This window comes from Apteryx mantelli, chromosome 1 (assembly GCF_036417845.1).
Source record: "Apteryx mantelli isolate bAptMan1 chromosome 1, bAptMan1.hap1, whole genome shotgun sequence".
Lineage (NCBI taxonomy): Eukaryota > Metazoa > Chordata > Aves > Apterygiformes > Apterygidae > Apteryx > Apteryx mantelli.
Window position 1 is genome coordinate 119,245,391 of NC_089978.1, and position 69,354 is coordinate 119,314,744.

At 45.8% G+C, this 69,354-nt stretch overlaps 2 protein-coding genes across 6 annotated transcripts; one reads left to right on the top strand and one right to left on the bottom strand.

The window, feature by feature from the left end:
* Positions 1-3,350: 3,350 nt before the first annotated feature.
* On the top strand, positions 3,351-9,321 carry LOC106490738 (zinc finger protein 3-like). The gene is made up of 4 exons (XM_067289799.1): positions 3,351-3,414; positions 4,305-4,518; positions 6,926-7,012; positions 7,472-9,321. Exons 3-4 carry the CDS (start codon positions 6,961-6,963, stop codon positions 8,389-8,391), a joined length of 972 nt encoding a protein of 323 aa, XP_067145900.1. The 5' UTR covers positions 3,351-3,414; positions 4,305-4,518; positions 6,926-6,960; the 3' UTR covers positions 8,392-9,321.
* Positions 9,322-21,198: 11,877 nt separating this feature from the next.
* On the bottom strand, positions 21,199-58,057 carry ILDR2 (immunoglobulin like domain containing receptor 2). 5 transcript variants are annotated; one of them, XM_067300109.1, is made up of 10 exons: positions 58,006-58,057; positions 48,880-49,212; positions 47,682-47,801; positions 38,135-38,191; positions 33,398-33,544; positions 32,474-32,650; positions 27,061-27,174; positions 25,039-25,249; positions 23,450-24,131; positions 21,199-22,548 (listed from the first exon to the last, which is right to left on the bottom strand). In XM_067300109.1, the coding sequence occupies exons 1-10, from the start codon at positions 58,049-58,051 to the stop codon at positions 22,513-22,515; spliced, it is 1,923 nt and encodes a 640-aa protein (XP_067156210.1). In that variant the 5' UTR covers positions 58,052-58,057; the 3' UTR covers positions 21,199-22,512. The 5 variants fall into 5 exon arrangements, with proteins under 5 accessions (XP_067156210.1, XP_067156201.1, XP_067156222.1 ...); XM_067300100.1 differs by having other exon boundaries at positions 27,061-27,177; XM_067300121.1 differs by lacking the exon at positions 38,135-38,191.
* Positions 58,058-69,354: the final 11,297 nt, after the last annotated feature.

Here is a 69,354-nt window from a genome sequence, read left to right on the forward strand (position 1 = left end):
GCGTATTGGCTTGTATTCTGCTCAGTGTGCAACTCCATCTCAGCAGGGCTGCTGCTCAGCCAGTCAGTTCCCGGTCTGTACTGGTGCACAGGATTATTCTGGCACAGGTGAGGAACTTTGCCGTTCTCTTTAAACTATGCTAAGTCTCTGTTGGCATGAGCCTCGAGTTTCTCAGGCTCCCTTGGAACTGAAGTTCTACTGTTTGAAAACGTCAAACGTCCCACCTCAATTTGGTATCACCTACAAATTTGCCAAGGATGCGTTCCATCTCATCATCCAAGTTGCTGACGAAGATACTGATCAGTATTGGCCTCAGTATCAACCCCTGGCTGATTCCACTTGTTACTGGTCATGAGCTAGTGATTATGCCCTTTGAGCCTGGAGGACCACTCGGTTTTCAGCCTATCCAACAGGCTGTTTGTCCAGCCTATACTTTCTCAGCTTCCAAATGAGAATGCTGTGGGAGACAGTAGGTCATCATAAGCCTTTCTAAAGGTGTATTACATCCTCTGCTCTCCCTACACCCATCTAGCCAGTCATTTCTGGATATAAGGCAACCAGGGTGGTTAAATAGGATTTGTACGTGGTAAATCCATACTGAGGGTTTCCGATTACCCTTTTCTCCTTCATATGTTTGGAAATGGATTCATCGGTTTTCCTATCTTCACTGATGCTGTACAGCAGGTTGATGTCTGTTAGCCTTTATGAGCCACAAGTCAGAATCTGTACATGGCAAAACCTTGTAATGCTCTCTTGTTCAGCATTTAAGCCATGAAAGGTACTTTAGTTTCAAGTACAAGATTACTTCCTCTTTCATTCTTTTCTATACACATGTACTTTGATTATGTACGCTCCACATTGCTGCACCCTTGTCATGTTGTAGCATAGCACATTTGCTTAGAAATGTGCCTGACTTTCAGAATAATAGTCATACTGTTTTAGAAATTGATGGGGCTACGTTTTCCTTTTCATTCTGTTTCGGTATTTTCAGCTTATTTTGATGATGACCATTTCTCCATCTGTCCACAGTGAAATTAAAAACTGTCAGTCTAAAGAACCATATCAGACAGTCGTCACTTCTCTAACAGGAAAAGTTTTCAATGCAAATTTATGCTTCAGACTCAACAAACAAAGCATGACAAAACTGAACCCTGTTCATTTCTTTTATTGTAACACTGCACAATTTAGGGCAGACAGTCACCAAGGTTTCTGACTAATTCAAATCACTTTTGTGCCTTGGTACCAATAGCCTTAAGTGCAAAGGTAATGTGGGGCGGTGAGGGAGTGGTTGGTATTTTTTCACTTTGTTAGTGGGAAAGATTTCCAGATTACCTGAAAGCTACCTCTTTCTGCACCTGGCCAGTCCTAATCTCCTTGCCAGCCTGTTTTGTGTACCACTACTAAGCACATACTGTGTATGTGGGTGTTTTAGCTCTTAAAAGGGCTGGGCAATTTTCTATAGCATCATAGCGAATGGTCACTTTGAGGGAAAAAAAAGGGGGGGGGCAGCGTATTTATCGTTGAGGATACAGGAGCCAAAGTGAAAAGCAGATTGTTTTTTTACAACCTTTCCGACTGCAGCGTGCAGCTATCTCTGGACAGGTACCTGCTGCCTCTTAGCCTGTGGCCACAGGGTGGCTCTTTCTGCATTCCAGCCCGCTCCCCATTCCATGGTAAACACATAGGGAAACCCAGATGTCACTCCCCAGAGGACGTGGGAGCTACAATGCCAGGCCTTGGCTGGCATCTGCAGCTGAGGCTCCTGGGCCTGGTGGACTCTTTCCTTCAGGGTGGATGCCTAGAGCTGGATGCTCAGCAGCCCCAGGCCAGGGCTGTGCACCCTCACAGCTTGACCAGCACTGTCCCAAAGATCCAGAGCAACTCAGCCTAGTGTGCAGGCACATGCCAACCGCACTGAAAGGCAACTGGCATGGCCCTCAGGGACACCATCTTACATTTTTTTAGCTCATAGCTGGGTCAGTGGTATGAAAGGACCCTATAAGTGGGCCGGAACATACTTCACCTCATTTCTGACGTATCCATGTCACAATGGCAAGAAAAGCTATGGTCTCATTGTAGCCCCCAGATGGCCAGTCCCTGTCAAATTTGAGGTAGAGCCCCCAGGAATCTGACTTCCTACAGCATGAGGCCGAGGGACTGAATGCCCCCATGCTGTGCTGGAAAGTGGCCTGCTGGCGTAGCTCTGGAAGATTGCGCCACAGTGAGCATGTCAAAATGGCACTGCTTCATTTACACCAGTAAGTAGAAATGTTCCTGGGACTGCTCTGAGTGCTGAGTCTTGCCTGGAATTCCCTGGGGAGAGGACTTGTTGATGCAGCCCAAATGTACACTGCTGAGACCTAAGTTAATCCTTTCCTATGTCACCTAAAGTATATGAAACACTTCTGTAACATAAATGAGGGAAGAACTCATTTGTTCACCTGAGCTCTCAGATTTCCTGCCGTGTGTTTCACGCAAACATAACGTAGCATAGTCTTCTACCTTTTTTCCTCCAGGTATGAGTTGTATGCAGAAACTAAGAAGAGCAAGTACCCAGTCATAAAAACAGCTGCAGGCATTCTCTTCCCTGGGGAAACCTTCCAAATGAAGTAACAGATCCAGAATAAAGTGACTTCCTTTCTCCTCCCCACCCTCACATGGCATAGTGTCTTCACAAAGAGCTGCTGTGAAATGACTCGTGTCTAGTTTCCTACTACAGACAGTACCATGTGCACTGCCTTCAGCTGCTTCAGTTCTGTCCTAAAGTTAAGTTTCCCAGTTTGATGTCAAAGTATCTGATTGACCTAAGGAAAAGCATTTCTGGAAATTGCTCCTCACTACCTCTGCCTATGGGCCATAAAACACCACTGCTGTTTCAAAATTCGGGGGAATGTGAAGGCTTCTCTCTGGCCTCTTGCCACCAGTTTGCCCAGCGTGACCCCAGAGGTGCCTTTTTAACTTTTGCTCCATTTGCCCTGCTATAACGTCAGGATAATACACAACAGGATTATTACAGGGCTTTGCAAAAATACATATTCACAGGCACTGTCACCTGCAGCTTTTCCCTGCAACAGCGCTGCGGTAGGTACCCAATTTAAGACTTCAGAGCAACCACAAACGAGAACAAGCCATCCCTCCTGCCCTGAAACCTTGTCGAAGAGCCCCTCTGCGGCGCGCTTCCCGGTACAGAGGGTCACCTGGGCATTACAGCGAGGGGCCCGAAGCTGTGCAGGTGTCTTCCTGCTGTGCGCCCGCGAGGGCGGCGGGGCCCGGGGGGCAGCGGGGCCCGCCCCGCCCCGCCCCGCCCCGCCCAGCCCAGGAAGCGCCCTTTGCCCGCGGAGCAGGAAGCTGCCGCCGATGCCGCGCAGCGGGGCGGGGCGGGGCAGGCGCCGGGCGGGAGCGGGCGCCCTGCAGGTAGGCGCGGCGCGGCGCGGCGGGGACGGGACGGGACGGGACGGGACTCCCGCAGGCTGTCGGCCGGGCGGAGGGCGGCGGCGAGGGCCGAGCCGGGGGCTGCGCCGGCGGCTGCGCCGGCTCTCGGGGGTGGCCAGCTCGCGGCGGAGCTTTTGTCTGTCGGCACCGCGAAGGGAGGACCCACCCGGAGAAGAAATATAAAGGCAGCTCGGAGACGGGGAGGGCTAACTTTCACCTTCACAGATCAGACTCCCCTTTAGTTCCCATCCGCGTCTGCTTGCATCCCTTCCCCGTAGCGCCCTTCTTCCCTGTTTATCCCTTTTCACCTACCACCTGCCAAAAGCACAGCTTTCCCCAGTGTCCGGTCAGTGCCTTTAATCTCTGCTGCAGGCAGGCAGCTTTGCGCCCCTGACCCCGCTCGCAGCAGCTCCGCGGCGGCTGCTCCTCCTGCGCAGCTGCACCCTCCCCTCCCCGCTCCCAGCGCCTCTGGCTGCGCCGGCTCTTGCGCGGGGGCTGCTCGCCCCTCGGTGAGGGCAGCAGCAGCGGGGCAACGAGGTGCGGCGTGCACATTGCAGCCTCACGGAGCTCGGGGGGCTTCCCTCAGTAGGCAGGGAGCAGAAATGGGGGTATTGATGTGTATCTGCCCACCCTTTAATAAAGGAGTCACTGCATTATAGTTCATGAACAGATCTGATGGTACAGAGAGGTGGGCTGCCATCACACCCAAGACAAGTCTAATACTGCTGGGAATGTCTGTCCAGCTGCATAATTAACTTTATTTTCTGTGGTAAAATTGTATTAAGTTTTTGCTCTTACTATAAGCATTATCTATCCCAGGGAATAGTTTGGGACGAAGCTTTGAACATCTGTGGCCTTCTTTTGAATCACAGGTTTGTGCTGTAGTGCCCAGGGTGACGATGCAGAGAGTGCTTTGCCACTCACTGCCCTTCAGGAGCAGATTGGAGGATCCCGAGGAGCATGAAAATCTGAAAATATGGAGCTCTACACTAGACTAATTTGCATAACCTCTGCACCTTGGTACAAGAGGAATACAGAACTGAGTGGTCCGAAGAGAAAATAAGTAGTTGATTGTAAACAGCCAAGGTAAAGAAAATAAACTGTAGGACCCAGCTACAAAATATGTATATGCTATTACAATACTAAAATCAAGGCCCCAGGAATAGTATGGTGTGTTTGCTGGAGGTCCAAATTAGATGCCCTTCATACCTTGCTTTAATAAAGCTGTGGATGTTGCATATAGTATCCTGCTCACCCACACACACTCGCACACATTCTCCCTCTCTCCTTGGTTTCCACATTCAAGAAGAACCCAATACACTCAAGGATGTGCTTCTACTGGTAACAGACATAATCCCTACAGGAACATCCCCTCTATTGATGAGGTTTGTTCTCTCTTTTTCTCAGTGACATTACTGTGATCATGGGGAAGAAACTCTTTCCTTAATCCAGACTAGACTGTTAGTAATACAAATGCTGCCTGCTTTATGCTGGGCTGCCATAGCATATCTGCCATAGCAGCAGTGTGTCAGTGGTAAACAAACCAGAAATTTTTGCAGGCTGAGGAAGAAACTCTTCCTTCTACTGTGTCTGCTTGCTTAGATGTTTGCCCTGGTGGTTGTTACTGGACATTTAGTTAGATGCCAATATCGGGTAGTACCGCTTCTGAATACAAGCACATGTTGAGGGATTTGTTTCTCCTAAGTTCCTGTTTGCTGACAGCTTTCACAGAGAAACCCTGCTGCTGGTGGTTAGCTGCCTCGGTGAAGGGTCCATGTGTGCACAGGGTTCTGATTCTTCCTGCTTTAAAGCAGAGGTGGGCCATGCTGGTACCTAATGCAGCATGGAAATAGCTTGGCTGGCTTGTACTATTGAACTGTTGAGCGGATACCAGTAGCAAAATATCTCAGTAGTGGCAAAATCCTTAGAGCTGTAGGGCTGCAGAAAGCAATCTCCCTTTGCATATCAGTCTGGAACAGCCTGAAATGATGCATCTGCAGGGGTGGTGCACTTCAGCATTCAAAAATATTTAGAGTAGGCACTCAGGTCATAAATTTTTAAGACTTCTTGCTTTTCCAATATTTTTTTTCTTCACGGTTCTGTAGTTCAAGTTTCCAGCCTCCCTCACTCTCTCTCTCCACCAACACCTTTGCCACCTAGGATTAAAGACTCCAAGACTGGTGGCTTTTTAACCACTAGCATCTGAGGTGCAAAACTGTTCTGTTCATCTGAGTGCCTCCTTGATTCTGGCACTGTTAGGTAATGCCTTATTACCCACTGCCTCTTGTTAAATAGCCGTTGATGATGGATGAAGTGGTCCAGGACCAGGTACCCATCAGTTTACAGTGTTCGTGTTCATCAGGGCCCATCTGTCCAGTTACTTGATTGCAACTGGAGCTGAAGTAGCTGTCCAAAGTATAATTTTCCCTTGGCTCAGCCATAAATAAACAAATATTGGTAGCTTGAAGCAGAGGTCACAGAGTATGTTTTTGAAGTGATGCTAACTGGCATTTAGGTAACTAAAGATAAAAGCAAAAAAAAAAAATCCACAGTGCAATTTTTTTAAGCAATATGCTTTAAAAATACTCCCCTATGTGGTCTCAGCTGTAGCTGTGATTCACTTCAGACTCCAGCCCTAGATTCATCCACTTGGTTTCCTTTCCCTGCCCTCTTTAATTCTTCCTTTAAAAAAGTGTGATTTTTTTTTCTTATCATATTTTCTCTGTTCTGCATTTTCTCTGCAGCAACTGCCATTGCTTACCTTCCTCATGCTACCTACTAGTGCTTGCTGTTTGGCTGTTTTGGGTCTTAAAATAAGAAATACTGAAGGGAAAAATCCTCGTCTTTGGTGCTGATAGAATTGTTAAGATCCCTCTGCCCAACAATTGCATTTGTGGTAGTTGTTGGAACTCAGCAGGGATGCCAAGCAGAGACTTGGTATAGTTCTATCTGAGTAGAAAATACTTCATATTGCCTATTTTATAGGCTTTTGCTGGTATTTGCCTCAGCCTGAGAGGGAAAGAGGAAAGAAGAGATGAGGTAGTAACAAAGAAAATCAGGTTCTGGAGATTAAAGAGTCATTTTCCAATTAAAATAATTTTAGGAGACTAATTAGCCTTGTGGCTGCCATATTACAGAAGTGTCTCCAATTCACCTGTACACGCAGATATCGTTGATTTTTGATGTTTGCATAACGGTATATCTATGATTCCTGTCAACCAGTGCTGAGTCCCACACATCTGGTATATGTCCTAATATATATCATTTATCTGAAGAGAGGCAACCTAGACTTCTCCTTTAAGAAAACAAAAAAATATCTGATGTCAGATACCTCGTTAGTCCATGGGATGTCCATGAATGTTTTGTCACTAGTTAATTCTGCTCTTTTATGCAACTACTCTGCTTGTTCCCCATATTCAGCAGGGGCAGTAGATTTTAAGACATTCTATATGACAAGCTCTTGCTGAATGTTTTTGTTTGGTTTTGTGAGAAGGGTTCCTGATTGCTTAACCTGGCATAACTGTCCAGATGGACCAAGGAGAAGAACAAGATCAAGAGGCCTTGGAGGAGATGCACACAGGTGAGGAGTAAGTTAGATAAGTTTATAAACATGAAGCAAGCAAAATGCTATTTGAGATGTCCCAGTGTTATTTTTTCCATCAGCCTTATGTTGTGACCTGCTCTTTGCTCTTCAGGGCAAGCAGGCAGCCTGTCTTTGTCAGTCCACTGTTAATATTCTGTCTTCTCACATATACTGTAAAGAAGACAAAATGCAAAGATTTCCTGGGGGCAAGGAAATGCCTGTAGCCTTGTCCTCAGCACTGCTAATTGTGGCACATCTGCTCATGTTTGCATGGTTAGGCTGCGCTCTCATAGCCATACAGCCTCTCCTGCAGCTGAATTTCTGTCTGCCACCAGCCTTCACTTTACTTTTTCTCATACACAGTGTAGACCAGGCTTCCTGAGAGAGCAGCTTGCCCGTTCTCTGCCATGCCATTTCCCTGCAATAATCACAATTAGACTTCTACATTTTTTCCAGGTGGCGAGGCAGGTCCCCTTCCAGGAGATCATGCAAGTGCAGATCAGCAGGACTTGCTGGCAGTGGGGTCCAGAGGAGAAGAGGGCTCAGGGAATAGCCATGAAAGTCAGCACAGTTCCTCAGAGGCACAGATTGGTGGCTGTGAGAAGGAGGAAGAGGTGGCTAAGCCACCTTGCTCTAATGGCAGCCTGGTGAAAAGACAGGAGAAAGGGCAAGCAGCAGCCACACGGCGAGCCCCTCGCACAGAGCAGCCCACCATCTGCTCCGAGTGTGGCAAGGGCTTCAGTCGGAGCATCCACCTCATCCAGCACCAGCGCATGCACACTGGGGAGCGCCCATTCCTGTGCGGGGAGTGTGGCAAGGGCTTCAGCCAGAGCTCCCACCTCATCCAGCACCGGCGGGTCCACACGGGCCAAAAACCCTACACCTGTGCCGAGTGTGGAAAGAGCTTCAGCCAGAGCTCCAACCTCCTCAAGCACCAGCGCATCCACACCGGGCTCAAACCTTATGTGTGCAGCGAGTGTGGGAAAATCTTCAGTGACAGTTCCACCTGCATCAAACACCAACGCATGCACACAGGTGAGCGGCCCTACAAGTGTCCAGCCTGTGGGAAAAGCTTCAGCCAACGCTCCCACCTCCTCCAGCACCAGCGAGCACACGAGGGGGTTCGGCCCTATGCTTGTGGGCAGTGTGGCAAGCGTTTTGGGCAGAGCTCTGACCTCATCAACCATGCTCGCACCCACACTGGTGAGAAGCCTTACAAATGCAGTCAGTGCGGCCGAGGCTTCAGCGGCAACTCCAACCTCATCAAGCACACTCGCATCCACACAGGTGAGCAGCCGTACCGCTGCAGCCAGTGTGGGGAAAGCTTTCGTTTCCAGCCCCAGCTGGTGCGCCACCAGAAGCACCATACAGAGTAGTTGGGGGAGAGGATAAAGGCTGTGTGGACCCTAGGCAGATACCTGGTGCTGGAAAGGCACACAGGTGCTCCCTGGGGCATGAACACCATATGGGGCATGAACGTTGAGGGTGGGAGTCCTCAGAGCCTTTCCCTCCAGTTAAATCTGCTTGTGAGCAGTGCCCAGACACTCAAGCAGGGAGGGAGGCTGCTGCAGAAGGAACTAGTGCATGTTCACTGCTGTGTGGTGGTAGTTCTGAGCTTCTCTTTTGGGGATGGAGACAAGAAAGGTGCTTATGGTATGTTCAAGTCCAGAAGGGAGAACACAGAAATGTTCCAAGGATCAGTGCCTTTTTCTGTTTTTTTTATTGGGGAGTGATTTTTATCCCTGTAAAAAAACATAGCTAAAATCTATAACTGTGTCCTGTACAAGCTGCCTTGGTTTTGCCATTGTGATAAGGCCACAGCTTGGGATGATGGCTCCCACTTAGAATCTACATCTCCCACTTGCCGGTATTGGTTTTAGGTGGTGTTAGCATCTATTTATTTTAAAACCCTACAACAATATGTTGGTGTCTCTACATACCTATTGTAGACCTACCTGACTCTCTGTTGAGGCCATGTCTATGGAACTGTATTTTGCTGGGTTATGTGTTAGTTAAATTAACAGTTCCACAAATCCTGCTGCTGTTTGACAACTTAGTCCTCAGCAGCAATTATGACGATTAACATCCTGATAGATATTTCTCTCAAATTCTTGTTAAGGTGCTTTTGTGCGTGGCACTTTATGAATGTTTTTATAAGGCTTTTAAAAGTATTTAGGAGGACTTTAACTGTGATCTTCTAATTGTCAGTTGATGAACAGAAAGAGGATGTTTGAAAAATAAGCTATGTCAAACTTTGATTTTATATTAAATGTTAAACATTTTTTTCTTGCATAAAACTTTTTAACTCAGACATTATGATTTTGAGTTGTTAATGATTACAGAGAGGTGATTATGACATTGATTTCTGGATTTTCTGTGACTTTTTGTGAGTGGTTTTGAAGTCTTGTTTAATAATGACTTTCTAAGAAATATGGGGGAGTCAGAATTATGAGAAAATAGAAGGAACTGACCTCTGAAGAGATCTTCCTTTCTTTGAAGAGGAGAATACTACTACTACAGGGAGTCTGTCCTTAAAAGGAATTCTAGCTCAGACAATCACTTGGTACGGGGGAGGAAAGAATTGGCAGTAATAATGAAAATTTTAATATCTCTAGTGCAGAAGAACTCCCTGTAATAAATGCAGTAGTGTATGCTGAAATGCCTGTTCCACCCACAAAGCCAAACAGGGGAAGTAATCACACTGTGCTTTAGGCAAGAAAATGAAGTGATCAAATCTATTGTGCTGTAGAATTTTTATTTTCATAATCACATACAGGCCTAATGCTAACAATGAGCTTTCACACAGAGATGAGCTCCCCAGTGGGGGATATGACTAGGGGGAAAGAGAAGGCCCAGCTTGAAGGGCACAGGGTCCTGAGGGAACAAACAAGCTGTGAACAGAAGCAATGTGAATGAAAGTGTTGGCTGAGTAATCCAGATATATCTATGCCTCCTTTAACCACCCACTGCTAACACGGAGGGCACGGCTTCATACTCTGCTGGCAGTAGATCCAGTTTAAGTCATTTGGTTTCACTCTACTCGCATCTTCTCCCCCAGAGCCTGAATCAATATAACTGTGCTGATTAATTGTTCACATGGTTGTGCCCTAAATCAGATCCATAAAATGATCTGCATTTTTTAAATGACAGATTTTGGAGGGTTCAGCTTAAACAGCATTAATCCAGTCTAGACCACAGCCTCACAAGCAGTAGCATACATATGGCTGAGAGGCTTGGTAAACTTTTAACAGGGAAGAATAAACAGTGAAGGATAGACAGGCTAACAAGGAAATAAATAATATGGCCAAGTATTGCTGTTAGTTCCCCCAAAAGATGTTGTTTAAAATGTTTGTTACCATTTTTTAAGGCATTCTTAATTATATCTGAGCAGAATGCTGGGTTTTACTCTTTTTACCGGTGAGCAAACATCCCCTTTTCCATGACAAAAGTTGTTCCTCTTTCTCTTTTGAAGAAGCTTGGTCTGCATGAGGTTCCTAAGGAGGACTAGATCTTGAAAAGCCTGACACATTGCCTTTATCATTTCTGCAACTCCCTCCTCACCTCCCACCCCCATCAGAAAGATACATACCCCCATTGCCACAGTACAGTGGAAAATATAGTGCATTTCTATAGTGCCCTCACCACAGAGTTACCAAAAATGTACTGATTCTGAAAGGTAGTCACCCTTCTCCTCTATCAGCTAACTGCCTGAAAATGTCTCCTGCCTCTCAGTTGAAGCATCAGCCTATCATACGTTCAAGGAAGGAGCAAAGCATTGCAATGGACAGCATGGTTACATGTATACAATAAATTGAAGGTACCAGTTGCTATCTCGTTGCAGAGAAGCCAAGTGGCAGCAGCCCAGGTGAACTCCCCAGCATTCTCTTGCTCCAGTCCTGTTTCTGTTTTTTTCTCACACCATGCACACAGACAGCCTATTGATTGGCATTACCTGAACCCAGTATATCTTCATAGAGATGCGCTGCTTGTAAGCAGCCCCCCACACACACATACCCCTGTCTCAACACTCTGCTCACACAGCTCTTGCTGCATCATACCTGGACACTTCACACTCTCTGGTGGATATTTTTTGGCTCTGTGTGTCTGCACTGCACATGGGCAGCCTGCAACTGCTGAATCAGATCTTGCTAATCTAACCTTTTGTCCTCGCTTCTCAGGGCCCTCTGTGCTGTTTTTCTCTGGTGTTTATGCATGTGACACAAGCAACATTTGCAAAAAAAAAGTTTTTTTTTTTTTTTTGTCATGCCACAGTTGCACAAGAACTTTGGACACCCTCCAAGACACCACCTTGACCTCTGGCTCATGTTGTTTCTTACCAAATTCCTCATAATTAGTGGGGATGAGTCCACTGGAAAGTAACATCACAAACTCTCTATTTCTAAGCCCACAGCATACAATTCACCTTAACATACAGTTCCTTTACCTTTGAAAGGGGGTGGGGAGGGTAAAGAGCAACAACTGAGGACATATTCTGTCCTACATCTTCCATACTCTCTCCTAATCATGCATAGAGGGACAGCAGGAAGGATGGGCAATGGGCCATTTTGGGACTAGCATTTTCTCCAGAAAGGCAACCAAGGATGCCAGGAGGACTTGCCTGTATCTCTGCTGCTTGATCTCTTGGAGATCTGGCTTTCATGTTCCAAAAATGCTAGACAGGCCATCTAGCTCAACTTGGCCCAGACCATGTGTTCTTTTGGTGGGCCCGTGCCCATGTCTCCTAGACAAGTAGCTCCTGCGGGACACCCGACACCCTAGTGGGCAGCATTGTTCAATTAGTGGTCCTCCCGGAGCAATTAGAGTTACTACATGTGGACTGTTGCAAACAGTTTTACTCCAGAATACAGCAGAGCAGATGATCAGGAACTGAGCACCCAGGTTCACTCTCTGGGGCTATTTTATACACTGGTGTAGGCATTTGCCTGTGTTGCCACTCAATGTGCTCAAACACACTAGGACACTTGCCTTCATTTTGCTCGTGTGGTTGAATTTTGTACTTACCCAAAAGCAGCTGTTTTCTTTTAATTCTCCTCCAGGCTCTCATTACCAGCTGCTTCACAAGCACCAAGTGTCCTCACTCGTTAGCTTAAACAGTTTGTCCAATATTTTGATCATGGTTTCTTTCTGTTTTTCCCATTAATTGGAACAAGGTTAATCATGAAATCAGTGTAACTGAGATGTTCAAACGGGTACTCAGTTAAGCTCAGCTGCAAGGGCTTAATTGGTTTGCCTGCAAGTAATGTTGAGCTTCTCACAGAAATGCATGGATATCAGGCCTCCCCAGCAATGCTTGGGGTGCTACCTGTGCTTTTCCTTTCACAGTACAAAACTGTGTTAAGGCTCTTCAAACATTTTTTGAAATGTGTTTTCTGCAGGCTTCACATGACAGAGTGTTGAAACTTTTAGACTTCCGGTTCAATTGAACTCCTTTAAAACTTTTTGTTGTTGGGAGCTCAGTACAACTCCAGACTCCTTGATGTGATGAGGGAAGTAAGGACACTTAAAAATTGTTTCAGCTTTGAAAAGGCATCTTTGCTTAATTATGAAGTGTCTCTCATCAGGATGACAGGCTGTCCATGGAGACCTCTTGACTACAATGTTCTGCTGCAGTAACTTTTATTTTACAACTATTTATAAGACCTAGCCTAAGTTGCCTCTTACTGAAACTGAGGGTGGGGAATAGAATTTTCTGCTTAGGCACCATACTGGTCTGAACAGAAGACAGCCTAGGATCTCTTCTCAGAAAGTAGAAATAAGAATGACTATACATACACACACACATGCACCCAAATATATATATAAACAAAAAAGCATTTCACTCCTCCTGTGCTACTTATAGCATACCTTAGTTTCCAAGTCTGCTACCCACATATGCTCTGTCACTCTGGTCATTAGGTGAAAGGTCCATTTGTACATGAGAGCAAGTGCTCTCTTGGTCTTAATGGCTCAGCTGTTCAGCAAAGATGCAGATACCAAGTTGCATCAGTAGCTTGTGGCTGCAAGGGAGTAGACAATGTAGTCTCTATAAAGAGGCTACACTAGGATACTTGCTGACTATGTTTTTGCTAATTTGACTTTTGGGAATTGTGGGCACTTGATTGTGCTGATGGTCTCCGCTCAAGGTGTAGGGACTCTGAGTTCTAAAAGAAAAAAATGTTCATGGTACAAGCCCACACATCCTTTCTGCATGTGCTTAGCAGTAGAGGCCAAGCATGTGCATAAACATTTGTAAGATCTGCATTTTAGGCATGTATTCCTCAAACTTTAACTGTGCAGGTCTATCTTCCAAGGTCTGAGATGCCACAAACTTGAAAGAGAAGACCATGAAGACTTTAGATAGCTAAGCTAGTCTTACTTTTTAGTAACCTCACCCTTGTGGCAGAATCTTGCAGATTTGAAGATGAGAGACAGGTTTCTATTTCCCTTGTCAGAGAGCAGCAAGAGCAGGGCTGCTCCGTCAGGGAAGGTGAGCTGGGAGCCAAGAGTGGCCGCAAAAGTTCTCTTTTGGCTGACTTGCTTTAACCCCTACCTACCCCTACATCCTCCTGTCTGGGATGGATATGGTTTGTGCAGACCACAGGTAGCAGTGTCTTTTCTGTGACTGATCATATATTTAATGATGACAAATAGATGCAGTGGTCCTTAGGTAGAACATGGCAGTGTATCTGTAAGAGGTAAAGCTGTTAGCATTTTAGGCTAAAGCTCTACCTGAGCACCACCTTACTGGGGGCTAAAGTCCTTGCCAAAAATCACAATTTCAGTGTGAGCAGGACTGAGGCCTGGAGAAACTCACAAAACTTTTGGCTTTGCCAGGAAACAGAGAAGTTCAGAAAATAAATATATTAAACATTTAGCAGGCTCTTGAATATAAAATGCATCCAGTTGGAGCTCAAATTCCCACTACCCTGGAGTACCTATTCAGAGATAAGTGTGCTGACTAATCTGTTGCTTACAGAGATGTGATAACTAGGACATGAAAATCACCAACACCTGCTCTAGAGAGGGGACCAATGTAAACAAGCTTGAAATATAACAAAAAGGATTTCTATCACCCAGTGAAGACTGACTGAAAGCATCACACCTCCTGTAATAAATGGTCCTTTGCCACTTCAGGCATTTTTTTCAGACTCATTTCTCTAATTCACAAATGGTCTTGAACCACAAACTTGCAACTATACAGTCAAGAACTCAGGCCCCCAAAGTGAGTGCTTAATCTGAACACGTAACAGCCTTATTTGTATGAGGGGTAACCAGGATCTGCACTAGAAGAGTGCCTCTGACTTCTACCTTGCTAGCATAGGCCTTTCTCCAGCCAGCAGTGACCTCCTCAGCAGCAGGGTGAGCTCTTGGTATTTCTGTCGTTATCAGTCGGCTTGCTATCAGTTGGCTTTGAGGTACAGATACCTTCCCTTCTTGTGGGGTTGAGGTTCCTTTAGTTAGTTAGTTTGTTTTTTCCAGGGGAGTAGAAAGAGAAATAAAGGGGTCCAAAGAAACACTGAACACTTACACAAATATAAAAAGGAATTAATGAGAATCTTATAATTTTGAAAAGGCTTAGACATCTTAAAAGCTACGTACTCCATTTAATCAGCCTTTCACCAAACCTCCTATCCAGCAAAAAGCCTACCGCTTCAAATGAGAACGGGGGGGTGTTTCCCTCCAGCGAGATGGAGATAGAAAAGAATGTCTGACAAACCAGAAACGCTGAAACTAAGTGTAAATTCCGAGGAGTTTGGGCACGAAGAACTACCCTTTGCCAACTGCGCCGACCCGGCAGTTTCCAGGCCGAGGCCCGCGCCGGCGGCGGCCGTTAGCGCGCGGCGGCCGTTAGCGCGCGGCGGCCGTTAGCGCGCGGCGGCCGTTAGCGCGCGGCGGCCGTTAGCGCGCGGCCCAGGGGCCGCCGCCAGGGGCCGCCCCTCCGCAGCCGGCGTGGCGCTGCGGCGCGGCCGGAGGGTTGTTGCCGGGGTTGCCCGGCCCCGCCCGCCTCGTGTGTGAGGCATTCAAAAACGAACGGGAAGCATAGGCTAGATCGACAGGCTCCTTTGAGTAAAGCAGGAGCTGAATCAACCGCGCCCCCTAGGGCGGTAGGGTCGAAGGGCTTTGTTATTCGGGATTACTTGGGGGTGCTGCCCCGCAGTGCTCTGCTCTGCTCTGCTCTGGGGAGCCCCAGCAGCATGAGGGCTGCACTGCGGCTACACGAGTCTCCGTGGAGAGAGCTTGCTTACATGGTATTTTTAGCCCGGGACCACAGCTGTTAACTCAGTAGGGTATGAAAATGAAGACTGGCATTGTAACATTTGGGCCTGAATCCATGTTTGTCCAGGGTAAAAGCTGGGGTATTCAGCCCATAGTAGAGCCAGAAGTTTGGAGTCGAGATGTGATGCAGCCCAGCATTCAAGAGAGGTGCCATCTGTGAGTGGGGCTGGAGTCACAAGGATTTCACGAGCGTTGCCTTACGAAACAGGTGGCTCTGTATTGTTCCCCATTTTACAGTGAGGAAACTGAGGGGCCAAGAGATGATGTGACTTGCACAGGGGTAATACAAACCAGAATTGGGAGCTGCATGTGTTTTGCCTGCTCCTGACTGCTGATAATGCCTACTGGATATGGCTCTAACCATGTAAATGCTGTTCAGATTACATCTGCAGTGTGAGAATCCACATCCATTATTTATAACATGGAGATGGGGGCTGAATAAGGTTATTTGTTTATGGGAGAGGAAAAAACATCAATCCAGAATATTTTGCAGACATAAGGACAAAGAGGTCAAACAGCCAAAATGAAAGAATGTGTCCGTAGGTTAAAAAAAGGTTAAGGCTTCCTAATAAAACCCACATGGAAGAAGTTCCTAGGCTTGCAAAACCAAGAAAGAGTTTATCCTTTGTATGAAGCAGTGGGGTCCATGACGTACTTCTAGGGATTTATTGTATGTAAGGGGGCCAGGCAGAGTGAGCCCTTAGATGCTATCCAGTGAGCTAGGTGTGAAATTTGTAAGGGGGTCTGATGCTCCACTGGAAAATGTTAGTTTTGTTGTCCAGTAATCAAAAAAAAGTTGAAAACAGCTTGTGTCAACTGGTCATTTCTTAGCAGAGAGTGGGTAAATTGCTTGTCTGCAGGATAATAAAAGGCAGATTGGTGGTAGCTTTTCCTCTTATTCTCCATGGTGACAACTCAAAAGCAACAAGCTTGAAACTGCAAGCATGGAAAATGAATAACCCTTGGTAATTAGGATGAGGACATGTCCCTGAAAGCTATGAAAGTACTGTATTTTCATTATATAGAGCATTGTTATGTCTTTCTTTTTTCCCCCCATTTTGAAAATAATTTCATTACAGGAGAGAAGGGGAATGTAAGTGGAATAACAAAAGCTGTGTACAGTGAAGAAAGCCACTCACTCACTGCATAATGGGGAAAAAATTGGCTGTTGTAGGCGAGCAGCAGCAACAGAAAAAGCCCAGCTCTTTGATAAACAGCAAGAAGACTATATCCCTGGGCTGGGATTTTCAGCAGGGGCTATGAAAGTCAGTGACAGCTGGGCATCTAGCTCCCACCCCAGAGCTTCTGGCCTGTGTAGTTTGTACAAACAGAACTAAAGGTAGTGTGTTAGGATACACAATGTCAACAGCAGCAGTGTTGGTGCTCCTCGGACTGTATGGGTGTGATGCAGCACAGCCAGCAATGTGCAAAGGAGACTCCTCTCACCTGCAAGTTCATTTGGGGTTGGTACTTGGGGCACAGGAGGCAAGTGATTCTCAGAGCACAGGAGGAGGGTACAGAAGTGGAGGCTTTTTTTTTTTTTTTTAATCTATATAAAGTGAGCAGGTGTGATGGAGAGCCACCAAGAGGCATTAGAGGCAAAACTTGCCATTTCCTTGAACTGAAGTGTGCTTTTAAAAGAAGCCTGTTGACTTTTAATTCATACTTTTAAACTCAGATACAACTAATAGCACCTTGGAATCCAATTTGCTTTCTATGACTCATGACATGCTGCTTCTTTCTGCCACTTCTTTCACAGAGGACAAGGAAAACCAAAAGCACTTGCTTTTGTTGTTTGCACTTTAGAGCTCTTAGTGTAGCTGCCTTAAGGTTGCAAACAATACTTACTTATTTTGAAATTATGTTCAGCTTGAATTTTTACAATGTTTCCACTAACTTCCCTGCTTGGGCTTGAGGGAATATCTGGAGGTCTTGGAGTTTTGTTTAGTGTTTTCTGCAATTTTTGTTTTATAGGGGATAAAAAGTCTTTTTACAAAATGCCACTGAAAGTCCACATATAAACTGACTTGGTCCCCTAGGTGCAAAGCTGAAGGTTAACCGAAAATGGCCAAGAAAACAGAGTGGTCAGAGAGGCATTTATAAGTGTGACAAAAAATGACAGGCAGAAGGGGATACGAGGTGAAGTCTCTCCTGGCAAAAGCCCCAGTGCAGGTTGGGGTGAATGCCAAAAAGCAATTCTAAAGGTCACAAGAGAATTCATATGGGGATCATGGCAGATAGGTTCCTTTAGTATTAATCAACCTGATTTTTACGATTGTTCTGTTTCTGGTAATCCTAGAATGTAATAGCAAAAAGATATTAGATGTGGAGGAGGCATTTTGGAGGTACCCATTAAATGATATCAAACAGTAGCCAACCCATCACATTACATAAGAAACTTCTTTTCTGATCTCCCATTTCCCAGGCAATGGGAAAGGGGCCTTAGGAGCCACCAGGTAAGTTGAGGGTGATTCTAACAGCACAGCTGCTGTAGAAAGCGCATATGGCCCAGCACAGCCAGCTGGAGATGCTGTACTGCAGAGATTTCAGGCAGTCATAGGGTGAGTTCTGCAGTACTTGGCTTATGCCAAAGGTCTCTTTGCTCCTGGACTGTCAAGGAATTAGTTAAAGCCACTTTAGCTTGTTTCTGCTTGTCCCAAACTCTGTACTTCTTAGTGGCACAGGATAAATCTTCACCCACAATTTCTTGTGAAAGCTCCCAGCAGAAAAAGGAAGGCAGCTCTAAACAGTTTCTCAGCAAAACAATCTCCACAACATTACATTTATTTTCAGAATAGCCCAGGCATAATAAACACTGTGTTCTTATATTATTTTTTAATGTACCAGTAACAGTTTTTGTTGATGTTTGTCTTCTAAACTGTTTCATGATTGCTCCTTCTCAAGGATCTGTATTTGTACCACCTAGGAGGTGTCCTGCATCTCTTCAGGGAATAAGTTTTGGGAGGGACCTTGGGTCAAAAGAGACATACTCCCCTCTGAGTATATGGAGAGTTAGCTACTTTGCTCAGGACAAACGACAGCTATAGGAGTAGGCTGACAATTTGGCCAAGCAAGGCTCTTCTGTCCAATGTCAGATCATTTTGTTACTGGCAGAAGCTGGTCACACCCCAGGGGTGGCACCCACGTGCGGTGAACTCTCCTAACACTCCCTGACAAAAAGTTCTCGGAGAATGCCCCCTCCTGTCCTCCCTGTCAAAGGCCAGTTCCATTTTACAATGCCTGATACTTTCTTTATTACTCCCTCCCACAGATTTCTCTGGCCAGTTTTATGTAACTCTCTAGAGGGGATATGCATGACAAATTCAGCTTTCTCCTCAGTGATCACAAAACTGGTCGTCTTACTTTTGTAACAGTTGTATCAGGTATTGCTTACCTAGAGCAGGCTTGTTGGAAAAGGCCAGGAAGGCAGTGTGGCTGCTGATCCACAGGCAGCAGCTACCCACAGAGGCACAAAGCACAGTTAAAACCACAGTTCATAGCACTACTGAGGGATCAGACCAGGGCTGGGACCGCTTTCAGGAAGCCTCAGCACACACAGCTGTCAGTGCTGGCTACACAGAAGGTGAGGCGGGCCTGGGGCATGTTGCTGATGGCCCTCACTGACGTTATCATAACAACTACAAGGGCTAGGATGTTTATTTTACAGTGTCAGTTCCCTTTCCTCTATCATATGCCAGCACAAACACTTGAATTCTTCTGGCTCTCTGTCTCAGGTGATATATGTTGGAGTTTCCCAAAGTTTACATGTATTCCAAATGCTAGTTAATTTTCTGTTTCAGTGGTCTGAGGATAATCACACTAAAGCCACCCCCTGGAAATTTTACAGTGTACTTTAAAGGAATACTGGGATTATTAAAAAGTCATTATATTGCTATTTATTTTCCCATTTTGTCAAAAATTTTTCAGCAGCCCAGATCACATTTTTGACAGCACAACTAGATTTACTGCTGATGCTTGATCCCACTGTTGCTCTAAGAGCTCATATGTTTTTTACAGAATTCACTCATTGTCTTGTTTGTCTTCTCAGCTAGTCACTGTTGTGATGCTTTATTTTAAGGCTACAAAAGCATCTGTGTCCTTGATATGACTCAGACATCCATATCCTGTATGAAAAGGATTTTAATTTTATGCCAGCAATAAAAATTGGTCACTGGAAAATTTATAGTTGGAGATCCTGTCACTGTCACATTAAATGCAATAATCAGGCTTGTTATTCACCAGTGCCAGCATTCTGCAAGTGCTCTAAAAGATGGTGCACACACAGACCTACTGTTACTTCTTATCTGAAACAAGTGAATCTTCACAGTCTCTCTATCAGCCTCTGGCTCCCTGTGCCTCTCTCTGCTGCTTAAGCAAGTCTTGGGTCATCAGGGTGATATAGCTATAAAGGTGCTATCCTAAGTCTCTCATTTTCTGATTTGCTCCACTTGGTGCTGCTGCAGAGACATTTCTAATGGTAAAAATAAGGATAGCCTGAGGATGGACATCAGTAACTGAAAGTTCCTTCAGACTTGTATAGGAAGATATGAATCTGCCGATAATGCATTTGGGAAAGCTAAGATTTGAGACTAAGGGCAGAGCCAAGTGATAGGTGTTGTCTGGATCTGACTTTAGGGAATTAAGACCTGCTCTCTTCTTGAGGTTGAAATTTTTGTTCATCTGGTAAAATTTGTAGAACCACTAGTCATAAGGTAATTCTGTCTTCATCAAAATCTTCAATACTTTTCCGGGTACTTGGATTCAAGCAAAATGTTGGACAGTTTTAATGAACAGTTAAAAGAATTTTCTTAAAAGAATTAGCTTACAACTACCTTTTTATAAACTAGATAAATAAAATGGCAACTTCCTACACTTAGTGTCCAAATGCCCTAAAATATCAGCATCAAGCAAACAAAACTGATTCAAATAAATGAGGAGAAGGATCTTTTTTTTTTTATACATACAGCTCATTCTTGAGGGCTTGCTCAAATAAACTCTACAGTGACTGAAATAAGGGACGACACAACTGAGGTAAGAGGCAGATTTTGAAAGCTCTGGCCTTCAAAATGATTTAAAAGATACAGGTCTCCAGAGACCTTTAAATCACTGTTTTGGCCCCACTCTGACATAGCCATTGTTGCAGAAGCACTGTCAAATTGCCATGTAAAATGCTTCCTGGGTCTGCTGGATGTCTACCCTTTAAATTCATGTTCCCAGAGTTTTCAGACTAACAAAATGTCAATATTTTTTGTATGTCAGTATCATCATATGTCTGGTGTGAAAAGTTTAATTTAAAATAACATGTAATGTAGCTCTGTAGACTTACCATGGCCTTAGAGACCACAGATGGAAACCACCCTCCTAGCCTTTAGTTAACTGTGCTATGATTTCCTGGAAACATGCATTAAAGATGAGAAAAGATTTTATTCTCTCCAGCCATAAAACAGGGCAGACAGACCCAGATATAAGTATGTCCCTCCAAGCTAACCCTTCTCTGGCCAGGAAGACCCTGGACTGGGCCTTACAAAACTACACTCATTACTAGAGAAGCGTGGGGGGAGAAGAAAGCCTCATACCCATTCTCCTTCAAGCGTGAAAATAGTAATGTCATCAATTCCTTGGAGGTTATTCCTCCTCTCCCCCAGTCCACTCCTGGTGAACTGATATGGCAAAGGCGTAATACAGAAATGAATCTAATTTTTATGGAGAACTGCAGCTATGCTAATAAATCCAGTGTTCAAAACTGTATTGCTAGAGTGAGTACCTAACAAATTTGAGGCCAGTTAACTCCCAAATTTCCAGAGTAACAAGACAGATGGCATTTCAGAGGCTGACAATGTCTTTAACATAGTAAGGTGCTAACTTGTTTCTAGGCCTGATAGGAATCAAGACACTGGACATTAAAATCACATTCTGATCATCTTCCTTCACATGTATTTCATTCTTATTTAGCAGCTAAAAATTAAAGAAACAACTGCATTATACCCTTTGAATGTATACCCCAGAGTGTCAGGCTTCCAGATGGTGTGAAGCCCTCACTTCTAAATTCAGCTGTTCTTGAGACAACAGCCACTAAAATCATGTCACAATTGAAGTGAATGAAATGGTTGTAATTGAAAGAGGTAACTTTCAAAGCTTGTGTTCATCCACAGTGTTAATTATTTTTCCATTATTGTTACTGATCTATTTGATGTCTTGGAACAATGACCAGAAAGAAGTAATCCAATAGCACAGAACGAAGATCTGCAGCTTTCTCCTTCTCGCCACAACTTTCTCCCTTTTGCTTCTCTAAAACAAAAAGCCCACTATGCAGAGAGTTCTGGTGGCACTGGAAGCAGAATGCCAGCAAAGCTAGAGCACTGCTTATCATATGATGGAGTTAAATATTCCAGTTTGAAGCTCTACAGGGTCGTAGCTCAGCTGCAAGGAAATGCAACTGTATCAAAACAAATATCAGTTGGGGAGGGGGGGGAAAACACATCATGCTCTCATCACAATAAAAGCTACTTTGTTCCACTTTCAAAACAATACATCAATCTCACTTGCAACTCTCATCACAGTATGAACAGAACTAAATATATTGAACAAACCAGCCCATACTTGTCTCTCTCTCTCTCTGTTCAGCCCTTGCCAAAGTAACACCTCATCAGTCCTTTTCTATAGTGTCTGAAAGGATGTAGATTTTCTTTCAAGATTTAGGGCCCGATCAACTGGAGGCAGTCTGCAGCTGTTAGAACAAGGCCTCCTCACAGCATGGGGATGATACAGAAAAGGCTCTAAGTATGGAGACGATTTTGATCCAAATAAAGAAAAGAAGAAACAGTGAGAGCGAGAGGTATGCAGACAGGCCTCTCTCTGCACACGGACAGGGCAAGAGGCGCAAAGACAGTCTCACTTGTAGTTCAGGGACACGGGAATAGTATGGACGTGGCTGCCTTCCAGCACAGAATAACGGGCACTGAGAAGCAGGGTGCCAAAGAGAGCCCTGGCCTCCTTTTCCTGGCAGACTCCCAGAGTCTCTGAGGTCAAGTGCTGTTCATAGGAGTCTGTCTCTCATGAAAGCCTCTGCTTCCCTGATGAAACAAACAATTGAAATGAGAAGTCTATGGCTGGTGGCTGTGAAGGTTCACAGGGGCCTGTTTTGCTTGTTGATCTGTATCTTTTCCACCACAGTCACCTCATGGTATCCAGCCCATCAACATGACATGTCCACAACAACTTCAAACCACAAGGGACATCCTCGTGGGGAAATCATTCTAAGAAGAAAAGAGAGGAAAGAAATGTGAACAGGAAGGCTACCATGGAACACAGAAAAAGACAGATGTAGCTTTGACAGAGACATAACTAAACAGCAACAGCTTTGTCAGCCTTGCATCTCTCCCCTCTCTTGCACATGCCACCTAAGCTCAGGCCTAACAACCGAGCTGCTCTAGTGACAGGGTCTCTCTCACGGAACAGATTTCAACCAGTTCTTCTTCCCCAGCACCCCCATCAATTCTCAGTAGTCCAGACTGCAGCAGGATGTTTTTCATATGCTGGTATCCTGTGTGATGAATGCACTTGGCACACATGGTCCATACATATGCATATGCCCATGGACATGCACCCACGGGAGTCTGTCATCCCACCCCATGCAGAAAGATTCCCTCTGAGGTCTGTCACACAATTCCTTGCTACTACCTGTGTCCCAGCCCAGAAGACCAGAGCCTCTCAACCCTTCTTAATTAAGGATCAAAGGCTGTTGTAGGCCAAAGCAATTCCCTGTAATTCCAGTAAGCCCTGAATAAATTCCATTCCCTACCATAATCCTCCTAAACTGTAGATAAACTCCCACCTCTTTGGCTCATCAGGCCACAGAGCCCCCAAACCTCCCATATTTCCCCAGTTCCAGGCACATGTGGCTAACCGTGGGGCTGTATCTCCCCTCCATCATCAGGTAGGAGTTATTTCCCTTTCTGGCTTCCTAAATCCACAGTGACTGCCCTCTTCCCAGTGGTCTCCTCACCTACTCCCCTTATCTGGGGCTCCCCACACTGGAATTCCAGGCTCTACCCTTTGCCTGGAGAGCCCCCTTGTCCCTAAACTCTGGTTAGTAAGCCCTGCCTGGTGGCTCCCCACTCAGCCTGTTTGGGTCAGGAGTGCCAGACATGGCCTCACTGTTTTCTTGGGATCCTTTTTCCTCTTCTTGTCAGAAGCATTGAGGTAGGCCTGCTCCCTGGCTCTGTACGAAGGGCCTCGGCTCAGCTCTCTCTCGCTATATGGGGGCAGGGTGTCCTCTTCTTCCTCCTGCTGAGGTGGTGGTGGCGACTGCTGCTGTGGCTGCTCGGGTTTGTAGGTAGAGGGTGGTGACCAGGCATAATAGGTTCCCCCTCCTCTCTGGCTAGGTTGCGAGCTCAGCTTTGAGGGGGTTTCGCAATGGTCACCGCTCTCATCGTAGCTCCGGGACTTCCTCTCCAAGACACTGCTGAGGTAGGAGTGATCGTACTTCTGGCTCCCTCCGGGTGTCCGGCTCACCAGCCTGGGCAGATGCTTCTCCTCATGGGCCCGTCTCCGGGGTGGGCTATATGACCAGCCCCGATCCGAGTCAGTCAGTGGCTCTCGGTTCCCTCTGCTACGTTTGGTGTAGTACTCCTCCATGGAGCTGTCCTGGTGAGGCAGCCCTCCACCCCGGCCACCGTGCGACTCTGACCGCTCAAAGCGCCGAGTTTCCTGGCTGTCTGCTCGCCGGGTCCGTTGGCTGTAGGACTCTGCAAAGGCTGCCAGCTCGTCCATAGAGACGGCCGGCACTCCTACAGAGAAACTCTTACGAGACAGCATCTCAGACTTGGATCTCTGCTGGCTGGAGGATGGAAGAGGTAATGTTAGGCACAGGGCAAGATTCATCTGAGCTCATCCCCCTGGCTGCCCTCAAAGATAAGGGAGCGAAAGAGGCACTCCTGAGGCATGATTCATCTGACCTGTTTTCAACATCTTCTGTAGGAAGAGATGTATGACATCCTAGAAATGCCTACTTCTCCCTGCTGACTGTAAAGGCAGCTTAGTGTGGCTAGTTCAGTTCTAATGTTAGCTGAGATTAATCCCTGATTGTGCCTCCCTTGTCTCTACCCCCATGCAAGACAGAACTTGCTTCTCCTTGTCCCCAAAGCCTGTTTGCCTACGTCTGACTGGGGAAACCCAAGAACCTGGCTACAGAAGCTCATAGGAGGGCAATTTTGAAGCAGATGTAAAGGGAGTGATCTGACACTATAGCCCACTACTGAGGGAAAAAATCTCTGCCATTGCTTTTCAGAGACTGGGCTGCTGGTATGTGAGGGAAGAAGGATGTGACATCTCTCCTCTAGGCACAGAGTGCAGGTCTTGCTGCACCAAAGCATCTGGTTGTGATTCCTAACAAAGCATACCAGCACCAAGAAGTGCTGGAGGGATCAGGTACAAATCTCAGGAGTGCACTTTGAGGAGAGTGCCTTGGTTTCTTGTTGATCTCACTGTTACATCCCATCTAGAATGGGGCTGGCATCTAACTTGGCCCAACTGGGCAAGCTTCAGCAGACTTGAGGGAATCAGATTGATTTTGTCCTCTTCTAAGGACATCTCCAGTTTCCACATCCTCCACCGTGAATCCCTCTGTCCTGTTAGACAGAACCAGAGCAGCAGAAAAGGCAGAAAAGCTACCAGTACACCTGTCCCTTCTCCTTTCCTTACTACCTCGCCAGCTGCAGCTACCTCCCAAACACAGCACTCCTTACCTGTGCCGGTAACTGTCCCTCTCGTCTCTGTAATCAGGGACAACCTGTGACCTTGATGTGCTGCCCCCACCAATCACTCCTGCCCAGTATTCAGCATCCCCATCCAGGTCCCCTGCAGGAGGAAGAGGTTTCCTTCGCACTTGGCGGTAGGACTGCCGGAAGTTCATGTCCTCCTCATGCAAAGAGCTGAGTTCAGAGATGGTGTTGTTATCTGTAGGGGAGGTTGCAAGAAAGAAATGAGACATGCATCACTTAATAATGTGTGTGAGAGAAAGAGAGGACAGGAAGGGTGTGGTGGACTTGGCTGCAGCTTTTTCAGAAAAAAGCTGAGCTGCCCTCCATTAAAAAAAAATCAAAATGGAATCCAAGTCCCCTCTCCAAACTCTTGTTCGATCTTGCTGGAGACTTCTGGGTCTCAGTTCGGATGTAGAGGTGTTATTGGACCCATGGGAGACCCCATGCCCTTCTGAACTGGTAGCTGGTGGCCATGTGGTAATATTATACGGGTATCTCAAATGGCATCAGATGCCTGTGCTCAGACAACTGAGCTCAGCCCTCCTGCAGAAATCCCCCCTCAGCACTGCTTCAGTAGCACGTGTGAGCTCTCCTCCCCTGCGAGGTGGGCGCTGTGCTTGGTGGAACTGTGCCACAACAGTTGTGCCGCCTCCCCTCTCCCTGGTGTGAGACAGGCTGGCTCTGGATTTGGCCTGGCTTGCCCAGCTAAAACAAAAACAACCCCCTCAAAAAAAGATTAAAAAAAAAGAAAAAGACTGTCTGAATGACAGTCAGTCTCTATCCCATCAAGCACACTGACATCTGGAGGCCTGACATACCAATCTGGAGAAGTCTTTTTATAGTAATTCTTGTGGGTGGAGAAGACAGTGTGCTCAGTAATGACTGTTTTAGAAGTACATATAATTTGTTAGTTATGCCTAATCTGTACAGAGCCTTGATGTAATGCCATTCCCTAAATCCCTTACCTTCATTGATTTGCAGGATCTCATGTGTCTGTTCTAAAAGCGTCTCTACCAATGCCTAATACGGGTTAGTTCTGCGTGAGGCATATGCTGCCCTGAGGAACTGTGCTGGGCACTTGTCAGCCTCCAGCTCACTGTTGTCTTCTGTGTGCAGAACAGCTAGAGGACCAAGAGCAGCACTTCCTCCTGCACCTAGCCTGTCCCACCACTGCACCTCTACCTCTTCATGTGGAAAGATCCTCACTTGGGTTAGGATTCCACCACCCATAAGTGTAGCGTCAGACTTTGTTTATAAAAATAAAGCCTTCAGGGGACTATGGGAGCACAGTGAGGAGTAACACATAGAAGCTCAATTCTGAGCCTGTATTATGCGGCTATTCACCACCTTCTTCCCCTTCACCTGCAGGTGACTGCCAACCCATCAGTACTGATGCACATACTAGCTCTGATCTTATGTTGACCAGCGTCACAAAACCTCCTGACAATCCCCTTGTTTCCTCAGTGTATCCTGTAGTCCTTGCTCCTTTTGCAGGGCAACAGCCAATCCAAACTACCTTTTCCCATCCTTCAAACTCTACTGTGGTCATTGCAGCCCACAAAACACGCTTTTAAAAAAATCACCTCCTCTTCTCCCTCTGTTGGGAATTTACAGGCACCACCCTGTAAGACAAGGAGAAGTTGCAGGCACAATAACCCTGTTATTAACACAGCTATCAGCTGGAGAAGGCACGAGTATGAACCTGACTTTTCAGACACTGGTGATCTAAAAGTTTAATTATCTCAGTGACTGATTTTCATGAGCGTTTGAGTCTCCCACACCTTGTTTGTACTAATGAAGGGTGATTAGGTAAGCAACAACTCTTTAAAATCATAACATACCCGTTGATGCCTAAAATCTAGATTTTATCCAGCCCAAGCACCATATCCTCTTGTAAGCCAACAGGAGGCTCTAAGGCCAAGCCAGTGAACTGTCAACTTTAACTATGAGTTTGCAGAGTCTTTTTCAGGTCAAAGAAAAAAATTTTAAACCATGCTTGTTCCTCACATCGTTCTCGCATCCTCCTAGCTGGATCAAACTGAGCCAGTTCTTTCTCGACATAGTACAGCACCTTCATGGAGTCCCTTTCCTTGTCAGCCTGGATTCTGTATCCTTTGCGCACTGCTAGGGAGAAAAGAAAAGCATGTAGAAGAGAACACATCTAAGTCCAACGAGACTTTCAGAAAACATTGCTTCTATAACTGAGTTCATGTCTACAAGTGGGTAGGCCATGGTTTTCCAAAACAAAATAAGCCAGTCCTTGCTTCAGAAGAAATTTGTCTGTAAAGTGGGATGTAGAGTTGTGAGCAGCTGTGTAATTTATAAAGCTTGCAGTAACAGCAAAAAATGGGTTTGGAAATGCCCAGTCCGGACGAAAAGATGCACTGAGTGGTGTCACTGCCACAGTGATTCTACCTCATACAGTGGATAGCGAGGAGAAAAGTAGCACTCATTTCCCCTTCCTCAGCCCTACAGAAAAGACTTGTCATGGTATAGGAAGCGCAGTCCCAGATCAGGCTTCCTCTATGCAGCAGGGGCAGCAAGCTTCCAGTATTCAGGAAAAGCAGGTGGCTGAATATCTGGGAGCTGTTGCTCTGCAGGACCACTCCACCCTCCCCATCCTTGCAAATTCTGCTCACACAGGTTGCAGAGCATGTGGTCAGAGAAGCTCCAAGGAATACAGAAGGAAATACATAGTCTCATAAAGCAAGTCACACCGCTTTGAGATTTGTACCAGATCCAGTGATGGGGCCAATCAGGTCACTGGTTACCTGTGAAACTGCCTGCTCCAGCATTTTTTATGTGCTGATTACTCCATTTGCAGGGAAAGTCTGGACAGCTTTTGGCTTTGCCCCCTTCCTCTGTGTGTGCAAAAGAAAAGCCCCTAGACCCCCAGAGCCACAGAAGCTGTAACTCTGGCAGGCTGGCTCCCTGCACACTTGCCCTGCTAACCCTATGAAGAGCCTGGCTACCTCAGGACAGGTCTACATTCAGCGAGCAGAGAACTCCAGCCACCAGAACTTTAAAGAGACTAAGGCTTTCATAGCAGATTATTTAACAAAGGCCCCAGCCTGGGGCTATGCCAGGACTGACAAAAACACAGGTCTACATTCAGAACAGGACTACAAATCTAACCCTCAAATTCAGCCTCACTGGAGAACAGCTGTGAGAACTATTCACTTACCACTATGAAATGAACCCATTTGTTTTGCATGGGGTTAACATGTTATCTTGTGTGAGTACTGTAGTGTTGCATGGGCACTGCTCTCATGACATGATTTTAAAAAAATACCTGGACAGTGGTTTTGAGACAACCTGTTCCTTGTATATTTTATCCCGCATCCTGACACATTAAGCTACCAATGTATGGGTTTGATGGTATGTTGCACGGTATGCACTGTGTGGGCAGAGCAAGGACTTGGCAGAGGTATTCTTAGGCACCTTCTGTCCTAAACTGCTGTGCATGTATCTCTGCACTATTTAATAACCACACTCTACTTCAAGAAATGGCTGTGCTGCAGAAATGGGTAGAATGATTCCTGTAATAATCCTGCAGATTGCTTTAGAAGGAAAGTGCTTTACTGTGTGTTTTGATTGTGCATTTGTAAGGTAAATAACTAAATCTTGAAATGTTACCTTGTCTATCTGTACTTGGGAAAGGTATTACATGTTAAGATATAGTATGGGTCTAGCAGGTTCCAGCTTTCAATGTGTCTTCAGAGGCTACCCGGATAGCTCAGCTGACTGCAGTCTGGAGTTTTGCTGTGTTTTAATATTACCATAAATGTGTGTACAATGACTGTAAATGTACACAGTGATTTGCAGAACACAAGAAACCTTGCCCCTGCCTTCTGAAGTATAAGACCATCATGTCTTTTCAAGGAAGGTTGCTGCTATGAAGATGGGCTGCACTGACTGGCCGGAGAAGTGATGACTCCTGCTGTGCTCACAGAACCGGCACAGCAGGAGGAACAGCAAGTGAGTTCTCCAGCTTGCCTCACCATCGTGGCTGATTGCTGCCTGGTACATTGCCAGAAAGAAAGAGGCTATTAACCATTATTTCTTCTAACATGTGTACTAGGAGCTCAGCTAATCTACCACCTCATTTTTACACAGGCCAACAGACAACCATCAGCTGGAAATGACTTTGACCTACTAGTAACCTTTGGGGAACCTGAACTGGCAGCTTCCAGACGCTGTCTCTCCAGAGCCACTACTCACTCTGAGGCTGTGCCAAATATTTATTTGGGCAACATCTATAGCTCCTGGAACTGATGGAGAATTAGCCAGGCTTCATGCTAGCTTCATGCTCAACTTGCTATTGCAGCTGTGTATCAAAAGGAAAATTAATTTCTTGGTTAATTCTCTAAGCATCTAGAAATTAACGTTGGAATTAAATCTGCAAAGATGACCGAGAGCAGCTCATAAAAAGTATTTTCCATCATAGATAATGCATATTTTGCCTCTATGTTTATTTATTAAATACTTCTTGCAATGATATTGAATGTTCAATATCTTGAATCTTTTTATTATTCCTTCATTTGAAGAACCAAAAATCTTAGGGCTTCTCCCTTGTGCACTCATCTGTAAAATGCCAAAATTCTTTAATAAAGGCTGAATATTTTTACGCCCATTTTAACTATAAGGAAATGAAGATACAGAGAAGTTAACCACTTGCCCAGAATCATTCACTTAAGTCAGTGGAAATGGAACATTCTTCTCTGTTAGACCATATTTTCTCCTCATGAAGAGTTCATAAATTTCTAGTATCATGTAATTGTGTGTTAATTTGTGTAATGCTAGACACTTAATTTTTCTGTGAATGGAACCAAGCCAGCCAAAACCGCAGATTGTTTCCCTCCCCTGAAAGGACAGCACTACTATTTTTTTCAGACAAGTATGGTTAGGAAGTAAGAGAGTCCTTAAACACTTTCCACATTAAAGGTCTGGAGTCCAGCTCTCAGATCAAAAGCTTCGCTGTCTGCATGGTTCAGGGAAAATATGTAAGGGTCTCACCGGTAACCATTGTGTTTGAAATAGGCAGAGCATATATCTAACTTACATGTTGCCACCAACACTCTTCTAAATAAGAGAGCTGGAAGGTTTGGGGTTTTTTCCCCCCTGTCTAGCCCTAAGTTTAGGACTGAGTTCCTATACTTCCTTGGGACTTCCTTGTAGAGAAGGGAAGGCAGAGACCTGCTGTTTTGCTGTTGACACAGTACTGATCAGCAACTACAGTCTAAGCTGAGGAAGATCCTTGCTTTGTCACATGGCTTTTATGTAACTCTAGGAAAATTTTCTAAATATCCCTATGCCTTTGTTTGCTGACTAGATCACCTCATAGGTGTTGTTTCTAAGCACAGAAGCTATCTAGGGCAAGAGCTGTCATTTTTAGCCTGGGAACCAGGATTACAGAACCCTCTGGTCTCCATCCCCCAAAGCTTCTGACCCCATTGACCATTTTTAAATAAATTTGACAGAGGGTTGAAGTCTCAAAGATAGCAAATTTTTACAAGTTTCAGATCAAACCTACACTGGCTGTGTGGAGGATACAGAGACCATAATCAGCGCTCCTTCTGGGCAAAAGTGTTCATTATAAGCTCAACCGTTACCTGTTTTGTTTAGCTTGCTGTCTGGCCAACTAGCAAATAAGTGGCTTGGAACAGCCACATAATGTGTTTTCTCTTATACAGCCTGCAATTAGGAGATATTCTGGCTTTATGGAGAAGCTTAAGAGACAAGGAACAGGGTGCAGGATATCAACCTTCCTTAGCTCCACAGTTCAAAGAACACCCTTTTTGTGCAGCCCCTTGCACAACAGGGACATGATCCAGGCTGAGGGTTTGTCCATGTTACTGCAATAAACATGAATCAAAAAAAGGTAAAGAACCTCTGTTGCCCTACCACAACACTGAAAACTGTGTAATGATGGTTTTATTAGCAATATTTAGCACTTCCTGTCAAGTCCTGTGTTGAGGACCCAAGTCCTGCCAGTTTGGGTCAGATTATATAATAAATACATCTTTCTATGTAATAACTGTGGGATGCTAAGACCCATTCCATTTGTTTTTCAAACACATCCACAGTTTTTCATTCTGTACTTGTGCTCTGCTAGTGAAGTATAAAAGAGAGGAGTGTTTGGCTGTGATCTCATTCTTAAAACATTCCTAAAGTTCCCAAAGCTAATATCATGCTCTACATGCAGTCACATTTTACAGAAGAGGAAAAAAAAAACCCTCTGGCCTTCCTCATTTTCTGACAATGATTTTTGCATTCGATACATTCTGCTTTGGGTCAGTGATTGATTTATCTCCTGTTTCAAAGTGCTCCGTTCCAGACCCTTGTTTTGATTTTGGTGGAAAAAATGTATGATTGTTGAAGGAAAATTTTTTTGCTAATTCCAAAAAGGTTACCATATTGACTGGGGCAAGGGAAGGACGTGGAAGGCTGTTCCAAAAGCTTAATTCTTTGAATATGCTACTTCATTGTGTCTTTTTAGATGTGTCTTATCAACACACTGTTATGATCAAAGTTAACGCTTGAGAATTAGTGAAGTGCATTGAAATCATACATGTGGCTGGATCAATGGCAAACATACTGTGTCAGTAGGACAAGAGCAACACGACAGATGACTGTCTTGGTGAGGGTCACTTCTCCCACCGCAGCACATTTGAATTTAGGCAGCACTCTGATCCTGAAGTGTGGCTGGATGTGGTTAAATAGCCGTCCTCCTCTTCTTTGAAGGCCTGTGCAGTCGAGAAGTGACCTCACCAAGTCATCAGACTCATACAGTATGACTGCACTGATCCATATCTCCCTTCCAGCTGGTAGGCTTTTATTGCTCACACTCTACAAACACAAAGGCTGAGCCAGCAAAGCAGCCTACTGACTGCCATAAGGCCAGAGAGGGGGTCCAGCCCTGACAGCTCTGGGGCAAAAGTGCAGAGGGAACATGCCCCTGTGCCCAGATTGCTACAGGGACAGCAAAACACACCACAGCGAAAACCACTGCTAGCGGAGGGCAAGCAGTGCCCTACTCAAAGCAGCAAAAGCAGCTTGCAAGGCATCAGCTCTGCAGGGAAAATGGCCACTGCCTCTGCTCCCCTGCAACCATCTTTATCCTTTTCTCCCTTGCAAGTAAAAGTTTGCTGTAATGAGAGGGGCCCAGGGTATGACCGTAGCCTCCCAAACCCCACTGGTCTAATTGGGTACCCTCAAACTGACACTTAGCTGACAGCACTGGAAAAGCTGGTCCACGTGGCCCTAAGGGATGGAAATGTCAGTGGCAGGGCAAGGATTAAAACGCAGTTGCTCTGGATTTCTTCTGTTCATGCCACTCTTTTAGGGACATTTGTCCCTCCCTTTCCCAGCCCTGCTCCCAGTCAGGGGCCTGCACGTTGTGCCTAGCAGTGCAAATTACCATTTTGGCTTCCTCCGCTGGACTCACTCGGGGCTAAGGGAGGGGGGTGCGACTTATCCATCAGCACAGCAGGAGATGGTACACCAGCTACAGGAACAGTGGGGATGTAGTATGGACCTGGCATGGAGGAGACCACGGGAGGGTATCCAGCTTTTGCTGCCTTGCCTGCTTCATACACTAAAAAAGAAAAAAAGCAGCAGTCAGCATCACACCAGTCTCCCCTGAACCCAAGAAACCTGCACGCCATCAACCTTAGGGACAACCCAGTAGGAGACAACTGGACAAATCAAAAGACAAGCACCAACCTGAATTTCTCTAAACCTCAAAGAGCACTGGGGGGAAGTTTAAAAAATGCTATGGCAGCTTACTTGTCAGGTGAATATTCCAAGCTGCCCAGTGAGTGAAAGACATTCAGTGTGTTAGAGCCTGCATTACCGCTGCCACAGTTTAGCAGCAGTTCAACTTTAAAAACAACTGATGACTCAAGCTGCAGGGGTGAGGCTCATGAAACTTGACAGATCTGCCTGAGCCTAACTGGGAACCTTGCTGGGTTGTAAGGATTTTACACTGTTGTAGAGGGCAGCTGCTTTGCGGTGTCAGGAAGACACCTCCAAGGATGCTCTCAGCTCTGCCCCCGCAACACTCACTGACAGGACGACAACTTTGAAAGGGGAGCATGACACTTGAGAAGCAGGCATGGCTGCCAAGGCAGGGAGGGCTCAGGGAATTACATTTGTAATTAACTTTGAGCACTCAACCGTCCAGCAATAGGTCAGATGCTTCACTCCCTAGGAACTCCTTCTTCAGTCAAGCAAAGTGCTCAGGGCAAAGGAAAGAGCATGAGCAGATTGCTTCTCCGGTTCTGTCAGGGAGCAAAGGAGGTGCAGGAAGAGACCTGTGCCAGACTTGCATGGGGTCACTCACACGCCCGGGGACAGCAGCAGGACTCAGGACAGCAGGGGAGGCGAACGTAGCAGCAGCAGCTGTGCGGGCAGCACTGGCACCAGCAGATCCCAACCAGGAGGAAGAACAGGAACGCCCCAAGGATCACTAGGCCCACAAAGACCCATTCTGGAAAAAACAGGGAGAAAATGAGATACTTAGAGGACTGCACCTCACTGTAAAAGAGAATGGCAGCATCCTCCTCCCGGTGGAGGTACAGGGGCAAAACAGATAAGCAGGGCTTTAAAGGAAGTGGATTCCCTCCTTGTTTAGGACTACATCCCCCTCTGTGTCAAGGCAGAAAGGGCACATTGCAGTGAGAACCAGAGCTACTGAAACATGGTCCCTTCCCATTGTGTCTGAGAGGGAAGGAGGGCTGCCCAAGAGGTGAGCGGCACGGCTATGGTTCCCCAGGATGGAAATCCTCCAGTCCCACAGCAGAGCTGTATAAACACCACAAGACATGTTCCATGAACATTTGGCTCTCATCAAAGACTCATTCTTCCTGGCCATGTTCATGTCCTCTTTGTGTGTTTGTTCTCTACCCATATTCTAGTTTTAATGGGACAAACGGTGGTGGAAAGCATGCTATAAATAACCCAGTAAACGAGCCAGGCCTGCCCCTTCGCAACCAGGCCCACGCGTGCAATTATTCTTTTGAATGTGCTGAAAGAACATCCTATTCAGGCGTTGCAGCCAGCCAGGAAACCTAACAACCACTTTTTTTTTTCCTTTCGCTGATGCCTCAGACGAAATCCTCCAGGCTCCGAAATGGAACAACTGAAAAACACCCTACAAGTGACAGCGCAGAAGAGCTGGTCCGCACAAATCAGGGATGAGGTTTGGACGGGCTCCATTCACATTACATGGGAAAAGGAGCAAGAAAATGGTTCAGGCTTTGCTGCCGGGAAATCTGCAGCAGCAGCAGCAGCCATGGTGGGAGTGGGTGCCCATCCCACACCAGGGCAGCTCCCAGCTCTGTGCCTGGCAGCCCAAAGCTTTGCAAGGGATTGCGTGCACAAAGGTGTGCCAGCCACCACTCAGCGATTCCCCGGATTAAGGGAATGGTCAGTGAGCATCTCCTGACTAAGAAACTTCAGGACTTTGTGTGTATAGGAGACCTGAATTGGTTTTAAGTCAGAGATGCACAAACCTCTCTAGAATTCAGACCCCTGGCAAGAGGGAAAATCTGTGGGGAAAGACTCCAGATGCATAAGGGGGAATAATCACCTTGAAAAGACACTAAGAAAGAAAATACAGAAGCAGTGGGGCTGCTTTGCGGTGGGGTAGGGTTTATACCAAGCGGGAAAAAAAGCAGTAGACCACCCTTTCCAAACTGAAGTGTTCACTAAGGGGCCTCCTGAGACATTGTTATTTAAGCTGAAGAAGGATTTATACAAGGATTGCGGTGTGGGTACACAATCACAGTGGGAAAACAGCGCACTTTTCACTTTGGTCACTGAGCTGAAAAGTCATGGAAAAATGTTCAGCTTGGAAAAACCAAAACAAACATTTTTCTAGTTCTTAATAGAATGCAAAAATGAAAAATTTCATTTTTGATTCATTATCCACAGCACTTTGTTTGAACAAAAGTAAAGTGCTTTGCTTTACTGGAGCTTTCCTTAACTCTTTTACAAATGATTCCTTTTTTTAAATGGCATTTTTAATTTAGAAGTTACAATTTCCTTTAAAAAAAAGTCAGTGAAGGATCTGGCATTTACAAATCAAAACACTTCATTTCAGAAGTGTGAAGTGGAATGTTTTATTTTTTTTGAATATGTTATCCCTTTTTTAGATGAAACAGCTGAATTTCATTTAAATTTGCAGATAATTTTGGTCCTTTTAGAATTACTTTTTTTTTGGTAAAGTTACTATTTGTTGAGAAAAATTCAGCTAATGAATAAGGAAATGGCAGAAGGGAAGCATTTCTGAACAGAAAAGTAACAGCTGATATGAGATTACTAATGCAGTTCCTCAAGCAATGGTTCTGGGAGCCACCTTATTTAATATTTTCATGAATAACCTTGGAATGTGTTAATATAACTTGAGTATGAAAGGTAGGGAAGCACTGTCAGTAAAGATGAGGACTGGGATATCCTACAGAAAGGACCTGTTGTCCTTGGGCCTACAATAAGAAGTATGAAGTGCAACAATACTAAATTTCAAGGTCATACATTCAAGGATTAAAAATAACAATTTCCAACTGATGAAACTGGAAACAACTGCAAAAGAGAAGAATGGACAGGGTATACTAGTCCATATATAATACTGTAACCATTTACATGACAGAGCAACAAAAAAAGGCAAATGTAATCCTATGTGTAGTAGAGGAGGGATTTCCAGTAGCAAGAAGGAGATATTAATGCTATCTGGAAATACTAATGCCATTGTACAAGGCCTCCATGTAACTTCAGATGAAGTTACTGATGGTATACAACTCTGGTCATCTCTATGCAAGAAAAGATGAATTCAGGCTGGAGCAGATACAGAGCAGGGATTTTAAGGTCATCAAGCAACTAGATAGTCTGCCTTGCACAGGGAGAGTGAAAACTTGCTGCATTAGTCTGTTGAAAAGAAGGCTGAGAGCATATGTAGCTGCTGCTCATAAATATGCTATGAAGATGAACAGTAGGAGGAAAAATAGGTATTATAGTTAAAGGTCCTAAATAAATGGGTATTAAACAAACTATGAATAAAGGCAGATGTAAATTAGAAGAGGCACATCAAAGAAAGCCAGCCAGTGAGAGAGGGGAAAGCCAAAACCTTACTACTCTTAAGCTTGCTAAGCTTATGAAAAGGATGAAATTACATGGTGCTTGGGATAGCAAGCAAGATGGTGAGCTAGACTATCCTTTCCAATTCTGTACCTCCTAATCTCAAGGGAATCTTGAGATTATCCCACTATCCTACCTTGAGCAAGGCAAGAGTCCAGGTGCTTTTCCTTTGCCATGTTCTCATTTGTTCTCTACAACTATCATTTATAAGAGGGGCTGAAATAGCATCGCATGACACAAGTGACCAGCCACAGCTATGCACTAAAACTCAGATGTCAAATCTCTAGAGCTATTAGAGAACTGTTCACCATCATTCCATAAAGGATAAAAGCCTGGTGGAGGAAAAAAAAAACAAAGTCCATTGTAAGTGAATCTGTGGTCTTCCTGCAAATGTTCCAGGAGCATAAAAAGAGGTCAAATGTAGTATGCACATTACACATTGCAAAATACTCACTGCGCACTAGGAGGGGATGTTTGAAATCAGTGTCTCAATCACAGGGGTCTATGAATCAGGAAGGATTTTGCTTCATAGAAAGAGCATTTGCTTCTGTGATGAGATTAAGAATACAGCAAAAGAGCCTTCTGCCTCCTCCTTTAAACACAAAATTGGGAGTGCATGCACTTATGTCTGCAATTCCCTAATCTTTCCCCTGGTATGATAACTGTTATCTTCTATCACAGTCCTTCCAGATACAAATGTGAATCTCAGTGTGTATCATTGAGATTAAAATGATTACAGAGATGAAATATTATGTATCCTCACTGTCTGGAAACTATAATTTTGTGCTTGCATGAGTATCTGATTTTGTTTATTCAGGTAACCAGTAACGCTAACAGCTGAAATGTGTTTTGCCATTGCCTTTTACACTTTCTTGTTTTTTATACCTATGCAGTGGGGGTACCAGAAAACTACCTGGTCAACACAGAGGAATTTCATACCCATTCAACAAAATTGTAAAAAATAATTAAAAAAAAAGTGTTAGGCAACTGAAAATGAATCTGTGTACGCTGTAAAGACCAATCCCTTTCCTGCAACACTGAAACTTGCAGGGAGCTTTAGGTAACACTGGAGGGTGGAGGACGTTTGCCTTCTCTCCATTTGCATCTCTGAGACAGATTTACCAAGCTTCATGCATACATGTAGAGTTGCATTTTTGCACAAAAGTGTGAAAGAAACACTACTTTGGTTCTGTCAGGGGATGATCAGATGACTCCAGGGCTAAATGTTCTCACAGCTCTTCCCTTTCAAGGACCATCTGTTGCTCAGTCTCTATTTCCTCTTTAGGTAGGTGTCTAAAACTGGTGGCTATCATTAGTTTGCCTAGCTAGGGATTTATCACGAGCAGAGAGCTCATGTCTGGTCCAAAACCACCTGGTCTTACCTAGGTAATGTCCTGGCCATGTAGCACAAGAGCAACCATGCCACTGACATGTTGCTAAGCCAGTGCTCTATTCCTAGCACCTCCTGTGCTACCATCTGTGGTAGTGGTTATAACAGTACCCACAGTACAAAGCCAGGGCGAGTGTTAATTACTACTGCACAAGAGTGGCTGACGTACAAAGCTGCACAGGCATGTGAGGCTGCTGAGGTCTTGCAGGCTGGACTGGAGTTACCTTTGCTCAGGGTGACAGGGGGAGAGCAGAGAGCTCAAAGTAAAGCCTCCCACGAACAGTGCTGGCCCTCCTGTCCTTGCACTCATCCCGGCATGACTTTTACCATCTCTGTATGTTGCCTCCCAGCATGGCCATCCCTCCTCCACTCCCAGCATCAGCTCTCATTTCTCAAGCCAACACGCTTTCCCAGTAAGCGACAGGCTTTTTTCTTTTCTTCCCCAGATAAGACACATGTAAAAGTGAAACACACACCACATAAAAGATGCTGCAGAGGGATAAACAGACAAGGTGACAGACGACTGGGTAATTAAAGGGTGAAATGGCTGAATACCTGGCATAATCTCCACAGCAAAACTGGGCAAGAGATCAGCAAGCAGCCCTGTCCTGCCTAGAAAAGATAGAAGGAGGAGAAGAAGGAGAGAGGTTACTGCAAGCAAAACACACTCCCCAGCCCCTTGCCTTAGCCTCCAGTCCCCTTGCTCATCAGTCCACTTGCACTCTGTTAAGTGAACTCCTATCAATCAGAGAGGTCATCCTGCTCCATGCCTGGTGTTTGCCTTTGCACTTCTGCCATTTCTCTGTCCCTGCTTTTTATCTTTATCAGCAGGGCAGGGCCAAGAATCTGGAACAGAGCTTCTCCGATCTAGGCACAAAATGACAGGAAGAGGGAGGCCCCCTTAGCGTGACCGCAAGGTAGTATCTTTCTAGAGTTATGCTCTACACATGCAAAAAGCTCCTGGAAATGCACAGCAGCCCTCAAACAGATTTGTTTTGCTTTTAAAATGTATTGATGTAGTTGGGATGGATGTGAAACATCTTTAACCCAATGGTCTTTATAAGTCAGCCACATGCATTCAATACACGCAGGTGGTGCTCTCCACGTGGGGCTCTGCAGCTTCAGAGACAGCTCCAGGAGAGGATTCTTGAAGCACGACTGTGAGTGTATGCCATTTATTTCAAGATCCATGCACAATTTGATGGGATTGTGTGAATGAGACCAACTTTCAAGTGAAGCAAACCAACCACAGAAGGATTTGTGTAGAATTTCCTGGGATCGCTTTGCAAAAGAATACCACCACCACCAACAACCCCCAAAGCCCTACTTTAATTTAGAACTGAATACAAACAAAACCCAAACTCAAAGGCAGCTTGGTTCCTATTTGTTTTGGCTCTGAATGTCTGGGATATTTCTAATAAACAGCAAGTGTCCTGCACTGTGTTCAGCTATAATTTACATGTATCTGTGCATCAGCAGAACATGTGCAGCTGTGCTATGTGGTGTTTTATATAGCATCAGTATCATGCTAGTTTTTTTAAAGACATGCATGAAGTAGAAGAGCTGCACTCTGAAGAGAGACATATATTGTGGATGGACCATAAAAGACAGCTGAGGGCAAGCCAGTGCAGAAGTGGTAGAAAGCTACCTTTAACCTCCCCACATGTGCTTCAGGTCCTGCACTAAGCAGTGCTCAGACACAATGATGAACTGGATCCCAAGTTTCTTGACCTCTAGTCTGTCCTTGAAGGATATTATAATCAAGGAGATTCTCACTCTCCTTTCTCCTCACTGTTTCAGCAGAGCTTCTGTAGAGATCAAAAATCCACACGGATGCCTGCTGGAGCCATAATAAACATACTCTGAATTCAGGTAGTGCTTTGCAACCGGTTGCAACTCATCAAAGCTTTTCTAGTACTCACTGTAACACCATTAGTCATGATGCGCTCCTGAAGCCTTAGCAAAAGATGTAATGCTGATCCTTCAGATAATTGTTGCTCATTTATTACTTCAAAATAGGGTTCTTGCCACTCTATGGAAACATTCTCATTTACACATACACAGAGTTTCATGACATTCTTTGTAGTCCATTTGCTGGAAGCATCAAGCATCCAAACTGCTTACAGCTAGAATGGTATATGAGAGCGCTCATGTATGCTTTCTGCTCACAAGATACAGGCAGGCATATAACACATGCTCAGGATCAGTCTTAGGTATCACAAGTGGGCTCCAAACACATGCACCAAGTGTGTGCCTTGCATCACAGTATGCTAAATTTATGTATGTTCCACATGCATATTAAAAGATTCCTTATTTTCACAGTATGCACAACCAATATGCAATTCTTACAGAGGCCAGCATGTGCATATAATGTACATGTGAACTGCATGCCTGCAGAACATAGAGGCAGACATGGGCACGCAGCTTGCTTTCCTTGTGCTCCGGCTCCACACAGGAAGAGCGCGTGCAGTCCTAGTGGGGACGGCAGAGGTCGATGGACAAACAGCTGGAGGCAAAGAGCTAATTTAGGGCTGGGATTTGTGACACCAGAGCAAAGGGAGTGACACCTTTAAAGAGCAAAAATGTTATCTTAAGTCCAAATGGCTGCCTGCTTTGTTTTGAACCTACCTGAAGAGCTTTGATCTCTGCAAGTGCTGGGGCTTATGGCCAGGTGCCTCACGACCCCCAAGAGGAACTGGCGCATTCGCATGTTTAAGGCATAACACATGAAGACGCATCCCTCAAAAACAACTACGCTGTGAGAACTTTCTAACTCATTACGAAGGCGAGCAGAGCGGTCTTTCTGTGCTGTCTGTGCTCGGCTCTCTCTCACAACCTCACTCGGCTCTGCTCAGTCTCTGCTTTGGGACACAAGAGGGAACTTGCTTCCCCCACCAGTGGGGTGCACACAGCCCTGGAGACCCCCTGGTTGCCCCCCAGCCCTGCATTGCCCCACTGCCCCTGGCCGGCATGGGGCTCGGCCACAGAAGGGAGGCACAAAGAGCTCGGCGCAGCAAAACCGTGGCTGAGCCTAAACCTGCTGTCCTGAATAGCCCAGCTGGCTAGCGGCAAACAAAAACCCCATCTCTGAGCAACTGTGCCCCCAGCAGCTTTCAATGCACGGTGGCCCTTCTCGCCAGGCTGAATGAATTCCCTGATAACCCCTCCCCCTACCAAGAGGTTTTCCCCCTTTCTCCTCATTTTTAATGCGGGCTGTTAAGCAGGCTTTAGCGAAAGGCTGGGGCTGACCCGGGCTTTCGCTGGCTCGTCCTGCCGTTTCCACAGCAACAGCAGAGGGAGGTGGCACCGCCGGCCTGCGCCTTCATCCAGGGCCGACTTTCCTCCCACAACTTGTGAGCAACAAGTGAAGCAGAAACGCACAGAGAGAGGATGTGAGCAAGCAGTGCGGTGCAGGGCGGCGGCACCGGGATGGCTCTGGGGAGCTGGGGGCTGAGGCAGGCGCCCTCCTCGCCTCCCGCCCTGCACGGGGCACGGCTCTCCGTATCCGCCCCCTTGCTTTCCTTAGTTTTAAGGAAACTGGAAAGGTGGAGGGCTGGGGTGGCAAAGCAATTGGCGGGCAGAAAACAATTTAGTAAAGGGTCCTGCTAGGAGCCCATCTGGCTGCACTGCCCCTTTGCGATGGCTTTGCCCATCTCGGAAAGCAGACCGGAGGCATTTTGATAAATGGACTGAAACGGCTGTCTCGCTCCAGCATCTTCCCAGCGCTTCCTCTCCGCCTGCAAGTGCTACGAGTCCTTATGCCAGCTCTCGCTGCTGAGCCCCAGCACATACCCCTAGGTGAAAAAGGGAATAGATGGCCCAGTTTACCAGGGTCGTCCTTGGGTGGCTTTGTTCAAACTAGAAGTTTGTCCTTGTTCCAGCAAAAATCTGGGACACGTTACCGCCTCTATTCCCACCACGCTGCACACTGCTTTCCCACACGTGCCACCCGCAGAGGCCCCTCGCTGGGAGCCCCACACATGCCAGGGCTCAGCCAGGGCCGGCACTGGTGCAGCCCACGAGTCCCGCATCTGCACCAGCAGGGCACGGCAGGAGAGGGTGGGAGGAGAAATACGAGAGGGAAAAGCTGAAGGGATGCAGAGCAGAGCTAGAAGGTGCAAACGTACAAAAGGAGCAGAATAAGGACAACTTAATATGCAAGGGAAGGGCAGATGATAAAGCAAGGAAGCAAAGAACGAAAGATCATGGAGAAACTGGAGTCGAGCAGATACTTAGCAGAGAGTCTGTAGAGAAAAGACCCAAAAATAATTAGGGTAAGCGCCGTAGCTGAAAAGAAATGATGAAACATGAGTAAAGTGAGAGTAGGTGCAATCAGGAATGTGTCAATTGGGTAAACAGGGGAATATGGTAAATACTGGCAATTACATAAATAAGATAAATATTAGGTAAATATGGGAAGAAATGTTGAATATGTTCCCTTGTTGGGGACTGCCTCCACAGTCCTACCTGCAGCCGTGAGGAGCATGGCAGGCAGTAGCTGAAGAGGGAAGTATTTCTTCCTCAGCAGCAGAAAAATGTTCCAGGTCGTGCCACAGCCACAGGCTCCTGGCGTTGGACACTGCCCCACGGGGAGGCTGGAAAGCACAGAAGAGGAAGTGTGGCTCTTGTAAATCAGACACTTTTCCAAGGAAGCTGCTGGCAAGATTTATTGGGAGAGCATGGCTCTGCAATGAATTCCTCTGTGCTCTCTCTGCTAGCAGTAAACTTTATCCTTTCTCCCCATCCTTCTTTTCTCTCTGTCAATTGGAGGGAGAAACAGCAGCAGCCCTTCTTGGAGATCAAAGTTTTAGCAGGCAACAAAGACCTCCAAGGAGGCTGTTGCCATGGCTCCCTTAGTAAGGGAGGTCTTTTAATCATGCCAATCCTTTGTTAGCAGCGTGTGGCTGTCGCTGGCAAATAAGAAGGAAAAGAACGGTAAAAAAACCTTGGCAACAAGTTGCACCTCTAAATGGCGTGAAATAAACAACGAGGAGTAGCCTGGGTTAGGATGAGCAGGAGCAGGATTGGACCGAGACTGCAAAGGAGGCAGCGCGGAGGTTCGGGGCACGGCTGCAGGACCCAAGGAGGCCATGCACATTGGCGGGGGGGGGAGGAGGGGACACACTGGTGTCCCTGGTGGCATCAAGGCCTTTGCTAGCTTTTTAAGCGGAGAACTCCCACGCCTACCACTGCCTTTGCCTGCCGGCACTACCCGTCATCGGTCACAAAAGCACAGCTCAAGGTCGGAGAGCCCTCGTTATGAAGTCACTTATGGACACTGCCCAAGCCAAGTCCTGGCCCTCTAGCCTCCACCACAGGGCCAACAGCACCAACACTACTGCCAAGCCCTGTGACCAAGTACTGGCTCTGACGCTGCTGGCAGCTTTTCAGAGTAACAGAGCAAACTCCTAAAACTCTCATCTTTAAGGGAAAATTTTGCCAAGAACTTTTCTATCTCTGAAACTACATCAACTTTTATAATACCACCTCTCCTGGAACACAAGAGATTCCAAACCTGTCTATTTTTATACCAGGTATTGAGTCATTTTGCTGAGTAAGAACTGTCTTATTAGCATGGAGCACCATACACACACGTCCCAGTAGGGATCTATCCTCTCCGTAAGCCAACGCATGTCTGTATTAGTACATTAGTTACTGTGAAATATGCTGTGTGTATGTGTATATACTTTCATTCCTACCTATGGGTGTTAGACTTAAAATTTTTCATTTTTAGATCATATGAATATTGGCTGGTAATATGTTACCGAAGATCTCAGTTTACCAATGTTAAGTGCTTGCTAACTTCAGAAATTAAAAAAATCTCAACTGCTAATTGTTGTCAATTTAAAACATAATGGCAGTAGAAGCTGAAGCTTCTAAAAGATTAATTCATAAAATAATATTCCACTAATATATCATTCACACAGTATTAGCTGCCAAATGGGATAGAGAACTAAAGAAGGCAATAGCTGCCCAGCAAAACACATGGCTCACTAACCCATCAGTCCAACAACTGGGATTAGTGGATCACTTTCCTGCCCCTTTCAGGAACCTGGCATGTTCTTGGGAATGAAGCAACTCAAAGTATGTCTAAACTATGTAAAATTTTACAATGCAAACATTCCCGAGCTTGCATAGACCTACACTGTCAGCCACTGCAGCATCTGTAGATGTACCAGCTTGGGATGAGAGCGGTATAGCTGCTCTCACAAGACTCTGCATCTTACTAGCAAATTCTGGCTCTCAGATGGGCTTACTGGGGTATATGAAACATCATGCCACTAAGCTAGACCACTTCCTCATGTGGGCTGAGTCACATGAAGCTCGATGGGGTATCTGTTGACACTGCCCTGTACTTCTGATTCAAGGGTTACTCCAGGCACCCTGCACCCACTGCACGGATACACTTGGGAGTTTCCTTAAACAAAGGCTGCACTGAATGACTTTATTAAAGCCCACGGACATTCTCATATGAAAAGCAGTGCATAGGTGCTATGAATAACAATTTGATTAGGAGCACTGCCTGCATGTTTAAAGAAGCAGGGTGCTCAGCTGCTAGCTACTAAAATAGAAATGTGAACTTCCTTAAATTTAGGAATTCAGCCTTTTTGGTTCAATCATACATTAATTCTAAAAAAATTACAATGTACAAAGTTGCAAATGGATTCAGTAGCCTAGGTGTAATGTCAGCAAAGGGCTCTAATATTCTAGTGAAAAACATGAGTGCAGAGAGCATTGCTTGACTCCTGTTGTGCAATTGCTAAGCTCTGTATTAGCCCTGATGCAGCAGAAGTAGAGTTCATGCAGTTTCTAGCATGCTGGACCCTGTTCGGAGATTTCAAGCACCACCAAAATACAAATATTTAATAAAAGTGTAATAATACTTTTTAATTAGAATTTTTTCATTACTCTGCAGTAGGTCCACTTCTAGCCAATGTCTTTCTGAGGCAGAGAAGTTTCTACTATTCCTCTTCCCACCCCTCCACTGATTCCCTTAAAGAGGGTTAGTGTAAGTCCCTGACTAAGCAATACCTACTGTATGGTCTTTTCAGCTAAGTACATAAATACATGCTTAACATCAGGTATGCTTTTTAAATCCTATCAGCTTTGCTGAGCACAAATGGATGTAAATAAATGCTTAGATGGTTTTCTGAAATGGGCCTGAAATGAAGACAGCTCATAGGATTTTCTGATGCTACCTAGAGCTGTCCAGTCTCTTAGTGTCTCAACATGAACATGCAGATGACAAATCCCAACATTCAATTCCATCATGACCTAGGCAGACTCGCTATTCAGACTGCACTGGAAAACCTTCAAACAGAGCCAGAAGTCCCTGTGATTGCTTCCCTAAGAAAACAAAGGAATACTATAATATGCTCAAGTTTTGGATTTTTCTCAGAGTTGTGAAAAAGTGGCTTCTGACCAATTTTTAATGTTGCAGTTCACTGGGTAATCGCAGAATCCTGCATTTTTAGCTAAGCAAATTTCTATTCATTTATTCACACCATTAGGTATTTACAGTTTGCCTCTCAGATCTTCCAAGGTTTCTAAGTGAGATTAATTTGCCCTGTCTAGTAGCATCTTTCTCTAAGCAAAATACACCTTAAGTTTTGGTATTAATGTAAAACCACCAGAAGGGACATTTTCCTTCTTCCTTTTCTGTACTGACTGGTTTCTTTTCTTATTCTAATTTTCCCATTTTCTCCTATTCAGAAGATGAAAGAAATTAAAATCCTGCTCTATTCAAAATCTCAATTCATGTATTCAATCTATAAGCAATGTAAAATTTATCTGAAAAAACACTGTAGTGGGAAGCAAACAGCAATGTGCTGTGAGAACCACAGCATCTCTTACAGATACCATCCCTCCACTGATCCAGCTGCTCCAAAAGGGAAACTGGGTTCCACCCAAACAGCAGCAAACAGCAAACAAAACCCTCTTACCATGCATCCCCTAGGACTGTGGACACTCTCAGATCCACATCAGTATTCACTGTCTTCCTGCAAGTCACTAGTATCTGGAAGAGCAGTGGGATGGAATAAAAAGTATCCCAGAAGATGGCAGGATGTTAAGAAACGGTATTTTTACTACTGGTTGCCTCCTCCTCCTCTAGGCAGTACTGGAGAGAAAGAGAGGAAAAGGAAGAAGAAATACAGACAAAGGTGGAAGGAGAAGAGTAAGGTGGGAAGAGGAAAGGAAGGAAGATGGGTAGGTAACCTGGAATTGCTCTGAAAACTGGAATGCCGCCTCAGTACACATTACCCAGGAGAAGAAATACACACAAGCTGCGCCAAACAGCATGAGGCAGAACAAAGTATACCCACAATAGGTATGCCTTCATGCTGCTGCCAAACTTAGCGAAGAGCACTGCGTGAACTCCAAGGTCAGACACGCAGGCTACGGTGAACAGAAAAGCAGACACAGTTCAGGTGATGCAGCCTGAGCTACACATTTCCTCCCGACATAACCGCAATGAACTGGGGCCAGGGGCATCATCAAGCCAGCCTCGGAGGAGGGGATTTCTTTGTTTTTCCCCCATGTAGTCTTCTGTACACACTGAAAAACAGATTCTTCCTGTTACCATGGCACTGTATCATCACTGGTGTCTGAGCACAGTTATAGACACAGATAGGAGAGATACCAAATCTAGACAGGAAGGTGAAGAAAGGACAAAATTCAACAGTTCATCATCATGCAGCCACAGTCAGCCCCTCTGAGGAGGCTACATAACAGCTACTGCTGCTACCTGGCAGGGATAGCCTCACCTGAACCATCACAGGTCAGGCTTGCACCTATTACTAGTATCTGATACACAGTCATACTGTGGATTTGGACAGGGGTATGGCACTGTTTTCTGTAGGGACCCATTCCCCAATTGTCCATCACCTGATGTTCTGAAGGAATGAGTGGAGGAGATAGCACTGTTGAAATCCCTCACCCAAGCCTTTCAGTCTGGTTTTATTTTTTGATGACTACTATAGCTCCAAAATGTAAATGCCAATTAAATTCTGATCTTAGCCATGAGATCAAGGGCTCTTGACAGATGTGTTCTACCATATACCTACACATATCACCCACACGCTAGAGACTCATCCTTTTTTATATTTCCTTCACAGGATGTGTAGAATCTGTACAGTCAAGAACCATAAGCATACTGACCAGCAGAATGAACACTGGTGTCAGGAGGTCTTAAGGTAAGCTGGAAAAAACTCATCCTACCCTCCTGGGATATAGCTATTCAACACTTATATCAATATAACTAAGGCAGTCTAGGGGCAAAGTACTATAGTTGGCTTAAAGCAGTCTCAACAAAACGCCCCTAAAAAGGCCTAGTTCTACTCAGCTTCTCTCCCCCAGCTGGGATGGATGCTTTCTTGACCTGTGCAGGCAGCTGGATTGCAGAAGCCATTGCTGAAAGCTAACCTTGGGAATAGGAAATAAACTGATCCTGCTGACCATGCTGCACAAGGGAGTTCAACAGAAACACAGAGTCAGGAGTGCAAACTGAAGGGAGGATAGATCCTTTCAGTGGCAGCACCAGCTCAGATCTGGTTAGGGTGATCGTGAAACTGTACCTCTAACTGTACAACTGTAATTAGCCAGACAGCCAGAAGAATCTACCATATTGACATGCTCAAGCTATTAAATACAACACGTCTTGACATCCCAACAGGTCAGAAAAGTAGGACCAAGGGAATGTTAAAAGACTACAAAAAACATACAATTTGATTAACTTTTAGGAGACTATTTTTTAAAGACTCATTCTCAGGTGTTCACTTTGCTGCAAGTTTATTGTTTTGTGCCTTTAAAGCAAGGGTTCTGACTTTCCACAGCCCTGAACTTTCTGTAGTCATTTACACCTGTGTAAAGTGCTAGCAATGTGGGTGTAAACATTACTATTCTGGTTTGGTAGCATTTGCCACCCACTTTGTCTAGGTGTGAATGAGTGCACAAAGTGCAAGGCAATGGTGAAGGTACTGCAGGGACTGTTTTACATAGATCTTACATCCATAGTAAAATGGTGCAGAGATATGCAGAGAGACAGAATGAAAGATACATCAGCTGTCTACTGAACGCAGGGCAATCTGCTAAGAGAGCTTACCAAGTACAAGCAGCTCCACCGACTCTTCATTCTTGCCCTCCACATCATCAGGTGTGATAATAAGGCAGTAATAGAGCCCACTGTCTCCCCACATCAGCTTCCCAATCTGAAGGTCTGCATCTGAAAGGTAAAAAAGAGAAGTCAGGGTTTCCCTACAACACCACTCAGAGGAGTGAAGTGTTGAAAGCAGGAGGCCCAGCTCCGACTCACAAATCCATTCTGTTTTCTTACTAAGAGGAGGGGTTGGGCTTATTCAGAGTATCACACTACTTGAGAAAAAGCTGAACAGGCTCAAGACTCTGGGGCTGTAAGTGGGAAGACTGGTAATGTCAAAGAGGAAGCTCATTCTGCAAGCACAGAGAGCAGGAGGGCTAACTAACATCACCCTTTGGCCTCCCTATTGCCTAAGGCCTGGGGTCCTGACAGCGCTTGTGCCAGGCAAGAAGGGCATAGGCAATCTCCTCTGTTGCACTTCAGCCATCTGCCAAAGACATTACACTGATTGAAGGGAAAACACTCCCCTCACCCCCATTGAGGGTGAATGCATGCTCTCCATATCAAGGGGCCCAGGACTCGCCTCCTCTTCTGGCTAGGCGGTCTTCCGAGTGAAGCAGAAGGCTTGTAAATTTGAGGGACACAGTTTTGCACAACCTTCCATGGCAAACTTTTAAGGACATTGCCACCCCTTATCTCCACCCAAATTGACTTCAACCCACTGAAATCTCTTCCTTTCATATTGCCTAAGGCTGTGTGGGTTTAATGTTCACGATGGAGTAAGCTGTTAAGCCTGGAGTTGAGTGAACATGAGGTATAGGATAATTTTAGTATTTCAGAAGGGAGGAAACATCAGAGGAGTTTTTAAGGAAGACAGACCTAGCCTGCAGAGACTGAGTTTATAGTTTGCTTGCTGGCACTCCTGTGTTAAGGAAAATCTCTATATACAGAGCAATATACAGAAGCCAAGAATAAAAAGACTTGGAAACTAGAGCTTCCCCTTTGTCAAAGGGAAAAGACTTCTCTGTCAGGGTTAGAGACCTGCATGGGTTGGTTGGTTGAGTCCTAAATGTCTGACATACAAAAGCTCACTTTCAGCAGCCTTTATTAAGGTAAAGAGTTAACTGAACAACTCTTGCTGGCCTCTAGTACCCCAAACTGCCAATTCTAACCCCCATCAGCATCACTGAGGCAGGAGAGTTACCGTGGACAATGCTGACATCTCTTTCCTTATAGAAGTCCCCTATCGTGACGGCAGATCCTTGTTTGGAAGCCACAACGCGCACCGTCCTCCTGCTGTCCACGCAGTCTAGGTAGGGATCCCAGTCCAGGTTCCTCTTGCTCATTGTTTGTAAGCCAGAAGTTGCCATACCCAAAGCTTCTCCCATCCGGTCCTGGCAGTAAGATTTAAACCTCCACTGTACCACAGCTGGTTGGGTGGAAGAAGTAGAGAAATGGCAGCGAAGCAGAGCAGGCTGAAACAACATGGCCACCTTCTTCTTTTCAGGCACAGTGACTTGCAACCCCTCCACCTCAGCTAAAAGACAAAATCATGAGTGTCATATGCCTTCACATGGCTTGAAGAGGAGGTTAAGTCATTTTACGTGCATAAAATTAGAATGACTGTCAGTTTCACATGTTAGCGTACAATAGCCCTTAGTGTATATAAGCAGGGATGTTGGCAGCAAAAGTAAGTTTGCTTTTTTGATAGAATACAGCCACAATGAAAAATAAAACACCATGGGGCCCAAGGCTCGTATGTGGTAGCATTCCTATACTCTGTACAGACCCTAACACAGTGACACGCTGATTCATGGCTTCCATGGCAGATTCCTAGATAAGGGAGAGAGATTTTAGGGACAGCTATACTCCACTTCTAAAGCAGGTTACCCAAGGGGCTAGACCGTGAGCTCATACCAGTCCCAATGCAGAACAAGTCATTCCCCTCCCAATTTCAGTGGTGTCACCCCTCCTCTTTAAGGGTAGGTCAGCGCACAGACCCTGGCCCAGCATATTGCACGCCAGTGCCCAGTTAGTGCTACTGCCATGCCAAACTCCAGAATGCAAGAAGAGGTGGATCCCAATTGCACAACTCCTGCTGTGACTGGCATGTAGCACTGAGAGAAATTGCTCTGTGTGGGAGGTGTAGAGAAAAACGGCCCAAACACTCAAGCTTTTTACATTCCCGGGGAAGAGATGGCTTTCAGCGCGTAATGTTTATCTGCCAGCTGACAGGAAAACTGCAGCCCAGGCTGATGTATTAGGGCCTCAGAGAAGACACATGGGAATGAACTGCATATGGGGCTGTTGCCACATTCTTGTGTAGTTTAGGGCAAAGCTGAGAGCTGGTCAGTGATGCCAGCAGAGAGCCCTCAGGAGAGTGAGGTGCTCCATCTATTCGCAGGGGAATGGCAAAAGCCTCCCATGCATGCCCCTCATTGCCTCCTTCCCGCGCTGCAGGCAGCAATGACTTATAAAGCACTTACATGGTTGCGGAAACATATGCTGACACTTTCCAAAGTGGCAACATGCCTACCTGTGGGGGCAGAGGAATTGCCCATGAGCAACATGGTGTACCTAAGGTGGCATGAGTTTGTAACCAGGGGCACTCTCTGCAGCTGAGGAACACCAGGGCCTGTCCGTGTGGTTTGTATGGGAGAAAGGGCAAATCAGTTTGGAAAGTGCTGATGTTGGCAGTTTCGTACACACAGTTAAGATATACCCCTAGACACAGAGCAATGCATAGCGAAAAAAGAAGAGACACAAGGAAATACTCAGGAGAAGAAAGCGGATGGGCATATTCACACTGCACGGGGAGAGGGACTGCTGCACTAGCAGGGTTAGGAGAAGCATAGGGAGGAATGAAAGAGCGAGGAAAAAAAAAGGTCTTCCTGGTGTAGGGAAGCAGTCTGAGAGAAGGACAAATGCCAAGAAAGAGAAAAACATAGACAGAGGAAGAAGAAAATACCAAGGTAAGTATAGGAAGCACAAGGGTAAATAGAAGGATGACAATCAGGAAACCAGAAGGGTTATATTTAGCTGGAGGAAGCTAAAGAAGGTGTCTCAACCTAGATCAAAATAATTTCAGAGGGCTGGGACCAGGTTGCAGGAGATTAAGAAAAGATGTAGTGAAGAGAAGAAATGAAGTCAGCAAAAATAAACCACCCACTCCAAAAACTGGAGATGAGAAGTAGATGGGAGCTAGCAAAAGAAACTAAAATGATAGAAGATATCTTGAGGATAGGGAAAAAAGGCATAGAGACTAAAGCAGAGAGAGAGCAAGCAGTGAATGCATCAACAGAAGGAAAACAGCAGGCAGGGAGGGATGGGGTCAAGTTGGAGCCAGCTGAAGAGCTGGAAAGCGAAAGCAAGCAAAGACCTCATGACCAGGAGCCAGGACCAAAGGAGAGTGCGGGGCTTGGACCAACACCAAATATGCACTTTGACAAGTTATCAATGTCTATACTGTCAATCACAACAAAGCCTATAAACACTAGTTAGGGGATAAAAACATACTACAGACTAAACATTATTTCACATGAGAGGCAAACTAGTCACTGATACTAACAAAGAGTTACTGGTCTGGGCAGGATTTAACTCGGAGACCTACTAAGTGAGGGCTTGCAGTGCACAAGGGTGGAGAAATGCTGGACTATACATCTAATGAAGGCATGATATTATGCATAGAGTACTTGTGCTGGATGGAAGTTGCACAGGAGATGTCATCAGTTTTGCCAGAACTGTCTGGATCAAAATCCAGATGCTGAAGCATGTGTATTCTCCAGAATACCATGAAGCACAGCTGAGGTCCCTACAAGATGCTCCCACAGGAGGGGCCAGGGCATGAGATAGTCCCACCACTTTGTTGAGGCTCAGGCAGAGTGATAACTTGAGCAGTGGCAGCTGGCATGTTTCTGCCAGGCCTGAGAAGAGGGACAGAAATGTGGAGGGCATGCAACAACTTGGGAACCATGCGGTGACGTTTTGTTATTCTCCTCTCTCCAGAGACCCATGCTTCCTGGGTTGCATTTCAATTCAAGAGACATGACAAACACCTTGAAAAATGAATGGTCCCAGGTCCAACCTTTTTCTGACAGCTCTGTGCCTGACCCCACGTGGTCCATGGCCAAAGTCAGCATGTGACATGAGCTGATCAAGTCACCCATCACATTACTTTAGCTTCAGGGAAAAAACAGTGACACAGTGAATATTTAAATCTTTCCCTTGTGAATGAAGTACTGGTGCTAAGTAAACACAGTGCTTTCAGCTAACTAGGCACCGTAGCCCTCCTTCACTGTTAATGAGATTAATGAGTTTGGCAACCCAGGGACTGCTTTAATAAATGATTAGCTGAGCTTTAGCAAATTCTCATCTGACTAACTTTCCCTTCCCCACCCCCATGCGAATGTCTATATTGAGAAAAAGAAACTTGTAAGCAGCTTTGGGGAAATTTTTTTCCTCTATCAAAAAGTGTTTGGGAAATGTGCAGTAAATTATCTGGCATCTTATGTATCCTATCCTGAGTTCTCTATGATCTTTTTTAATATTCTTTTCAGATCTTTTCCAGGAATAGCATTCGAGAGCAACAAGGTATCTCAGATTGAGAGACTGGAGCAATGGAAGCTCTAGATCTATTTAAGTCAAATTACATACATGTACAATTATATAGGGCTGAACTTGGAAATCATACACCTGTTATTTCCTCTGCCAAAACAAACAAACAAACAAACAAACAAACAAGCCAGATTCTATGTCATTGCTACAACAGCATCTATTAAAAAGGCTAACAGGATACTAGACTGCCTGAAGACAAGATGGTGGCTTTATACCTATCAGTTGTGTCTGTGCGTGCAAATTACAGAGGTCTGCTTAGGGCTTCCTCAAGTCAAAGGAGAAGCTGCTGAACTCAAACATATTCAAAAGACATTAGCCAAGATAGGAAAGGCCTCACATGTGTCAGAGGACAAAAGCGTGGGCTGCTTACATAGCAGAGCAAAAAGATACCAAAAATGGGAAGATACCAAAGATGGAAAAATAGCAAAGATGATGACAAGCTTAGTGACAGCAGACTGTGGTAGCTCTTGGTCTAGTTTAATATAACTAGGACTAAAACAGAACTGAATTGTGCTCTGCTATGTTTGGACTAACATGGACAGAATAAGATTGGCTCTTATTTCAAAACAATCACAGAAACCTAACTCCTGCACTCCAGAGAGGCAACCTGTTTATTATGAATTTCACAATGTTTGAACTTTCACGGGAAAAATCTAGTTCTTAGAGTCATAGGATTACATGAGAATTTTACTCTCCTTTCTCATTCTCCTAAAGCCCTGGAAAAAGGTCTGCAAATATTAATCAGGTACACCTTAAAAACACAATAGCCTTACCTTCAGAAAGCAAAAAGAATCCATGTTTGTGTTTGCATGTGAGTGTGAGTGTGAGTGTGTGTGTGTGTGTGTGCTTGTGCATCTGTGCATACACTCATGAAGAAAGAGCTTAAAAAAGATCACATTTCAAAAATACAATGTTATGTTTTTTGCCTGTTTCTTATTGGCAATGTGTATCTGTCTCCTTTCTCTGTGATTCTTTCCCTAAACTATTCTCACATTATGTATTCAAACTATGCAATCAACATTAGACACAAGCTATCACTGATACATTTCAGCAGTGATTAAAGAAAATTCCAGGAAATGATTATAGAAGGGGAGTATTTGTATTCAGCCTTGTGAGCTTGATCTCTGTTAAGTGCCTTCTATGACTAAAAGAGAGAGGGCAATTCAGAGGTGATAACTGAGGTTCTTGCTTTCAGTTGCCCTCAGGAGGAGCCTACGCTTCCCTGAGGGTAGATGGGTCCCAGGAAGATTTAGCTTCACTACACAGCCTTAAGATAGCCTTTATGAATGGAATAAAGTTGATCTGAAGCACTAATCTCTGTAATGACCAACCAAATACAGTTCAATATAATAGGTCTCAGGCTGCATCTTTCTAGCACTTAAGATAAGAGTTGAGTCCAAGAGAAGGCAGTATGTGCTGTTCTTCAGGTCAGCATGGTTCTCCCTGTCTGCATGCGCATCACCTCTCTCTTGGTAATTATTTGGCCCACACCACCATTTGCCTGAGGCAGTGTAGCTGATGCTATGAACCTACAAAAATTACATTGCCAGATTTTATGCATCTTTATTGACACGAGCAGCAGGTGTGCATACAGGAGAATGAAAGTCCTTAGGTCCTGAACAAAGCAGCTCAGGAGAATTAGTCCAAGACTATACTTAAGGGTTTTGGCAGGAAAGCATACCTCCACTGGTAAGACAGAGTGCTCCTAGGATATTTTACATCACTTCCCCAAACAAAACAAACTACTCACATAAAATGCTGTACCTTTTTTGGAGTCTTGGCTAGTACACATGAGTTAAAGGTGTTATTTCTTTCCCTGCTGAACAGAGGCATGCTGTCAACAATTTCAAGTGTGGGTCAAGCCTAACTCAGGAGGTGCAAGATCTGGGCTTGAGAGTGGAAAGTCAGAGATGATATACAGAAGTGTAAGCAGGTGAATGGAGAGCCAGGGTGATCACTGAGGTTGTGTTGTATAGGTTCTTGACTATACTGGCAAGGCTGGTCTAAATCCAATTCATTGCACTTCATTAGCAAAAACCATGACCATCAGATTTTGTTGTGTGGCTTATGGAAAATGAACTGGATGACATGGTCTAGTTCCTACTGGACTTCCGTTCCTACCTCCATGGCTATTAATTGTCAACTTTGTTAGCCAGCAAGATACCAAGATCTAAATAGGTCAACTGCAGCTGAGGCAGAAACATGGTAGCGCTCTGTAGCAAAACAGAATTTCGGCCCCCAGCTGCTTAAGGTGGATGGGGGCAAAACCAAAGCAGCCAGAGATAAGCATGGCCTTGCACACCCAACTCTTGGGACAGAGAACTTCACTATGAAAATGCTCTGCAAAGGACACAGGCTGGACTCTGCAAAGTGACTGTGTGGGACATTGGACCATTCTTCCCACTCCCACATTCTGTGATATGGTTCCTCAGACATCCTGTGCTTCTGACTTCACTGGAGAAGTAAAAGCCCTTGCATAGTCCTTGGCATTTCAGGGCTGTGTACAACAGCTCAGGACATTTCATGGGCTTCTCTGGGTATCAGTCTCTTCTCGACAGCTTCCCCACACTCATTACACCCTCTTACAACATGGTATTCTCTATTGTCCCTTTTGCACATTCCCCAAAGTCACCCTGGATGTTTCCAGGTGAATTACTAGTTCAGCCTTGGCCACCAGATCAAATCCACCCTGTTTTATTACTGTCTGAAGGCTATTACAACTGTCAGGTGGCTCCTGTTTCACAGTCTTGGTTCAAGATCACAGAAATCATTCCCAGAGCTGTCACTTAGCAATAGGTCACCAGCAAAAGCCTGAGAACTAACGAAGAGAGCTGGAAGAGTGGTCTTATTTCACTCCAAGCCTTGTAACGCCAAGCCATAATGCTTGACCTTGGGGTGGCATTGGGATTTCCATTGGTGTCAGTCCCTTTCCAGGTTTTTTTTTTATTCACAGGAATAAAAAGAAAGAAAAATGTGATTTTTTCCCCCCAGTTACACTAAGCTTATGGTGGGTGCAGCCAATCAAGAGAAGTCAGAAGAATGCTTTAAACCAAGGCAGAGAAAAACAGTCCAGCCATTTCTCTGTCATCCCAGGGAGTCTGCTCAATTGACCTGGAAAGAGCAAAGCACAACTGTGCTCCAACGTGCCCCCTCTATCTGCTGCCTGCCCTTACAGAGCTCCTAAACTGTGGCTGCCAAAGCAGAGGTAGTAAATCTACCCACCTTTGTGTTAAACCGTTTCAGTGACTCTTCTGCACAGCGAAGGCAGAAAGGTACTGAGTACCAAATTATTAGTGAAAAATGACTTAAGAGGGAGAGAAGATCATGTTTTAATGTGGACAGTCTCCTAGCTGTAATCTTTCCAGGCTTAGGCTGAGTTTTAAGGAAGAGACAAACAAAAAAAGCTTTGCTCTCCTGTTCTGTGGGTAAACGCTGAACTTTAGTCTCCAATGCAGCACTTCTCTCTTGTTTTAAATGCATTAGGAATCAAGCATTAAGAATAAACATGAGGGGAGGCCCCATTGCAGAACGACGCAACACTTGTAAGTTTACAAGAACCAGCTGTACAAAGGGGCTTAGAGACACTTGAAAAACTGTACCTTCTTTTTCCACCATATGAGAGGAGCACACTCCCACACACGTCCCAAACCATGCCACTTCACCAGAAGGAATAAAGGACGACTTGCTCTTCATCCTTTTGCTATTGTTATTAAAACGCTAGCTTTAGGCATGTGGGATAACAGGGCAGGAGGAAGAGAAGCCTGACCAAGCCCCCTGTACTTCACACATGACTTTCTGCAGTTGCAGTGAGAAGTCACAGTGCACAAAAACAAACAAAAGATAAATGCAAGAGCCAAAAATTAAAGACAGACAAAGGACAAAGATGAATTATTGCTGGGAGGAAAGGAACTGTGAGTGCCGATTAGAAATTTCTCAGCCTACCTAAAGGAGGGAGGAGGGGAAGGAAGGGGGGTGAGAAGCTCTCTCACTTTCTTGCTCTCTTTTGTCTCTCTGCTTCCTCCCCATCTTGCACAGTCTCTTACCCTGCTCTCTCCACCTCCTGACCCCCTCCTCCTTCTCTTTTTCAGAGCGGGAGTGTACTGATTTGGCTGGATTAGGGTTCCTTACCTTGATAAAGACCATTCATTCCTTTGCACAGTCACTGGGGAGAAAAAAGATCTTGAATCCACGTTTGCCAGTCAGTCTCTCGCCCTCTTCTCTGCACGCGCGCACACACACACACACTGACTCACACACACCTTTGCTTATTTGCTTTCTCACAGCCACAAAAGAGGACAGCAGCCCCTGCTCCATCCCTGGCAACAGTGGCTGGGAGGCAGGAGGGGAGCACGCTGGCACAGGCTGCCTCCATCTCCCAGCACACAGCTAACCTGTTGCCTGCCGGAAGCCTGCGCCTGCCGGCCGCCAACAATACCAGGGGCAGGCAATCCTGCCTCCAAAGCTGAGGACTAGAGGAGACGGGAAGGTCCTCCTACTGCAGCAGCACCTCTCACTCTGCACAAACCTTGCATGCTCCAAACTGCAGTCAGGCGCTGTCAGTAATCATGAGCTACCCTTAACAGGGGGAGAAAGGTGTCAACAGCCCAGTCTTTTAGACTGATGGGAAAGTCCTGACCTAGCCAGACATGCCCAGATAATGAAGCTCTTTAAAAAGAGGGAGGAATGTAATGCCATGTTTATCTACACCCTGCACTCCTCCTCTTTACCAGTCCCTGGAAGCTACTTATCAGTATACTACCACGGCTGGTAGGTGCGCAGCAGCAGGTCTGGGTGCGCTGGCACCCCAGACCGAAGCGGTACACCTTTGGAGGCAGCCAAGCGAGAAGGAGGGAGGGAGGGAAGATGAGCTGAAGCCCCAGATGAGGCCATGAAACCCTGGAAGGGAGCAGCAGGCAGGCACCAGTGCTGAAGATGACTCAGAGCGAAAAAGAAAGGAAAGGGGTGGGTGGGTGGTGGGAGAGAGGTGTTATGACTAAAAGCTGAATTTACTGCTTTTGAATCCTAAATCTGAAAAGGAAGAGGGAAGAGCCCGAGGTCTCTTCTGTGGGATACACTAGTGGTGGGAAATATTTGCCACCTAATCCAAGCGCTTCTGTTTCTTCCCTGTGCCTCTAACCGGTCTCCCTGTCTAAGTCAGCCAGCAGCAGCCCTTCCGAAAGCCTCCTGCTCTTGCCCGAGCCTGGCTGCTGCACCGGCTCCGGGAGGCAGCCCCTGCCTCTCCCCCGCGCCGGCTGCCGCCCGCTTTGCCGCTCTCAGTCCGGCGCTTCCCTCAACCCCCTCCTCTCCTCTCTGCCCTGCTCTCTGGCCGGCCCCCTCCAGCCCCCTGCCCTCCTCGCAGCCCTCCTGCCCCCTCCCCGCTCGCTCGCCGGGGGCTCGCCCGCCCTCCCCGGGCGCCAAGCCGCGGAGGGGAGGCGAGAGAGCGGCACCGCTGCCCCGGGGGCTCAGCCCCGCGCCCGCCCCCGCGGCGGAGCGGCACCTCGCCGAGCTCGGCCCTGCCGGGAGGGACGGCACGGGACGCGACGCGACGCGACGCGACGGGACGGGCAGGTGCCGCCAGGGCCCCCGCGCCAGCAGCGCCCCGGGCCCCGGCACACGCCTCCCGCAGCGCGGTCCGCGCACGCTGCCTCCGCGGGCGCCCCCCAAACCCGGCGCCTCTCTCCCGCAGAAGTAAACAGACCAAAACCGCCCGCCCTACCTGCGAGCCACAGGAGGACGATCCAGCCTAGGACGTGCCCCTCCATCTTCCGCGGGGCGCGGCGCGGCGGCGGCGGCGGCGGCGGCGGCGGCGGCGCGGCGCGGGCGCGACCATGCCGCTGGGGCGGCGGCGGAGGGGCCGCGGGGGCCGGCCCGGAGCGGCGCCGCCTCCCCGCCGCGGGAGCCCGCGCCGCCGCCTCGTCCCGAAGTGCGGGAGCGGGCGGCGCGTGCGGCGAGCGGTTAGAAACGCCCCCCCACCCCGATGCGGCTCCCGCCGCCGCCCCGCCGGGCGCGCTGGGAAATGCGGGCGGACTGTTCCCGCGGCGAGTCACGCCGGGGACTGCGCGGATTGCTACAATTTTAGATGAGGAGGAGGAATTTGGGGTGAGGAGGGAGAGGTGTTGTTCTGGCTGTTGCCGACTGACATGCGAGCTGCGGGGCGTTGGGTTTTCGTGCCGGCGGGATGCTGGAAGGGGGTGAAAGTCTGTGTGGGGGGAGAGGCAGCCAACTAGAAACACTGCTGCGGGAGATCATTACGACGAGATGAATGTTGCTCTGAAACGAAGCCCTGGCCCCAAAGGCCCCACGCACGTAGCTCCTGCACTTAGAGCTCCTCAACTTTCTGAGGGAGCAAAAGAAGGTGGCCCAAGCGCGCAGAAACTCAACCACTCGCAGGCTCCGAGCGGAGTAACTAGCGGCCTGCTTTGGTGAGAAGCACTCTCCAGCACGGCACTCACCGCTGGCAGCACCCAGTGCCGCTTCGCCTTTTTGTGCTGTTCATCCTCAGACATGCTGCTCTCAGGGGCTGGGTTTGTGCGTGTGACCGAAGTTTGGACGCTGCCCATGTCCATGATCCACCCGGGAGAAGGGAGTAGCCTTCGACTTCTCATCTGGAATCTGCCAAAGAACATAAACAATTCCGATTTGCTAACACAAAACGGGGCCCCCAAAGGGGGCAAGTGCTAGGTGTGTCCGTCTGCGAAAGGCAGGGTGCACGCTGATGCCTGCAGTCAAGCTGTAAAAGCCCTTTGCATTCTGGCAGGCATCTTCCAATTGCCTGTAGATTCCTTATAATTCTGCCTTCCAGATTGAACTCCTCTACAGGCCAGATAAGCTTTTTTAAAAACAGATCAATAATTTCTGAGTGAAAAAGCAAAACAGCATGTTTGCTCTGATAAAAGATGTGTTGAAACATTTTTGTTGTTTTTACACAGCTGTAGTCTCTCTTAAGATAGTTAAAGTGGAATTAAGCAAGGAGACAATCCTTAGGCAGCCAGGCGGTTTTTCAGTGTTTTACTCGGCGCTACTCAATGTTATTTAAAAATACATTTCACGAAGAAGTTTATTTTTATTCAACACTGCTTTAAAAAAATACACACCCACTGCAAATCGTCTCCTGATGTTCCTCTGGCCTGACACATTATTAGCTTAATTGTTTTGCCACACTAGCTAAAAACCAGGATTAGGTTTAAGGATTAGGACCCTGCTATGCTAAATAATGCACACATATGCATTCATGCAACAGCGCGCAGTGCTGTTCTCCTTCAGCACACAGCCATTCAGCATCCTATCGCCTTTGTGCCTACAGGCAGATGAAAGGCAAAGTAGAAACTGCCATTAGGGCCATAACTTCAGCTTCAGGAAACATGTCGTTCCAGAAAACTCCAATGGAGCCATGGTACGTCACATCGGCTGAGAGTCTGCTGCACAGTGGATAGGTATCTACAGGATATGATCCATGAAGGTTTGTATGGGCTGAATTAGGGCTCCTAAGAGGTGAACACAGAGCTGTTCTTTCTCCCCCTCCCTTAACCATTTTCCCTAAAACCCTCAAAATCTGGGGTGAAATCCTGGTGCCTTGCCTTTCTTTAACTTAATTGGACAGGAGCCTGATCCAGAGTTTCCTGAGACAAAGTTGATGTTGATATTATCTCACATTTTAAACATTGGGGGTAGTCCAGTTCCTTATGCGTCACTATTGTTAGTTTCTCCTTGCTTTTTTTTTGTTTAATATCCTCCAGCTTTTGCAAGTAAGTTTGGCATACACAAGTTTTGCTAAACTTTTGGCTCATAACAAAGGAAGGAAAGATTTTCAATACAAGGAAGCACCTTTGTTTTGCATGTAACTGTGGATTTATACTTGCTTTGAAATTTTCATGCGCTCATAAATGGACAATACTGTTCTTTTGCACTTGATGTAAGCTGCTGTTTGTATTTATGTATGTACGCATGATGGATGGCTGAGCCTTGAACAGTGTCCCAGACCTCTGTAGACCTTTGATCTGAGAGTCTAGCAACATTTGAGCTGGCTTAATAGTTAACGTTAGGATGTTGTCTTTCATTTTAGCCAGTTCTTGGAGGTGGAAAGCTGCATGACTGCAGTTAGGCCCACTTCACCTTCCATCAGTAGCTAAATTCCTAAGCAGTCAGCCAGAGCACTTCAAACCACAACCCAGCAGGGATGCTCTGTTCCTAAAAAACAGCACGCCCTAAGAGTTCAGCCTCCATTTCCCTCCATCCCTGTGCCAGCACTGATACTGGATGACCAAATTCCCTGTGCCTGTCCTGCATAATTTGGCTCCAGACTGAACTGGAAGAATACCATGCTATGATATTCTCTGTCCAATACTAGTGATAGCGCAACTCTCTCTGGAGCAGTTCTCCTTTAAGCAATTGGATCATGAAAAGAAATCAGTTGAACAATATGGCAACACACAAGCTCACTTTCTACTCATGCTGTAGCAACTGATGGCTCTTTCTCTTCTTGCCAACTACTTCATTCCTCCCTCCCTCCTTCCTCTGATCTTCTAGTACCAGTCTTTCATGGTCATTTTCTCTGTTGATAAGCAGAGTCAGATTTTTAATATGCTGCTAGCATCTGGAATCATTTACACCAGCACCTCACTCCAAATGACCCATCTCAACAACATCCCTGAAAACCTGACATGTTGCATGAAAGTCCTTCTCTTCAAGAGCACTTTCACACATTCATTCAGCCCCCTGGATTTCCCCTGCAGAAATTTCCATAGAAACAGTGATTTCAACAGCTTTCTGTTTCTAGATTCAGCCATTAGACACTGCTCTCTTGATTTAGTACAGACACCAGCATGTCATAGAAGGTATTAAATGATACACCATCAGATCATAGCGTTTAGTGAGCCCCTTCATAATAGCTACGAACTAAAACTTTTCCTTGTCCCTGTTATACTGGAATCTCTTATTAATCATCGATGGGCTTCACAAAACATTCCTGAAGTATACATACTCTTTCCGTATATATTGTTGTCTCTGGGCTGCCTAGCTACATTTGATAGCAGAAGAATATAGAGCTTTCATTTCATTATCAATGTCAGGAGTGGGTGATATGGATATATAAGCTGCTTTTGTTCTTAACCATGCCTTTTTTATCAACAAATGTTTAGAATATTTAAAGGAGAAACTTGACTTGCTCGTTCCAAAGAATCATGAGTTTTGTAATATAAATTCAGCATTAGACAAAAAAAAAAAAGAGTGAGAGAACAGCATCTTTCTACAGTATTCACTTTTCTGTAAAATTTCCCATGTTTCTTTTGATTCTTTCTGGATGCCAAAAAATCATAGCGTACCTTTGCTACACTTTAAGAGGGAATCTGAAATTTTCACATAAAGTAGCATAAGTGCATATCAGCAGTATTATTTTTTGAAGTTTTTATACAGATACACAACTATAAGTGTACCCAGCTCATAACCTTTTGCATGTCACTATACTCAAAAAACCTACAGAACATGGATATAAGATAGAAACTCTGCTTGCTTATCCACAGATAACCAAGGAAATAAAGAGTTGTTAAATCATCTACGATTGCACGCTACAGAGGAGCTGTGGGCAGCACAAACACCTTCGGAGAGACGGAATTCACAAACTGGGCTTTTGTGATTGTCTACTGAATGCCTTCTTTGCTTCAGTCTTTACTGCTCAGGCCAGCCCTCAGGAACCCCAGATCCTGGAGGCAAGAGAGAAAGTCTGGAGGAAGGAAGACTTTCCCTTGGTGGAGGAGGAGTGGGTTAGAGATCATTTAAGCAAACTTGACACCCACAAATCCATGGGCCCCTATGGGATGCACCCACGAGTGCTGAGGGAGCTGGCGGATGTTATTGCCAGGCCACTCTCCATCATCTTTGAAAGGTCATGGAGAACAGGAGAGGTGCCTGAAGACTGGAAGAAAGCCAGTGTCACCCCAGTCTTCAAAAAGGGCAAGAAGGAGGACCCAGGGAACTACAGGCCAGTCAGCCTCACCTCCATCCCTGGAAAGGTGATGGAGCAGCTCATCCTGGAGGCCATCTCCAAGCATGTGGAGGACAAGAAGGTGATCAGGAGTAGTCAGCATGGCTTCACCAAGGGGAAATCATGCTTAACTAATCTGATAGCCTTCTATGATGGAATGACTGGTTGGGTAGATGAGGGGAGAGCAGTGGATGTTGTCTACCTAGACTTCAGCAAGGCTTTTGACACTGTCTCCCATAACATCCTCATAGACAAGCTCAGGAAGTGTGGGCTGGATGAGTGGACAGTGAGGTGGATTGAGAACTGGCTGAATGGCAGAGCTCAGAGGGTTGTGATCAGTGGCACAGAGTCTAGTTGGAGGCCTGTAGCTAGCGGTGTCCCCCAGGGGTCAGTCCTGGTTCCAGTCTTGTTCAACTTCTTCATCAATGACCTGGATGAAGGCACAGAGTGCACCCTCAGCAAGTTTGCTGACGATACAAAACTGGGAGGAGTGGCTGATACGCCAGAGGGCTGTGCTGCCATTCAGAGAGACCTGGACAGGCTGGAGAGGTGGGCAGAGAGGAACCTCATGAAGTTCAACAAAGGGAAGTGCAGGGTCCTGCACCTGGGGAGGAATAACCCCCTGCACCAGTACAGGTTGGGGGTTGACCTGCTGGAAAGCATCTCTGCCGAGAAGGACCTGGGAGTGCTGGTGGACACCAAGTTAAGCATGAGGGAGCAATGTGCCCTTGGGGCCAAGAAGGCCAATGGTATCCTGGGGTGCATCAGGAAGAGTGTTGCCAGCAGGTCGAGGGAGGTGATTCTCCCCCTCTACTCAGCCCTGGTGAGGCCCCATCTGGAGTACTGCGTCCAGTTCTGGGCTCCCCAGTACAAGAGGGATGTGGCACTACTGGAGCAAGTCCAGCGAAGGGCTACAAAGATGATTAGGGGACTGGAACATCGCTCTTATGAGGAAAGGCTGAGAGAGCTGGGCCTGTTTAGCCTGGAGAAGAGAAGGCTGAGAGGAGATCTTATCAACGTGTACAAGTATCTGAAGGGAGGGTGTTGAGAGGATGGGACCAGACTCTTTTCAGTGGTGCCCAGCAACAGGACACGAGGCAACAGGCACAAACTGAAACACAGATGCTTCCATCTGAATATGAGGAAAAACTTTTTCACTGTGAGGGTGACAGAGCACTGGAACAGGTTGCCCAGAGAGGTTGTGGAGTCTCCTTCTCTGGAGATATTCAAAACCCACCTGGATGCAATCCTGTGCAATATGCTCTAGGTGATCCTGCTTGAGCAGGGGAGTTGGACTAGATGATCTCCAGAGGTCCCTTCCAACCTCAGCGATTCTGTGCAATTCTGTGATTCTAATCCAGCCTTCTTAATAAAACAGGCCACATCACTTTGCCACACCACATCCTGTTTGAACCACAGCATATTTTTTAGGAAACAGAATCACTGAATACTTTAGATTTCAAGGGACCTCACTCTGCCTCTGATTTCATCTAGCTTCAACTTCTGGTTCTGCCACTCTAGATGGAAGGACCTTCTTAAGTGATTTCTGTATGGAGGAAATGACAGACTATCATCAAAGCACCCTTTAACATTCTCTTTGGAAGTTCAACAGACTTAGTTATTTTGCTCTATTCTTGAGCTAGCGACAGATCTGGAGACAGCATTCCAGTCAGCTGCTAAAAGCACGAAATACAGAAGTACTATGGCATCCCCACTTCTACTTGATATTCCTTCATTTATCCTTCCGGGGATCATGCTGTTAGTCCTTTTGACATAGCATCGCATGTGGATCACTTATTTGGTGGATATACGCGCTCTGTCACCCTCCATATTAACTACTCCCTCAATTTTTGTATCATTTGCGAGTATCTGTGATGACTGTAGGTTTCCTTCAAAGGTACCAATAAACATTTAGTGGTTGTAAGAGACTGTGAAGCTAAAGGTTAATGTCTCAAACACTCGGCAGAAGAAGAAAAGAATGTCACAATCCTAACAAGATAAGGTGGGGCTAAAAAAGAGGATCTTGCAAAGGCAGGATAGCACTTTTCTGGGGCCAACTTCCTTATTTTGGGTAACTGTCTCAAAACAAGTCTGAGACAGCATTGCATCTGTGACCCTGACAGGGAGGCAGGGACTAGCTCTCACTGGGAACCCCCCCCCCCAACCCCTGTTTGAGAAGGTTCGAGAACAACAGACTGCACATGTGAAGTCATTAGCATACAAAGCGGGACTGGAGGTGGGGACTAGTCTATAAATAGTGCAACTCAGAGAAGCCATGTGCGCACCCACCATCCGAAGGAACCAGACATGTTGCTGGAACCCAGGGTGGTGATCCTGATCTTTCCTTTACCTCTTTCTTTCTTTCTTTCTTTTTCTTTCTTTCTTTTTTTCTCTTTCTTTCCCTCTCTCTCTTTCTCTCTCTCTCTTTCTCTCTTTCTTGTATGTCACGGGCCGTTCAGCCCTTTATAAGGTTCAAGGTTTAAACAGCTTCTGCCATAAATAAAACTCTTCAATTTATCGTTTGGTGTCATGTCACCTTAATTTAGCCCAAGGGTATTCCGAACATTGGCTGTCCCAGAGTGGGTTGTCTAAGACAGCCCTCTTGGGACCCAACAGTGGTATGCAGCCAAGAACTGACCTAAGAGGGACCTTGCTGAAAATGATCTCACTATTCCTCATTTAAAATAACATTTTGAGACATCCTGAGCTGTTTATTTAACCCATCTGCTGGCGACCAGACTGTCTCTGTATCATTCTGGTTTCTTGATTTAGTGTTGTGTGGTCAAGTCATATGCCTTGGATGTGTCTGTATGTATTGCATTAAGTGCATTACCTTTAGTAACCACACTTAATATCTTTTTTGATGCAATTACAAGCTAATGTGACAATCTATCTTCTGCCAACCCATGCTGATTGGCATTAATTACATTACCTTCCTTTAATTCATTATTGAAGCAACTCCTGTATCAGTGATTCTATTCTTTTGCCTGGAAGGGATCTTTGTCAGTTTGACAGCTCCGTAATTACCCAGGTCATCCCATTTAGGGCCAGATCCAAAACAAGACTTTGGGAAGTTTTAGGTACCTAACTGTAGAACTGCAATCTAAAAACCCCTCATTTAGTAGCTGCTTGAGGCTAAAAGCACACATTTAACCTCAAAGTTCACCATGCACTTACAATTTTGCCTCTCTGCATGCCCAGACTGTCCTGGCTGCAGCAGATAGAGGCCTAATGAGCCCTCAAGCTAAGGCTTACGTAAATCTGGTTTGTCCCAGCCAAGTCACTGTTTTCCACCTGAAAACTTAGTCTTATGAGATTCTAAGGATTTCTAATAATTGTCCAGGATACGCGAACAATGGGATGGTTTCACCAGAGCCACTGCATTAAAGATATTTGGCATTTATGGACATAGAGGGGATGAACCACACATAGGCAGCTGGTTGCCATGTACCTTGTAACAAGTTCAACACTTCCAGGATGTGCTGGTCAGTAGGGTTATAGCACTTGCCCAGCAAGTCCCGTGCAGCCTACGCCACACGACCTGCTCCACAGCAATTCCCAGCACAAACACTAACATTTCTGAAGAGCAGACAGAAATACAGCAGCTCTCAGTTGAGGCCCTCCAGAAACCTGGAAGAAAGGTGCCTGTATCACCTGTCAGGCCTGATCCAGTGCCTTCAGAATAGATCTAACACACTCAGTGAGGCCCTGCAAAGGCAGGCAAAGGGATGGGGAGGGGGTATGGCTTACCTTTTATTACATAGTCTCCTGACTCCTAGGCATTCAAAGCCACATCCTTTATCACACAGCTGAGGCGACCGGCACCCTTCATTCCTGTTGTAGTTGTGACGCTGTTCAGAAAGAAACACAAGGTTCATTAGGTCAGAAAGAGTGAGAACATGAGAAAGCTGACTGCTACAGTTTACTGGTTAAATGGTCCACCTGGGAAGGGGGAGGCCTGCAGGTTCCGATTCCAGAAATGCTTATACAATATATACGACCTAATAATTACCGGAATGGAAAGCCAAAGCTCCCATTTTACAGCAGTCTCCAGGGAAACAGTTTAAGCCCTCCTGAGGCTGAGGAGGACATAAACACCAAATATGCCACTTTCCGGGAAAGTGCTCTAGCCCTAGACCACCAGCTAAGTGGGTGGCAGTAGATGTAGTCACTGCCATGTTTTTTTAGAATAACTTTGCTCATTCTTTCTGAGGAACAACTGTAAGACATAGCTTGGAAAGAAGATTCTGGCCATGAGTACTCCATGAATGAAAATGCTTTAGTCTCATGGAGAGGTTCCAGACAGTTTCTCCCTCTCACTGTACCTGGACCCTATTTTGAGACAGATACCTAACAAACTCCATGCTTTGATGAGAAAACAGGCCTCCAAATCTGGAGCTGGGTTTCCAGGGCCAGGCACCTAAGAGTTAGGTGTTGGCAGATCCCAACTCATGTAACTGGATTAAGTGAATTAAAAAAGTAATATATAAATACTGGCACAACACTAGCTTTTATTCAGGCCCCTGGAGTGGCCCCAGTGCTGCAAAGGTTATTGACAAATCAACATAAATGGTTTAGAGAAGTCTTTGGCCAGCTAAGTTAAACAGCAGACAAGAGAACAGTTAAAACATGAATTCCTTCAGAGAGCAGCCCAGGGCACCGGGGAAGTGTACTGATGATATGTTGCTCTGAAGATGATCTGTTGCCTGCTTTTTTTTTCCCCCTGTGAGAACATCTTTACTCTCTCAGCTGCTTATGAATTGTATTTTCCAACCACACCTCTAGCCCTAGGAGAGCTATTGCTGGAGCCTTGTCTTTTTTTAAATAGTTGAAGCACACATTATCTGAATTTCTTTAGAAGGAGGGGCTGTTAAAGGGTGGGTAAAGGGTGGGTCGCAAAGCTGTACACAAGAGAAATGAACATGGTGTGAAAGAAAGTAAAATGAATGTGCACAGATGCATTCCTAGCAACAACATTTAAAATAATACAACAATAATAATTTTGTGGTTTTGGCTGAAAAACTACTCTATTTGTAAGCCTGTATTTAAAACACTTGTTATTTTTTGCAGTCTTGCTTCAGAGATTTAGCATTACTGTGTCAGGAACTAGGCTGGAATATACGTAACTTTCCACAACAGTGGAACTGACTTTAAAAATGCTCACCAGTTTTCATTGAGTTTACATCATGATTTTGAAGCATTTTTAAACAATGCGATTGACTCCCTCTGTAAGTTTAATAGCAAAATCAATGTGATCCACAAACAGCATAAGAAAAGCTGTTTCATCAGATTTGAGCAACACAGAATAGCCTCCACAAGACTCTAAATTGCACCAGTATTTATTAACCCTCAGAGAAACCAGCCACCAGTGAAATGCAAGGGCAATTTGATCTGACTTTGCCTGCCAGTGGTTCCAGTGCTGACAAACTTAATTACCTGAGCCAGAGATTTAAACCTACACAATAGCTACCTCCTTTGGGAGGTTAAACAGACTTAGTTACCCAATCAGAAGATGAAGAAAATGGTTAGACTGAGAGGAAGAGGCAGAGTTTTCCAGTGATTCGGAAATGTAAGAAAGCCTTAATCATTGTTGTTCATCCACACGTCTACAATTCCAGTAAATTCAAGAGGACTCTGGGACAGAAGATTGGAAAGAATCTCATAAGTCAGGGCTACAGCATTCATTTTATTGAGATTCTCTGGGTAACTTTGCCGGAGTTGGCAGAGCGGGAAGTGGTGCGAGAGCTCTTGGTCTGCTGCACTACACAGGCTCTGTGGGAACTGCAACCACATATTGAAGATGATATCCAAAAGACAAGGGGAACCGTGAGGAATGTGGGAGACATCACGTGCCTGGGACAAGTAAAATCTGACCAAAATTTAGTCACTTAGCCTCTGTCACTTTGGTAACCCTGGCTCAGGTCAAATATAGTGTCTTCTACTGCAGGCAACCAGATTACACAATCCCTCCTCTAAACTGATTAAATTTTGTTTTAAAGACAGTTGTGGTGATTTCCTTTTTTACTGTGGCCAGTGAAGAGCATTTTGTTTTTGAGAGAGATCAACAGAGAGCTTAAGGGGTGAAGCAAATCATGCTGCCCATCAAAATGATGCAAATGAGATTATTTCCAGTCTTTATCTTAACAGAACTGTGGCTTGTGGCATAAAAATTTTCAGTGAAGGAAGTGTCAATTATGTTAATGAGGTAGAAGAAAGCAGAGAACTGAGTCTGGACAGCAGTCTCAATTTTGTAAAACATGAACTCCCAAATTATTTTTAATAAGTGAGTTTGCTTTTCCATGCATATGCATGCTCTCTTATCTTCTCCACTCTTCTACCACATCTCAAAACCAAATCCAAGCCTCTTATTTGAAGCCTGTCTTCACCTCTCCCACAGCATACCACTCCCTCCTGTATCTCTTAGGCCCTGTATCCTCTCCTCCCTTTATCTGCCATTGTGTCACCCCATATTTTCACTTAAAACCCCAGCTCCAAGCGTGGCTAAATGTGTCAGAGTAGGCATATCACCATGATCCTGTTATGCCACGGAGCACCAGCTCCGAGTGAGCTCAGATCCCTGTGGAAAGTTATGGCACAAGTTCCTGATTTTTACAGAAACAGAATACCTCTGATAAGCTATGATGGGTGATACCATGTCTTGCTAAAAGACAGCAGCTACTGCTCCCCCGTTGCTCAGAGGTGCACACTGGAACGCAATGGGAGCAATAGGTTGCACCAAATTCTCGTAGACATTCAAAACGTATCCTTCCCCCTTGACCCCCCAAGTGGCAATATTCTCATTTTTCAAAATAAAAGGGTCATGCTCCTGTATATCCTCCCACTCTGAATAGTGATTATATACTAAATTTGGTGAAATCCTTACAGAGAGTTACTACATTAATTTTTGCTTTTAGATATGCTCATATGTTTAAACAGAAAAAGACACGAAGAGATGGGCTGAAAGCCCATATCTGAAACACAGACACAGCTGCCAGGTCTCCGGGGCAGGGCCCACGCGGGCAGGGCGGGCAGCGCAGGGGGCTGGCAATGGATCCTGTCAGCTCAGGGCCACAGCACCCAGAAGTT

Bases quoted from the DNA above. Each gene is read 5' to 3' on its own strand.
- LOC106490738 (XM_067289799.1), top strand. From the start codon at position 6,961: ATGGACCAAGGAGAAGAACAAGATCAAGAGGCCTTGGAGGAGATGCAC. The intron at 7,013-7,471 runs GTGAGGAGTAAG...CATTTTTTCCAG, and splicing joins CTTGGAGGAGATGCACACAG to GTGGCGAGGCAGGTCCCCTT.
- ILDR2 (XM_067300093.1), bottom strand. From the start codon at position 58,051: ATGGAGGGGCACGTCCTAGGCTGGATCGTCCTCCTGTGGCTCGCAG. The intron at 47,802-48,879 runs GTAACTCTCCTG...TTTACCTTTCAG, and splicing joins AGATGTCAGCATTGTCCACG to ATGCAGACCTTCAGATTGGG. The intron at 27,178-32,473 runs GTAATTTGCACT...TTTTCTCCCTAG, and splicing joins CAGCGGAGGAAGCCAAAATG to CAGTGCGCAAAGGATACAGA.